This window comes from Pararge aegeria, chromosome 8 (assembly GCF_905163445.1).
Source record: "Pararge aegeria chromosome 8, ilParAegt1.1, whole genome shotgun sequence".
Taxonomy (NCBI): domain Eukaryota; kingdom Metazoa; phylum Arthropoda; class Insecta; order Lepidoptera; family Nymphalidae; genus Pararge; species Pararge aegeria.
The window spans coordinates 6,408,944-6,481,032 of NC_053187.1; the positions used below are offsets into that span (position 1 = coordinate 6,408,944).

At 35.9% G+C, this 72,089-nt stretch overlaps 1 protein-coding gene across 1 annotated transcript; it reads right to left on the reverse strand.

Annotated features, from left to right (window-relative positions):
* Nucleotides 1-1,000: 1,000 nt before the first annotated feature.
* LOC120625978 lies at nucleotides 1,001-5,313 on the reverse strand. The gene is made up of 4 exons (XM_039893260.1): nucleotides 5,042-5,313; nucleotides 4,285-4,407; nucleotides 2,534-4,178; nucleotides 1,001-1,447 (listed from the first exon to the last, which is right to left on the reverse strand). The coding sequence occupies exons 1-4, from the start codon at nucleotides 5,116-5,118 to the stop codon at nucleotides 1,001-1,003; spliced, it is 2,292 nt and encodes a 763-aa protein (XP_039749194.1). The 5' UTR covers nucleotides 5,119-5,313.
* Nucleotides 5,314-72,089: the final 66,776 nt, after the last annotated feature.

Genomic DNA, 72,089 nt, shown 5'->3' on the forward strand with positions numbered 1-72,089 from the left:
ACAACTCAGCGTCATTATTTTCAGCCTATTTATATTCCCCTGCCGCAAAAAGTCTTCCCGCTCATAAGAGAAAGGAGTATTAATACACACATGTATTGGTGTTATAATCGAGAACGAATGCTTAACTTGCTTTGTAAAAATCCTAAGGATTTTTATAAAGTCCTACGGATTTTTATATGAATATAGATTACTGAAAATTGATGATATTCTTCCGGAATATCATCAATTTTCAGTAATCTGGTGCAGCAAATTTGTTGACAGAAAAACCAATGATATAAAAACAATAATCAATAAATCATAAGTAAAAATATAAAAATGAGTTCCGTTTCTTTTATCAAGATATTTTTTAATAATACGTTCTATTATTACTATTTTAATTACTTTTAATCACAGAATCTATATACACATATCGCTACCTGCAGGTTCAATTGGGGTAACTGACAAAACACAATGTTGCAGGAGAAGCATTTAATGTTTTTTTTCGTCTTTAATCGATCATAACTTTTTTTCTATACTACCTTTTTTTCATTTTCTTTTATAAAAATGCTTAGAATACGGTGAATTTCTGGCTAAAATGTAAATAATATCCAAAGAAACTCTATAATAGAAAATAAATTTCAGTTACACCAATTTTTTTTTATACTATTGACAGTTACGCTACATTCAGCATAAAAACTTTAAAACAATTCAGGTCAAAATGATGTAAAGACAGTTGTAAATCAAAATATGATTTAATCGTTTTAATGTAAGAGCCTATATGTGTAACAGGTTACTGTCTATTTTAGTTAAATTGTCTATTTTAAAGTTTATAAAAATGTAGAGAAGAACAAAATAAAAACCTGTTGCTTTTTACACTAATTTTTCTTAGATCCTAATAATGTTAATTTTGTAATAAGAATTAAGATTTATAATGAAATAAAAACCTCTTTTAATCAACACTATATTTATTGCGAAACATCAACAAAAATCTAAAAAAATAGTAACCAAAGTAATCAACTGGCTAGACAGAGTCAACAGAGGAGTCATCTTCGTCCGTTTGATTGAGTGTGTCTTGTATTTTCTTAGCATAGGGTAGATTAGTAAAATCCCCATGATATCTGCTAGGGATAACACCATCATTGCATAGCTTTGTCAAATCTTTATATTTGATTTCTGATATGGCCAATCTTTTTTTATAAAGGGGTTTCAATTGTTGGAATTCCTTTTTTAATTTTATTTCTAACGTCTCATTAGAAGCTGATGGTGCAGTATCCTTTTCCTTCAATTTTCCTTTCCCTTTTCCTTTACCCTTTCCTTTTATTACACCCTTTCCTTTTGGCTTAAAATAATTATCAAATAATTTAATTTCATGAGTGGTCGCATCAGGTTTCATAGAATGTTTAGTTGTAAACGTGTTTACATCCTTTTTCTTCATTGTAGCAATTCTAATTTTCGATGTATTTAATTCCTTTGTACAATTAGAAAAGCATTCCTGCGTCACTGTGTCCCAGTCGATAAAATCAGTAAATTCAAGAACGTTTACATTGTAAGGACGAGGATTTTTCCGGGCCGATTCTATATAACTTGACCATTGTGTAGGGCTCCAAACAATTATTTTTCTTACTTCACGTTCTATTACAGAGTGCATGCTATCTACAGGCATATAGCTATGTCCCGGTAGCAGGTAATTAATTTGAATGACTTCAATATTTTTAGATACCGTCAAAAAACCTTTAAAAATCGAAAGTATGGTTTTATTACGATTTTGTCCGCTACAACAATCGCAATAAAAGATAACTTTTTTTATTCCTCTTTCGTCAACATTTTGCAGATACTTATAAATACAAGAACCTATCTCTTTTGCGCCTCGTTTCCCATCACATTCACCCCATGTGTAACAAAAACCATTTTGAGTGGAGCTTTCATAAATCGTAAAGTTGAAAACTGTAAATTTTCGCGTGTAGTAAAGTAAGATGTTATCACCATGGGGTGTATTCAAAACCTTCTGTAAATCAAAGCTTGATACTATAGTCTCCTTGTCTATCAGATGCAAACTTTGATGACATTTGAATCGTTCGTATGTTGCTTCTTTTTCTTCGATGTGAGCCTTAATAATTTCGGAATCCATATTGACTTTATTTTCATTATGATCGTTTTCGTATTTGGTACAAATTTTGCATTTATCTTTCTTTGGTACGTGGACAGTAACATTGTTGTATTCCGTTTTGAAAAAATCTTTGAATTTTCGCTCACCTAGATAGTTTTCCTGATTTTCTTCGCATTTTTTTTTGTATAAACGATAAAGGTTAGTTGTATTCTTATACTCTTGTGGTAAATATAATTTGCTTGATTTTTTCCGACAATAATGTGAAGGAAGATATGGAAGAGATTCAATGTAGTGCTTTGCTGAAGCTATCACAGACTCATCATACTTTGGATTGCTCGATTTCTTTCGACTTTCTGCTTGAGAAAGTCCTTCTTGAACATTACCTATAGTATAAAGTAAATAATTTTGTCCAATATCTAAGGTTTTTAGTATAAATTTTTGACACACCTGTCTTCTGCCCTCGCCTTCATTTATGTAGTATTCGTAAGTAAACTTTCTTTTGCTGTCGATCACGCCTTTTTTTGGTCTATTAACCGGAACTCGTAAGGCACATTGTACCAGCCAATCTTTTTTTCTTTGAGAATTCAAATTCCAAAAATAATCAAAAATACTTTGTCTCCTTTCCTCGGTGATTTCAAAACAATTCCTGGGACATTTTGTAGGCTCGCAGGGATTTGCCTTTAATGTTTTTTTCTCTACAAGCTTTCCAGACGAAGTCTCATAACTGTCACCTTTTTCTCGTTTCATTCTCCTAATCTTCCTTTTATTTTCCACTTTTCTTTTCTTAAATTGTACAGTTCCTTCCAATGGTTTGTCAATATTTCTTTTCTTTTGTAATTTCTTTCTCTTATTTGTAGGTTTAGTATGTTTTGGGTCATTTTCAGAGTTAGATGACGACATGTTATCGCTTTCTTTGCCGGACCATAGATCTGAGCTTCCAGAGGAAAAATCTTCGCCTTGAGCAACATTAAGTTTGTCATAACATTCATCGTCTGATATAAAATCAATGTGTTCTTTTTTTAACTTAGGGAGTTCCTGTATACATTTTCTTTTGCGAGATTTTTTAATATCAGGCATTCGATTTTTATTTGTATTGCTACTAGAAGGAGTAGGTAAGTTCAATGTTCCTAATTTTTTTAAGGAAGATGAGTCCGATATTTCATCACAGGCAGTTTCAGGTACTATAACCTGTACTGGGATATCTGCAGCAAGAGATACAGGTGAGTCCACATTCATACCATCTGTACAGGAAGTTGCAGGGACTATATCCAGCACTGAAATATCTGGAGAGTGAGCTTTAGGTATGTCCATGTACATAATGTCTGCACAAGAAGTTGTCGGTACAAAGTCTAACAATGAGGGAGATGAATGAAGACCCAAAGCTTTGTTATCACCGCGAGGAGTTGCATGGTCTGTGCACAAAGTCTCAATCTCAATGGCAGTGCAAGAAGACACAGGTAGAGCCAAAGCCTTAATATCAGTGTAAGAGGTTGGAGATACTGTATCTAAAGGTGCAATATCTGTGGACTGAGATGTAGGTAAATCAAAAGCCATAACGGGGGCGCAGGCAGATTTAGAGATATCCAAACCAAGTTTGCAGAATGATGTATTAGGTATGTTCGAACATTCATTAAAGGTCACTATTTGATTAACATTTTGTGAATATTTTTTTGTTTCTTTTAAGGGCAACACATCGTTTTTGTTACAACGTTTTACACTGTCATTTGAATAAAGTTCACAGTATTTCTTTTCATTGAGTTTAGCAGTCAAAATATTATCAACGTTTTCAACAGAAACAATGTTAATTTTCTTTTCTGTTTCAGATGACTCGGGTATATTATTACTCTTAACGAGATCACTATTATTAGAATCATTAAAAAATGAGTGAGACATTTCTAGACATAGAGTTGACGTGTTAAGAATATTGCTGCTGTCACTACTACTATAATTCACAACTGCTTCCTTTTGTTTTTTAATTTCCACAGTATCATATGACTGAAATGTTGAAATATCTGATTCATTGATATCTACAATAATATCTGTAGCTGACGAGTTCAAATTGCTCTCAATTGAGTCACGAGAATTATGGGATCTGAAAGCGAAAAAACATTTGAGTTAATCAAATAAGGACCACGTATTTTTTAATATTAATGTGTTGGGAGCCATTAGCTTATTGAATTTGAAGCAAGTATACTTACTTTTTTGCTAAAAATGACTGCACGTCGAGTTTTATACATTCTGTATCACTTTGATCAATTATATTATCAGCTGACGAGTTTTGGGAGTACGAGTATTCCTTATGGTTTTTTACAGATTCGGATCTGAAAATAAGGGAAATAAATAATGTAATTTATTTTGGCATAGCGAGCTCTTTTTTCATGTTCTAAATACGAGTACCTTCAAATATTATTTAAAAATAATTATTGATTACCGGAAACTTGTTGATCGCTCTTCGTACCTATTTTTATTAGTTAGACAACAAACAATATCGATTACTCTCAGAGAACAGTCCTTACAACTTCTAGCAGTACTGGATAAAAATTACTGTAATGTTAACGTATTAAAAATACCCAGATAGGTAGGATTTCGGAGTCAATAATCAGATTCCAGGGACTGATTTTGGAAGCGACTGATTAGGTTTGTATTTTAAAATATTATTTCTAAATAAAATCGTGTGAAAATATTTAATAACGGTACTCTGATGTTTTTTATAATCTACCATTAATTTAAATGGTCTGCATAAGTGTAAAGTCTTCCAGATTTGAATCCCGGCCGGGGTAAGTAAGTAACTATGTTTGATGGATATTAATAGGGATTTACCAATTTAACTATCATTAATTATCTATGTCCATAATACGGATACCTAGATAATTGTTGTACCCAACCCTTACAAGAACACACGACGTTAATAATTACAATATTAATAGTTTCAATCTTGAAATATTAAGAACTTACCTTTCTATTTCTGCCTTTATTCTTATCAATTCCTGTTTACGCTGCAGTAATTGTTTTAAATTATTAAATTTTTCCATTTTGCACACCGGTAACAAACAACTACACCGAAAAACAAGTCAGCGCCAACTAATCGCGCCACTAACACCAAAAAGCGTGCGCGCCTGTTGTAAATAATGTCATTTGTCTCCTTCACACTCATTGCGTGTGAGGGAGACAAATGCCGAAGTGCCGCTTGGCTCGTGTGGCGCTTTACTTACAACCAGCCATCATTGGTGTAGGTAGGTATTCTGAACAGATATATTTAGTAAAACAGGGTAAAGGGCAAACTTATTAACTTACTTACCTGCAAATTGGTGTAACTGTCACTATAGTTTGGGCCCAATTGGTGTAACGTTGGAAGTAATGAATTAATAGTAAGGTAAAATAAGTTTAGTGACATTTAATCGGATAGTGCAGATAATATTTTGGTGTATCCGTAGGGAATTTCTTTATTCATCTTAAATAAAAATGTAAAAGCAATGTTTTTTCGGTTACATGCATTTGTAAATACTTTATTTACTACCATTATAAAAATACACGAATTTAACCGGCAAAAATGAATCAAATGTTTATTACCTCAAAATTTTAATAGAAATGTGAAAAGTACATATCCAAAAAAAGTAAGGTATCTGCATATTTTTAAAAGATCGAGTTTTTTTAAATATAACATTCGAAAGAGCAGAAAAATCTTAAAAAAACTGTATACTTAACTCATTTTACGTGTTTTGTCGGTTACCCCAATTGAACCTGCAGGTGACGATATATTTTTTAGAAAATCATAGCACAGACACAAGGGAGTCAAGAGCGGTGACGGAACGGCAAAAGAGAGCGTCATAACGTTTTCCGTGACGGCATATGGGTTGGTTTAACTGCCAAGGCTCGTCCGCCGCCAATTGTTATTTTTCACATCAATATAATTGTTTCGATATACGCTGATGCACACGGGGAATATCTGGCTTCACATTGTCCAATAAGCGTTCGTTATTACAGAGCGACGCCATGTTTCTGTTCAGTAATCCTCGGCTTTATTTGCCGAGATTTAAAAAAATCCGTACAGTTTCGAGCCGTGTAGCCGTGCAAGCTGTTTTGGACGGATTTCGCACGGAGAACTTTGCAAAAGGAAAATTGTAAGGTAGTACGGCACCATACTTTCATGTTTTAGTTTACATTTTCTTCGTCAAAATAATCTAATCTTATTAGTGTAATATTTATTTCTAAAATATTAATAATCCATACTTACTAAAATAAAACTGTAATGGGTGAGTTCTGTACATTGAAAATATTTTAAAGAATTTTTCAGAGGGCACCGTAATACAATACTGAAGCGGAAACAGTATTTTTTTTCATTTTTGTCTGTCTGTCTGTCTGGACTTTGGCTGTGCATCACGCTGAACCTACTGAACCGATTCAAATGAAACTTTGCCTGGAATTCAGCATAGTTCCGAGAGGGGTGTAGGTGTTAGCCGATTTTATAGCTAACTCCGTCAAATATAAACCGATTTAAATAATTATTTTTGTACTGGATCGAGGTTGTAGAATCAATTTAGTTCTACCGAAATTTCGTGTAGATCTGATATATATGATGGGTGATATATTATGATAGAACTACAGCTACATACCTACTAATCAATTTATAATGCAATTTCGATTTCTCCTTTAACGATTACTATTATTTTTAAGTAATAGGAGCTGATACAGAAAGATGCCAAATTATCTTTCAAACTTTATCAACAAAGTCGGGCACTCATCTGACTTGGGTCAATATTGCTTACCCAGCGCTATCGACTGATATGTGGTGCTGCTATCAAGGCACACAATGTTTGCTGTCATTTGTTACAGGAAAATAAAAGTAATTAAAGGCGAGATGAGAGTGGAAACGTCATGTTTACATGATAAAAGGTTTCATAAAATTGGAGATTAAATGAATAGATATATCAGATATACTTATTAAAATCCCAAATCTCAGTTGTTTGTTTAAATACGAGTATGTTGAAAGGAGTTATAAATGTTTTAGCTATTGGAGAAAGTTTGTTGCGCTTCGTAGCGTCATTCGCCTGGGCGAAGCGTCAGGGCACTGCTATTACTGTACATAATAAAAACATACATTCATTAAGAAGATCTCTTTTTGTTTTTTTTGTTTGGATTTATTTTAAGACATTTCTATTTCTATAATATAAGTTACAATGAAAATATTGTTGACATAATTGGGCATTTAAATTTTTTATAAACACCAACTTTCTGTGGTATTTATATTATATATTCTAAGTGGGACAGTTCAGACAATTATAAAATATTTGTTATGAGAGAAGTGTGCGGTTTGATTGCGAGTGTGCTGTAGCTTTTTGCAATCAAATTGTAGTCATTACATGCCGGCGGCGTCGAACCAGGTCCATAACTAGATGCCTGAAATTTGTAGATCCTATGTTGCCCTGCGAAGTGTTGCTCTGTTTATAGGCGAAGCTTTTCCACTTACCATCAGGTGGGCCATATGTTTGTTTCGTCAATTATGACTATTAAAGTAAAAAATAACCAACAGCTACATACCATCGGAAACAACAATCATTAAACCACAAAAAAAATGTGTCGATATGTTTAAACGTCTATAGTCTGCCTTTACATGCGGCTTACAAATAATGCTTTCTAGAAAGTGATTCCTACTCCCCTGATCTACAAATGGACAAAAAACTAAATCTTTAGAACACTAAAATAAAAGCATTGCTTTGTAACTTTTATGAGGGAAGTATCATTTTCACTTGTTATACATCATAAAAGTCTAAGCTTTCTAAATACTTTACTCTTAATGAGGAATTTTTAAAGGTACTTTCCAAACAGGCTTAAGCACTTAAAAAGGTCCCGGAGACTTTGCATAACTGAAATACGTAAAAGCGATTTACCTAATTTACTCCGACCGCTAGAAAGAGCCGCGAAGCTCCTCATCTTCTCGTATTAATTTTAAAATACCTCGCGGCGAAATCAACGGCAGACGGATGTCCCCAAAACAATGTTTGTACCCCTTTATCTTAAACTTGTTGGAATTTCGCCCGGTATTATATAAGGATCCCCAATTTTATTAAATTAATATTTTGTACGTGATTTCCGCTCTGTAGTTCGCGGATGGCAAACCATTGGTAATTTTGTAACACGCTTTTATTAGCTTCACATGTATGTTTGTATATATGTTTGTATGTTTGTAACGGACTTCTTTGGACGCTATTTTGACCCACTTTAAACGGTCAGATTTCGTTCAAACTTTGTAGACATATAGAGGACCGATGACAATACACTAATTTGAGAAGATTATTCCAATTTTCAAAATAAAAAATAAGATTTTTTAGTTCTTTCGAACTATTAATTCCATTTACTACAGCGCCATCTAGACCCAAATGTAAAAAACCTATGACGTTACCAACAGATGGCGTTCGCGTACCTAAAAAAAAATAAACTCATAATTGTCAATAAAATATTTATTACTATTGACACCATGCATGATGCACCCCACGCTTTTTTTACAATAAGGTTTTTAAGGCAGGTTTTTAACAAAAATAATGAAAATTGATATTACTAATTGATAATTGATAACTGATCTACAAAAAAATATTTACGCTTACTTCTCTGTGCTATGCATCTTTGTGCAGTATATGTCCTATCATGAAACTGAATTCATTCGTGCAACATAACACATACACAATCGACCCAAAGGTTGTCCATCCCTGCTCTGGGAGGCTTGTATTACATGAAAATTATTTTGACGACCTCCCTGACGCAACGATTATTGGCAGGGGCAATTTGGGAATTTATAATTTATGTTATTACTCTGGTATGGTGGGAGGCTTTGGCCGTGGCTAGTAACCGACAAAAACGAGCCGTTAAGGGATTTAGTGTTCCGGTGCGATGTCGCGTAGAAACCGCTATCGCCATCAGCTCACTACCGTGTACACATTTCTTATGTAATGTACGCATCAAAAGTGCCATCAATGGGCCTACTTGAAAAAAGATATTTTTTACTTTGACTTTGACTTTACTTCCTAACATGTTAATCTGCTACCATCTTAGACTGCATCACCACTTACCACCAGATGAGATTGCAGTTAAGGGCTAACTTTTAATGGAATAAAAAAAAATAACATTTGGCGGTGGACGTCGATGTGTAGAATATGATGATGATTATTTTAGGAGCGTAAAATATTAACAAATAAACTCCTTAGGAAGCTTTTGCATAATCATCTTTGAATGTTAGAACAAAAGTCCCTGTATTTCGTCGAAGGTCTCATTAAGGAAGCATTTCCGGATACTTTGACAACAGGGTAACGGGGTTGCGCTGCCTTCGATTTATTTAATTACGACCTACTCGTATTTTAGAGTCAACAATATATTTCGTGTTTGTTCTATGTTTATCAATATAAATTAGCAAATTCCTTTGTATTTTACGCTGGCAACAATTAATAGTAACCGAATCGTACCGTATACAGTACGTATAAAGTAAGTTTGCACAGTTGTATTCATAATTCATTCATTCACTCTTTCGTATCCAACATATTCAGAGCGAGATCAAAAATGTGTTCTTTACTTCTTGTCTGTATGAAATCTTTTTTTACCTCTCATGCTCTCAAAGTCGTACTTTAGGCGGACTAAAACTCAATTTTAAACTGTATCCACTTGTGGATGCAATTTGAAGTATCTACTAATTTACTTTCTGGCTTTGGGTTCCAGTACCGTTGATCATAAGGCATACCTAGACCTTATGTGAGGTTTTTTTTGATGCAAAGAGTAAATAAACACCATTTTTTTTGTTACTTTTTATAATTAACTTTTTTTCTAGTTCATTTCTGGTTAGTATTCATTTATTACTGACAAAATTATTAAGATTTGTATTCTGTGCTTAGAAGATTGGCGGGAATATTATACAGTGGTTTAAAAAAAAAATCTACTGTTTAACTTAAAAAATGTTTTGATACTATTTCTTACTACTTTGCAATCTTTTTAAAAAAAACCCCTGATTCGACTAAGTATTGGATACTAAAGAAAAAACCAAACATGTGCCTCGTTCCTGTAAAATATTATAGTTTCATATAAAAAAACTAAAGTACCACGTATTATATGAGTTAGGTATTTTGTCTTTATGAGAAATAATTTACTTGATTTCGTCACAATCGAATTAAAAAGCAATGCTTAACTCGGTCATGTTATCATTTACTTAGATAAAACACAGGAATCGAACCTTAAACCTACCTCGGAAAACTTTGCTCGCAATCGAAGTGAGAAGCAGACTGTGTAACTTCATACAACCTCGACTTAAATATCAACCCTCGCCCGGCTCGGGTGACAACCATCTTGGATAAAATGGGTTACATACCTTCCATCGTCTTTGAACAGAGCAACACTTCGCAGGGCATACATGATACAAGGAACATTCTGCAACGTCCATTAACCTGAGGCGTAGTTTCTTTTTTTTTATATAAATAAATATACTACGACGATACACACATCGCCATCTAGCCCCAAAGTGATAGTATCCATAACACAAGCTAGTTGTTAGCCTCACGTGCTTGTTACACTGGCAAACGGCCTTTAGACCGGAAAAAACATTGCAACAATGCTGCTTAACGGTAAAAGTAGTACTTCCGCGGAGAAGCTCGTCACTGAAAGCTGAATTTATACTCTTTATTTGTACACCACATAAAGTTTAGAAAAAAAAAATAAACACTTGAAGTACTCGTATATAGTAGCAATCTCTGCCAGGCAACCGTAGGATTACTGAAAACTGAAACGAAAAACGAAAAGGTGGGGTACACTGTTCAAAACATACATGCGAGTATATACCTAAACCGGACTACATATAAACAACAATACTATAGATAAATAATATAGATAAAATTGTAGGTGGGTAGCGACCCTGCTTTCTGAGTCCAAGGCCGTGGGTTCGATTCCCACTACTGGAAAATGTTTGTGTGATGAGCATGAATGCTGTTCAATGTCTCGGTGTTTATATGAATATCATGAATAATATATATAAATACTTAGAGTATTTATGTATATTATTCATGAAAATATTACTTGCTTTGGGGCTAGATGGCGATGTGTGTATTGTCGTAGTATATTTATTATTATTTATTAAATATAAAAAATAAATATACTAATATATACTTTAGCATACCATAAATACTTAAATATGAGTTGAGAGTAGATACATAATAGTCGTCTAAAATATAAAGTTCAAAAGTCGTATAAAGTATAATGCAATTCAACTACTTTGCATACAGAGACTGGAAATTAAGCGTTATTTATTTTGGCCGATATAGTCAATACTTTCAATAAGTTGAATGGGCAATGTCGACTAAAAATTCGTATCAGATTCTATAGTTTAAAATGAACGCCATAGAGACAAGGGTTGGGTATTCCTTACAGTTATTCCGAATTGGATTTTCTTATTACTTTCTTTCTATGCATATAGTGCACAGCTGTTGTGAACGTGTTGAGCTTTCGCTTTATTGTTTCATTTTATTTTACAACTTTTATTAAATTATTAGTAGGTACACAGTTTTAGTATTATTTATTGTATGTGTAGGAGAACCAAAGTCACTGACATAACCCAAACTATCAGGTAGTTGAAATGGCAATGGGCAGGCCATGCTTGTAGTAGGTCTCTACTCTAGAACTTTCCTGGTCCAACGGTGGCCGTTGAATCCGGAAAGTTCTAGAGTAGAGACCACGAATAAGCAAGCGTAGAGTGCGTCCAGTACGATGGACCGACAACACAAAGATAGTGACGAGGAGCGGGTAGACGAGGAAGGCTGAGGACCGGGTGTGGTGTTGCTTATTGGGAAAGGCCTTAAGCAGTGGACGTCCGCAGGCTGAAATGAAGATGATCATTTGTGTTTTGTCCTTTTTATTACAATATAACCAAGGCTGGCCAAATACTTGGCGCCAGTTTTGTTGTACAAAACGAAAAGTAGAACATTTACAAGACAAACATTTAAACAAAACAAAATTGACCATTTTTAAAGTAGGGCTAACCTTTTCACAATGCTCTCTGTAGATAAGTATACCTTTACTTTCAGATCATTTAATTTAGTATAGAGATTTTAGTATTAAATAATTAATATATCTATTAAGTATTGACGGCAGCGATGAGCGTTGTGACATTATACCTACTTGCGAATTTATAATGACTTAATTTTCACTGCTTTTGTCTGGTGATGGGCTTCGGCCGCGATGCTTAACTCGGTCATGTTATCATTTACTTAGATAAAACACAGGAATCGAACCTTAAACCTACCTCGGAAAACTTTGCTCGCAATCGAAGTGAGAAGCAGACTGTGTAACTTCATACAACCTCGACTTAAATATCAACCCTCGCCCGGCTCGGGTGACAACCATCTTGGATAAAATGGGTTACATACCTTCCATCGTCTTTGAACAGAGCAACACTTCGCAGGGCATACATGATACAAGGAACATTCTGCAACGTCCATTAACCTGAGGCGTAGTTTCTTTTTTTTTATATAAATAAATATACTACGACGATACACACATCGCCATCTAGCCCCAAAGTGATAGTATCCATAACACAAGCTAGTTGTTAGCCTCACGTGCTTGTTACACTGGCAAACGGCCTTTAGACCGGAAAAAACATTGCAACAATGCTGCTTAACGGTAAAAGTAGTACTTCCGCGGAGAAGCTCGTCACTGAAAGCTGAATTTATACTCTTTATTTGTACACCACATAAAGTTTAGAAAAAAAAAAATAAACACTTGAAGTACTCGTATATAGTAGCAATCTCTGCCAGGCAACCGTAGGATTACTGAAAACTGAAACGAAAAACGAAAAGGTGGGGTACACTGTTCAAAACATACATGCGAGTATATACCTAAACCGGACTACATATAAACAACAATACTATAGATAAATAATATAGATAAAATTGTAGGTGGGTAGCGACCCTGCTTTCTGAGTCCAAGGCCGTGGGTTCGATTCCCACTACTGGAAAATGTTTGTGTGATGAGCATGAATGCTGTTCAATGTCTCGGTGTTTATATGAATATCATGAATAATATATATAAATACTTAGAGTATTTATGTATATTATTCATGAAAATATTACTTGCTTTGGGGCTAGATGGCGATGTGTGTATTGTCGTAGTATATTTATTATTATTTATTAAATATAAAAAATAAATATACTAATATATACTTTAGCATACCATAAATACTTAAATATGAGTTGAGAGTAGATACATAATAGTCGTCTAAAATATAAAGTTCAAAAGTCGTATAAAGTATAATGCAATTCAACTACTTTGCATACAGAGACTGGAAATTAAGCGTTATTTATTTTGGCCGATATAGTCAATACTTTCAATAAGTTGAATGGGCAATGTCGACTAAAAATTCGTATCAGATTCTATAGTTTAAAATGAACGCCATAGAGACAAGGGTTGGGTATTCCTTACAGTTATTCCGAATTGGATTTTCTTATTACTTTCTTTCTATGCATATAGTGCACAGCTGTTGTGAACGTGTTGAGCTTTCGCTTTATTGTTTCATTTTATTTTACAACTTTTATTAAATTATTAGTAGGTACACAGTTTTAGTATTATTTATTGTATGTGTAGGAGAACCAAAGTCACTGACATAACCCAAACTATCAGGTAGTTGAAATGGCAATGGGCAGGCCATGCTTGTAGTAGGTCTCTACTCTAGAACTTTCCTGGTCCAACGGTGGCCGTTGAATCCGGAAAGTTCTAGAGTAGAGACCACGAATAAGCAAGCGTAGAGTGCGTCCAGTACGATGGACCGACAACACAAAGATAGTGACGAGGAGCGGGTAGACGAGGAAGGCTGAGGACCGGGTGTGGTGTTGCTTATTGGGAAAGGCCTTAAGCAGTGGACGTCCGCAGGCTGAAATGAAGATGATCATTTGTGTTTTGTACTTTTTATTACAATATAACCAAGGCTGGCCAAATACTTGGCGCCAGTTTTGTTGTACAAAACGAAAAGTAGAACATTTACAAGACAAACATTTAAACAAAACAAAATTGACCATTTTTAAAGTAGGGCTAACCTTTTCACAATGCTCTCTGTAGATAAGTATACCTTTACTTTCAGATCATTTAATTTAGTATAGAGATTTTAGTATTAAATAATTAATATATCTATTAAGTATTGACGGCAGCGATGAGCGTTGTGACATTATACCTACTTGCGAATTTATAATGACTTAATTTTCACTGCTTTTGTCTGGTGATGGGCTTCGGCCGCGATGATTACCAATCTAACTGTCTCTAAGTGTAAAAAAAAGCAGTGCTTTACCTATAACAGATAAACCTATTACAATCTTAGACTACCGTTATTTGTCTAATGCGAATTAGACCGCGGATTGATTAGGTACGAAAAAGTTCTTTACCTTACAATCTTGTTAGAGTTAACCACTAGTTTAACATACTTCTCTAGAAGATTATATGATTATATATCTAGTATGCGTACCTAATCTTAGTTGCGATTAGTGATTTACACAGACGTTGAAGACGCCCTGACAGTTAGTTCTTATATTATACATGCGAAAGTGTGGTTGTTTGTCCTTCCTTCACACTCTAACTAAGCAACCAGTCAACTTGATTATTGGCATAGAGTATAAAAATACCGTAATAAAATTTGACGAAGAACGCGGGTAAGAGCTAGTCATAAATAAGACACATGTGCAGTAATGTTAAATAAAAAACGTGTTTCTAATATCTTAGATAATGAGCTTTATATCTATGTCATAAGGTCCACATTACGACCAAGGGAGATGAAAACTTACCTACTTACTTACTTACTTATACCTCACCACGAGTTGTGTTAGAGGTGGACCAGTAGTTTAACATACTTCTTTAGTAGATCTAAACTAAACAAAAAATTAAGATCCGAGGAAAACAAACGGTTCCCAAGGGATTAAAAAAAACCCTGATTAAAAAAGAATGCCTTTAACAGCTAGTCATAAATAAAACACAAGTGGGGTAATGTTAAATAAAACTCACGTGTCTAATATCTTGGATTATGAGCTTTATATCTATGCGATAAGGTCCACGTTACGAGCAATTGTCATAAAAACTTCTTTACCTCACCACGAATTGTGTAGAGGTGAATCACTAATTTAACATTGTTCTCTAGAAGATTTAAACTAAACAACAACAACCATTAGGTATGTGTAATCTTAGATGCAATCAGGGTTAGGTCAGTGAATATCCGGGGAAAACAAACGGTTCCCAAGGGTTTAAAAAAAACCGTAATAAACGTGGACGAAGAATTAACAGCTAGTCATAAATAAAACACAAGTGCGGTAATGTTAAATAAAACTCACGTGTCTAATATCTTGGATTATGAGCTTTATATCTAGGCAATAAAGTCCACGTTACGAGCAATTGTAATAGAGGTGAACCACTAGTTTAACATAGTTCTCTAGAAGATTTAGACTAAACAACAACAACCATTAGGTATGTGTAATCTTAGATGCAATCAGGGATAGGATCTACACAGACGTTGCAGGGTGTCAGCAGTTCGTTCTAGTTAGACAAATTACAAGCCAAACAGACAGCAACGGGCGAAGGCAAACGTTTAATTTCCTTTTGCACATATGTACTAAGCGGCGGACAATATATCAGCGGCGATTCGTAATTCAGGCGACATTGCAACCTTCCACGATCATAACTGGAGACTGTTTGAAAATAGTTGTAATTATTTCAGACAGTTAATTAAGCCACACACAGAGCAGGTACTGTTTCTTAGTAGCCCGTCATATTATGCGGACTTAAAAGGGGTCTTTTTGTTTGATTGTAAATTCTAATATAATAAATATGAAAGTGTGTCTAATTGTTTGTTACCTATATTCGGCTCAGCCGTAGCAACGTTACACATGAAGCTTGCATATTGCAGATGGATACAGGATAATATTTATCACGGAAATGCAGCTACTCTCCGTGGTAGTTAAAATTTGCATTTGTTACCTTGTACGCTTAAGTAATCTTGGTGATAATTTGCATGGAAATAGTTTGCATCCCCTGCGGGAGAGTGAGAAAAAGAAGATAGACGTTCTTGAGATGTGGTGCTGGAGAAGAATGCTAAGAAGACCTTGGAATGCATTCCAGACCAATAAGGCCATTCTTGAAGAACTTGGCATCACGCAACGTCTATCCTCCATAGTACAGGCTTGTATTCTCACGTTCTTTGGTCACGTATCCAGAAGAGACAACGACTCCATTGAACGTCTGGTTGTCCAAGGAAGAATCGAGGGCACTAGATCACGCGGAAGATCGCCCATGAGATGGACTGACCAAATAAAGGTTGCAGTGGCTGTCCCCTTACATGAGTGTGCTAAAAAGGCAGCTGCCAGAGAGGAGTGGCGACGAATAGTCAAGCGTGCCACAACCCTTAAGTGACGACCACGACCGCTCTGACAAGAGCGAACCGACTAAGAAGAAGAAGTTTGCATCCTGGAGATATGGTGATAGGATACATCATATCCTAGGGTTCCAGCGGGATTTTTAAATACTCTGAATAATAAGGGCCAAATTTCATCATCGGCCGAACATAGGTAACAAAATGCCGACCAACAAACTTTCGCATTTAAAATTTTAATTATAATCTAAAACGCTATCAAACACAGCCTACTGTTAAGTGACGATCGCTATATTAGTAAAGGCTATATTTTAAATAATTTTTTGCGGATGAACCCGCAGGAAAAACCAGCGTTAATTTGAATAGGTAAACAAGAAAAATAAACGGGGACTTTGTAAGTAGGCTGTATTTCCGATAAAGCCCGTGTCATTCCAGCGCGGCAGTCTCCAGACTTATAATAGAATTCCCTTATAGGAGACTGAAATGAGGTCGCAACTGGTCCCCGTAAATGTCCAGCTCCAAAACAAATATAATTATACGAAACACGGATGAGAATGGAATCCTTCGCAAAAATTGGAAAAACCTTTACCTTTTTTCCAATTTATACCCACTATAATTTCGGTTGTTTTTGTGTTTCACATGGTAAAATGTAATTTAGAATAATATTTTTTTAGAAGTGATTTGTAACCGAACCTAATCAACTGAAAAAAATCAGTCGAATGTTGTAATTACTCCTTGAAAACTCTACCTGGTTTTGAAAGTTTCATCAAAATTATTTCCGAAGATTTACAGAAAAGGCAGAACGAATATTTCGAAAACAAGTGATATGTGAATGGTGATCTCTCTATCAAATAATCAAGGTATAATATAATCTATGGTATACTATAATATATTAAATAAATAAATAAATAATAATAGAAGCATATATCGTAATTAGTCTTTAATTATACTTTTAATTAAAAATTAGCTTAACCTGTTTATTAAAAATTAACAAGTTATATTCTGATTAATATATTATTATGTATTTGTAAGGAGTATGTATATAATCAATCCATACAAATAAATAAAGTTAATTTTACTGAGTTTTTATGAATGATATTTTTACGAATTATTTTTTTATGAATTTTTTGAGCGCTCATGGATTATATACATGGATAATAAGTATTTTGAGAATTGAGTTCTGAAAGCTTAGTGAATGAGTATTTTGAAATTGCTAGATATCGTGGTAATGTAATTGGAACATTGTAAGAGGAATAAAACTCAAAGAACAATCCATATTTGCGCAAAAAAATTCTGTAATGCAAGCAGTATTAATATGTAACTTTCCAGTAGTGAGTCCTTTGTTCTGACACGTAAGCCGCCAGCGTGTAGGTATCAGCTGAGGAACTCTCTCGGGAGACAGAGGTGTCAAAGAATAAAGTAAAAAAAAATGTAGCACTTTAGACTAGAGAGTGCAAACTAACAAAGATTGCGTTCCCCGACCTTGCTGAACGCTTTTCAACATACCGTCGATCACTGACAAGCAAGGTAGGGCGGGCAAGTCGTTTGTCTGTTAGTAATTTACTAAGACTGTGGTGATCTGAAGTCATTCGGTATGTTATCTGTTGTCTTTAAAAAGACAACTTGTGTCTTCTTAATACCGTAGGAACAGTGGCATTTGCTCACAGGTAGTAGAAAATGCGAAAACATATGGCCGACTAAAGTCAAATATTTTATTTTCCAATAGATATATTCAAAATCTTTAGCATACGAAGTGCATTTTTGCATATAATAAGTGCTCGCAATTGCTAGGTAAATAGTAGAGTAATAAAGTATATCTACTCGTATTCGTTTACTGAATCAGTATGTATTACTTATTCGTTGCTATCTTGCATACAATAGAGTTGTACTGTAGGTAAAAAAAGCTATGATAGCCGATATTGGTTAGGGATTCAAACTCCCTGTTGAGAGGACCGAGTTTAATCCCCGGTCTCTAACTTTTTGGACTTTTTATTAAAAAAATAATTTGTTTAAATAGTAAAGGAACCTGCGCGCCTTTTTGTTATTTCTGCAGCAAAGCAGCATTGTTTTGTTCCGATCTGAAGGGTGCTGTCACCGGCGTAAAACAGGCATGAGGCTTAACATCTACGCCTCAGGTTGATGGCCACAGGACGGCACTTACGCTTGCTCGGTTCATCAATTATTACTATAAAAAAAATAAACAAAATTATCACGTTGATTGTCTGAGAGTTGTCCGGCGGATAAGTGGCTGTGCACACTTCTTAATGGCCACTTTTGATAACATTACACTAAAAGCTGCATTCAAATAAATTATGTAATAAACAAATTTATTACATAATTTATTTGAATACGTGTGAATAATGCGCTTGCGTTCGGAAGCAGCACGTTTATATAAGGTAAAAAATATGTTTCGTTTATATTTTGCGTAGGTGATAAGGTTAAGTTTTAGTTATTGTATCTTTATTTACTCATTGTATATGTTTACAAAGGTGTGTTAGCCTGAACAACAAAACATCTTAGTTTACGTTAGCAATAAGAACTTATAATATCTATTGTTTAACAAAGAAATTTTCAAACAATAAAAATCAGTAGACTATACAAAAATTCATAAAGATAGATTATACAAAAATTCTGAATGTTGAACGAAAAGCAAAGCATGTTTTCATTATATTACTTTTATTTGCAACGGAATTGACAACGGAATCTAGGGTTCAAGTGCGCTGACTTTTAACTTGTGTGGCAGGTACTTAATTGCTGATAGAATAACTAGACAACGACGGACTGTTCCACCAGTCGAGGCCTAAGCGTGTGAACGTATAATGAATTCCCAAATTGGTTACGTTGCTAACGTTCCTTTAACATTGCTTGGCTTGCGTAGTGGACTTGGGCCAAAACCCTTCTCATTCTGATAGTGGACTTGTGCCCTGTAGTGGGCTTATAATGGGTTGATAACGATGTTGATGATAATCAATCCATAAGTAAGTTTCATAGCAATAGTACCAACCTAAAGAACTTAGACAAGGTCTTCAGAGAGGCCTCTAGTGCAGCGGTGAGCAGAAAGGCAATTTTTTTTTATGAATAATACACATAAACACTTATAATATACTGATATACACCCAGACCCTGAAAAACATTTGTTCTTCACACAAACATTTTCCAGTTGTGGGAATCGAACACACGGCCTTGGACTCAGAAAGCAGGGTCGCTGTCCATTGCGCTAATCGGCAGTCAAAGTGTTCATAATTTTAAGACATGTCAGGTTCGATAAGGCTTTGTGGTTTGGTAAGCATCTGTTGGCCAAAGCGAAAGCTGCTAATCTTATTTTATAAATCTCAGAGCAATAGGTAGTTGTGGCAACAGAGGACGGCGCTGACAAATAACTGAAAACTTTCTTTGAATTCGAACTAAGGAAACTTGTAAGGAAGTACACGCCATTCGTTGCGAGTTAACTACGTGTCTTGAATCGAATAAACACGGAGTAAAAAGTAAAAATGAATTTTACTTTTCCCAAGTATTTGCACAGGTTAAATCATAGAGCGTAAATTTAATAATGGATTAAAAATAAAAAGGTTTGCAACCTTAAAATAAACTACATAAATTATTATTTTACATTACAATTTTTTGCACTGCGGTGAGCTGATGGTGAAAGCTACATACGTTAACTTAAAGCTATAGTTACGTAGGATCCATACACTCCCTTTTGCCCGATTCACTTACTATTCAAAGAGGTGACGGTTCGATTCCCGGCAAAAGTAATTTGGGTATTAATAATTTCTGTATTTACTTAGGTCAGGAGGTTTCGGCGGTAGCTAGTTACCACCATATCGACAAAGACGAGCCGCTAATCAATTTAGTGTTCCGGTACGATGTTGTGCAGAAAACAATTAGGGGTATGGTATGGTATAATATAACTGCCACACTCCCTAACAGGTTAGCCTGCTACCATCTTATAAAATGCATAATCACTTACCACCAGATGAGATTGCACTCAGTGCTGACTTTAAGAGAAATATGAATCGAAAAAACTCTTATGAAAGATTCTATTATTTCAAATAGCGTTATAAGTTCAGCCATTCCGATTTTTGTATTAAACTCTTTTTGGGTTATGTTTCACAACTTTTGCCTTTTTGATATCAATACTTTTAGAGGAACAAATGCACAAAGTGGTCATAAAAGATACGTACAACCGTAACATCAGCTGTGTTTAAATTAAATGTATAAAATGGTTATTAGAAAGATAATCATATTATTTTGTACGTTAAATATAATTCACCCCATTAAGATATAGTTTATTATTTAGCGACTTTATCAATACATAATATGTTATCTAAGTAAACCTTTAAAGATAGACATATGCTGTCGCGGATTTTAGTTTAGCACTTTTAAATCAACTTTGTGATACATCATTTTATCGAAACTTTAACTTTAACGTTAACTCTCAGAAGGAAAAACACTCCGATTTTGGAACAGTCTTCATTAGTGCTATGCACCTTTTGGTCTTAGCATGATGATAGGCGATAGCCATAGTCATACCTATAGCCTTCCTCGACAAATGGGCTATCCAATACTTAAAGAATTTTTTAAATCTGACTAGTATTTCCTGAGATCATCGCGTTCAAGTAAACAAACAAATTCTACAGTTTTAAGTATAAAAGTATAAGTTTAGTATAAGATTTAATATAACAATAATAATCACATCAAGCAATTACCGGCCCACTACAGAGATGGGTCTTCTCCAACGATGAGAAGGGGTAAGACCGTAGCCCACCACGCTGGCCCATTGCGGATTAGTGGACTCCACACACCTTTGATCACATTATGTAGAATTCTAAGGCATGCAAGTTTCTCAAGATGTTTTCCTTCACTGTTGAAGTAAAGTGACATTTTAATAATATAATGAAGGTTCTTAAAACGCACATAATTTAGAAAAGTTAGATGTTCTAATCACTGGGCTATACTCATAAAAAAGTATCACTAGATAGTACTGGATTTTGAGAAATTATCTTTTTAGTTTTTAACCTCCGATGCAAAAATCGACGGGTTGTTATAAGTTTGACTGTGGGTGTGTCTGTCTGTGGCATCGTTTTTCTCGCACGGATAAAACGATTTTTATTTCGTTTCAATTACTTAAAACGCACATAACTTGCTGTTGGTGAGGTGCGTGCTGGGATTCGAACTCGCCCCCCCAAAAATGAAGTCGAGCTCATATCCAATGCGCTATTACCGCTTCAACAATAATAAAGAGTAATAAACGATATATCTCAACAACATATGGAACAATCTGGTGTTACTAATACGTATATTGCAAAAACATCAGAAACAGTTTCTTGAGGTTAACGATCAGTTAGAAACTTGGACCGTACTTGGCAGCTTACATTACGGGGGTGGCTTTGGCGCTTCTCCAGACCTACCTATCTTGCATGTTTCCAAATGTTCTCGCGTATCTAATTGTTCACACACGTTTATGTCTTAATTACTGTGTTTGTCGTCTCTTGCGTTAAAAGTGGGGTTTGACCAAAATGGGTCCAAGAGAGTCACTAAGTGATATATTTATATAAATTAAAATAATGACGGTACATAGTCAACCCATTTTAGAATATTTTATTTCTTTCCAAAAAAAAATATAACAAAATTTAAAATGTGAAGTAATTGTAAACTTCCCGTCCCGTCGTGACCACGATACATGCAACTGGGTCGAAATATCGACAAATCCAAAATATGATCGTGGTATGTACCCGTTGAACTATACTTAAGAAATGTTGATTAACCACGAAAATGTTAGTTTAAAATCTTTAATGTATAAACTTGTTGTGCAGTTTACTAGGCTACATAAAAGTGGTAATCCATTCTAGGGTAACTGTGTGTTATTTTATAGCAAATTACCGAATGAAATCTTTGAGATATAGTTTATGTAAGTTCAAAGGTTTTTTTTAGAAACTATCATAATATTAACGATTACATATCCGATAAAAAAGCTGGGATATGAATTGCTAACTTCATAGCTTATTAATTGACAAAAATAACGGCTAAAAAAAGTAATTTTTGAATTTGATTCTGGGCTATTTGGGAACAGGCGGTTAGTTGCTTTACCCCAATTAGCAGTTGACAGTAATAATTTTACTACTAATGTTCTAATCGGTAATGAGGAAAATGGAAAAAGTATGTGAGCACACGTGTGTTTTCAATGTTTTTGGAATGAATGGCTGAATGAGGGTTCTATATGTTCTTACTTCTGTTGTATTTATGTATATTGTTTATAAAAATATTCATCAGTCATCTTAGTACCCATAACACAAGCTACGCTTACTTTGGGGTTATTTATTTACTAGCGGAACCTAGGACGAAGTCGTTAGTAAATAAATAAATTTTACGTGGTATACTGAGTTACTTAGTTGTCATTATTTAAGTTGAAACATACATGAATCCATCTATACATCCATCCTCACAAACTTTCGCATTTATAATATTAGTAGGATTGTACGCATACATTCGATCGTTGTCCCATATGCCTTGTGACTTGCTATTATTTGTGTCCTTTATCTCCGACAACATGTTTGATAGTATACACTTAAAAGAAGTACATCAAATAAAAAAAGAATAATTAAAATCGGTTAAAATCTAACGGAGCTATGAAGAAAAATTGATAAAAAAATTCATCCCATTTCCTGGAGGAAACTTATTGTTTATCGGGATAAAAAGTATCCTATATGTTGACCCGGAGTATCAGCTACCACTATACCAAATATTATTTAAATCCGGTTAGTCGTTTTCAAGTGATGCCTGGACAGACAGACAGACTGGCAGACAGACAAAAATGAAATCAAAATCTGTTTTGGTCTCAGTATCGATTATAAAGCATCCCCCGGTCAATATTTTCAAAATATATTAAATGTACAGAAATCTTCCAGTTACAGTTTTATTATAAGTATAGATTATCTGGAACCTACAAAACGGTCCTCTTCCGTTTTTATTAATATTATATAATTCCGATAAGTGACTCAGTGCCATTACTATAGTGTGATATATCTTGGGCCATTTTGTATTCGAAAGCCATTTTATTCATAAATCTCTGACGTATTCAATGCGCAAACAAATCGCTCACCGAGAAATACCGGAGCATTAGAATATTGGTGGCATTCCTTTTTCCAGTTTTTCTCAAAGGTATGACGGCGTACCAAAACGCCGAGAGGCAGAAAATAGTTCCATTTAGAATCGTCCGCAAGTATATTACCACTGTTTTATTTTGCAATCTTAGAATCATTGAAGTGTTCCGAAATCCACCTTTTTAATTCCACAACTAGTTAGCTCTAGACAACAATTTCACCTGGTAGTAAGTGATGATGCAGTTTAAAATGGTAGCGGGCTAACGTGTTAGAGGTAAACTAGTTACATTAATGTCACCCCTATATGGGTTTTTTCGCGACATCGTACCAAAATCGTCGTAGCGTGATCATTTATCCTGCCCGAGGCCTCCCATCAGACTGGACCAAAGAACATTCTGGAATTATGGATTTATAAATTGCCCCCGTAGGCGATTGAATCTGGGTCTACCTCTCTGAAAAACACACACCAGGAAGTTCGTCTACTTAAGTGTTATTATTTGCTATAATCTCTGATTGTAGCATTGTTTATTTTTTATCTTCTATACCCGAAGGGTGCCAACGGGACCTTCGCAAGTCTCAACTGTCCATCTGTCCGCCTGTGTAATGTGTCTCACTCATGAACTGTAGATGGTTGAAATGTTATTATTATTAAACTCTTTATTTGTATACCACAACATTTAAAATGTAACAAAAACAGAAACATCGAAAGAAGTAGTAATACAAAAGGCGGCCTTATCGCTTAATAGCGATCTCTGCCAGGCAACCTTAGAATTAGGAAAAAAAAAAAAGAAGAGGAGAATAGACTGCTGGTGGTACAAATATTAAAATACATACATGCAAATAACTACATGCCAATACATAAACTAGTGTGCACAAATAGATAAAAAGTAAATAATATAATAAATAAATAAATATAAAAATAAACTAATATATATAATAACAACACTTACATAATTAAATACTTTAACATACAATAAATGAGTAAGTACATATATACATACTATTAAAAGTCGTTAACAATATAATGGGCCTTAACTGCTCTTTTAAATATCGCCAGTGATTTGGATCGTCGTATGCTCAATGGAAGCGCATTCCACAATTCCACAGCTCGTACGCTAAACGAACGCTTATAAAATTTTGACTTATGATAAGGCATACACAGCGTCAGCGCACGGCACGATCTTACACCAGATTGCTCACCAAGAAAAGTGAACTTCTCTTTTAAATACGAGGGAGTATTTAGATGAAATAACACACAGTACAGAAGAGAAAGTACATGCATATCCCGGCGACGACGAATAGGAAGCCACTTGAGTTTTTGTCGAAATACGGAAACATGGTCATATTTGCGAAGGCCAAATATGAACCGAATAGCCAGATTTTGAAGACGCTCAAGTTTATTAAGCTGATCCTCGGTCAGATTAAGAAAGCTTGCATCCGCATAATCGAGAATAGATAGAAAAAGAGAATGTGCTAGCATAACTTTGGTCGGAATTGGAAGAAATGATTGCAGCCTTCGCAACGAGCTCATCGCCACAAACACTTTCTGACTCAGCTCTTTGACATGCACTGTCCATGACAATTCCCGGTCGAGGTATACACCAAGATCTTTCACAGAGTCACAAAAAGGAATAGCGATGCCATTATAAATAACAGAAGGAATGCTCAGCCAATCAACCCTCGCGATCATTCCTGAGCTACCAATAACGATAGCTTTTGATTTTGCAGGATTGACCTTTAGCCCATATTGCCTGCTCCACTCAGAAATTGCAGCCATATCATTATTTATAGCTGCAATAGCAGAACCAAGATTTTGAAGGGTAGATGAGCGATATATTTGGATATCATCTGCATACATGTGATAGAGAGAAGAGATGTTTTGAGTAATAGAGTTAATGAAAATAGAAAAAAGTAAAGGAGATAACACGCCACCCTGAGGTACCCCAGCCGCTACATCACACCAAGACGAAAAGGACTCGTCAATCTGAATGCGCTGTCGACGGCCATTGAGGTAACTCCGAAACCAGTCTATTACTGATGGAGATATGTTAATAGAGCGTAAAAGACTAAGCAAGATGTCAAAGTCAACTGTATTAAAGGCATTGCTAAAGTCAAGCAGAATAAGAATTGTTAGCTGCTTGTTATCCATCGCCCATCGAATATCATCAGTTACTTTAGCAAGAGCAGTAGCCGTACTATGACCAGGACGAAAGCCAGATTGCAAAGAACTGAGAAGGTTATTCTTATTAAGAAAGAGACTAAGTTGTTGAGATACGAGTTTTTCAAGAACTTTTGAGAGAAATGGTAATATAGAAATGGGGCGAAAATCAGAAAACGATGAAGGGTTGTTTTTTTTAGGTAGAGGAATAATCTGAGCAAACTTCCATTCTTCAGGGAATTTGCTACAGAGAATGGAAGAGTTTAAGATATGGGTTAGAATAGGGGAAACAACGTCAAGAATTGGAATGATCATATTACGGGTAATGCTATCTACACCAACAGCATTCGATGCAATGTTCACGTAATGTGTGCAAATTCCAGCTAATTAAAATAAACATAGTTGGCAATTCCACTCCAAGGATCGTCTGGATGAGATTGTATTGTTTATCGCAATAAAACTCCTTTATCTTTGTCGATATTTATCAAAACATTTTCCAAGAGTAGCTTTTGTATGCAAAAAACAAAGAACTAAATTCTTCAGTATTATTAAATATAGATTAGGTACACTATAAAATGTAGAAATTCGCATACTAGCGTATTTCTTAGACAAACGGAGATATTAAAATATTGTAACGAAAGAAAATATAGTAATATGGCCGTTTCTATGAAAGAATATAATAAAACCCCAGCGACGAGTGTATGAAATAAGGTCAAAGCTGGCTTTTAACAAATTGAACGCAAACCCCGCAATTTCTCCGCAGCAGTATCTACTGTCTATATTGTCCTGTTCGAGAATTTTTCCAAGAACTATAAAAAGGAAACATTTTTCTATGGCCGGTATTGTTGCGTGAACAAGACTATTATTTCATACCAATGCAGCTGGCTTCATTTTGTTCATTGTCTGCTCTTAGTAATGAGTGATTACATTTCTGTAGATGTAGGTATCTTCCTACAGATTTATGTCGCACTATTTTTCGCTAAACAATAATATTCCATTTGACTTTATAGCGGTAATAACAGAGATAGCCTAGTGGGTAAAACATCGACCTTTATTTTAGGGGGACCCAATTCGATCTCTGACACGTACATTTAACTTCGGAGCGATATGTGTTTTAAGCAAATAAACGGTGTTAATTTCAAAGGTAAAGCTTGAACGGTGAGGGTAAACATCGTAAGCAAGCTTGCATCGTATTCTCCATAATGTTCTTAAAGGCGTGTGAAGTCTCTCAATCTGTACATGGCGGCCGTGGTGAACTACATCCACTATTAGGTCAGCGACTACATCCTAAAATTTTTTTTTTTGTATTAATAGCGGGCAAACGAGCAAGTGTGTCACCTGAGGTTAAGTGATCACCGTCGCCCATAAACATATGCAGCACCAGAGGAGCCACCGATGCGTTGCCGGCTTTTAAGGAATTTGTTTATCCGCCCCTTGAATAACCCTACAGTGTATTTTTGAGGAAACACATCAGATGGGAGATTGTTCCATAATTTGCAAGTACGTGGTAGAAATGATCTGGTATTTCGAACAGTAGAAGAATACCAGGCATCCAGATGATGATGGTGGAATTAATTTGTACGGCGTGAAACAACTCTTCAGAACACTCTCTTCAGATTTCATTTCGGAGAATGCCCATGCCCTTTTGTGGGTCGGTAGTGGGTTGATAATGATGATGAGGTTCAGTTGCATAGGGTGCCTTGGAGAGGCCTAATGTATTAAAAATGAAGGGTAAAGATTTTTAATAAAAAATACAAATATGATTATCAGTTATCGCTTCTTCTAATGGGAATTGAGTTTGCTAAATTAAAACTGTTCAGCCAAATTAAATACACACTTTACTTGTCTCTTTTCCGGCAAATTTATTTACTGAGGACGATTTCAGTTTATCTAAAATATCTGCCTCTATACACAATAGTCACTAGTCTGATAGCCGTTCTTGCCCAATCGAAGTCCTTTGGTAATTTTTTATCAGTTGAAAAAAAGATTGTTTTTTTAGACTTTCGTCATTTCTGAAGTGAAAACTCCATAAGCTGGTATGATATGGCTGGTATGGCTTTTTTATGTTTATTTACCGGGACGAACGAGATTAAGTTACATTGTGAATAACATTTTACTAATTTTTGCTTATACGCGTAACGGGGCCCTGTAGCCCGGGGTCCCCGTAGAATTGATGCGGCTGATGAGGCAGTAGCTACGGCCCTGATGATTATGACACTTAAACTTATGAGGGTTTTCTTCTTCTTCTGGGCTTCGGTTCCGGCCGACACAGTACGGAGGCAACTCCGTACTGTGTCGGCCGGAACCTTCCGTTGAACGTAGTGCCACTGGTAGAGCTCTCCGCTGGGGCACTCCAATCAGCTGAGCTCTCTCCAGAAGCTTATCAGACCACTCAGGTTGTCGAGTCCTCCAGGGAGTGATGTTGAGGAGCCAAGATATGCTGGGTGTTGTTCTATTACTCAGTTTCCGATGCAACTAAAGCATTATGTGTGTCGCTGTTTACGACACCCTTTCAAAATAAACATTGGTTTATTTGGCGGAGATACGAAGTAACATTGCCAAAAGGAAAATCTTTCTAGCTTACTCCTAACGATTACTCCTTTTTACTTCGATTGTCTGTCAAAATATAAAATGATAAATTCAATAGACGCTTTGCGAAATGTATCTCGTAAAGATTGATGATAGAGTAACACTCAGCTATTAAAGCCGCTGTCGGGCAGACAAATGAATTGCGCGCTCTTGTCGAGAGATCATAGCGTCACATCACTTTGTACGTTTGTGCACTATGCTATGCTTGCCAGGGATTCAGTTGGATGAGACTTGGATTATGTTTAGTGTTGCCGGATATGATACGAGTACAATGGTGTCTACGAGATTTAGGAGTGTATATTTGTATCTTAAGCACAATAAAGATCTGATTTAAATAGTGGATAATGATTAAAGGTATCGTGACAGAATATTAGGTAAGGCTTCGGCATCCTTTTTAGGGGACCGAGTTCGATTCCCATCACGTGCCCCTAATTTTTCGGAGTTATTAGCGTTTCTGTGAAGTCTACTAATACTCACTTAGCCAGCGTAGTGGAAAGCGGCCTAAACAGTTTTCCTTGCCTGTGTCATACACATATTACGAACCTTATATTAAAGATACGACATTAAAAAAATATACTACGACAATACACACATTGCCATCCAGCTCCAAAGTAATCAGAGCTTGTGTTATAAGTACTAAGACGGCTAATGAATATTTTTATGAATATATAAACATATAATATAAACACCCAGACACTGAAAAACATTCATGTTCATCACGCAAACATTTTCCAGTCATGGGAATCGAACCCACGGCCTTGGATTCAGAAAGCAGGGTCGATGCCCACTACGCCAATCGGCCGTCTAAATAATAAAGATATGTTAGTATTTTTTATATTTGTGTTTAATGAGAAAGGTGCTTATAATGAATGTTGAAATGTAAATTGTTGAGGTTGCAAAAGAGAAGGTCATCGACTGCTGAGTTTGTTGCTGGCTTCCTAGAGGAAGAGGAACAGTGGTTTTTCTGGTGCAGTAGTGAGCACTATGGTCGTGTAATTAATATATACTATATAATATATACTAATACTAATCGATAAAGCGTTCCGGTACGATATCACGTAGAAACCAATTTAATATAGCTGCAATTCCCCAACGAATATTATAAATGTGATTGTGCGCTTTTTGTTTTTTTCGTAGCGTCGTTCAGCTCGGCTCAGTGCGTTCATTTTCATACTAACTTTCTATAGGCTTGCGTTAATCAGAACTTTTACATTTTTCAAGGGACACATACCTACCTAGAAGATATTATAATTCGGGAAGTATATTATTTTATCGAATACGTGTAGAAAAAGATGTAGAATAAGTTTATATGAATTCGAAAAAAGCCGAGTAGAAAATATTTAAATTGTACCTCTTCAAATATACAGATACTTGCATTTTTATACCTATCTCCGATTTTACGACTACCGTAATCATCCCATACCAAATGTGTGTTTATGCTGCGGAACTTTGTGCGATGTGAAGTTACTGCAAATTGAAACCATAAGATGGCTGACTACAAAAGAAATAATGAACTTTACTTTTTAGCACCTTGAATAACATTGAATCTACGTATAATATTAAGAAACTTTATTGTTGTGTCTTTTCTTCTCTTCCATTAAAACTTTTTGAAAATATTTTGCACACAGCACTTTTAGGTTTATGTTTATCAGTGCAAAATGTTTTTCTTTTTTAAATTTCAATCATATTGAATGAATTACTAGTAACTAGTAACAAATAAAAATGTTATTATTGTTTAGAAATTCTATTTTCCTTGTGACTCTACATTCTTGGAGGTTGGTTTTTACCTTGTCAGGTGACGACAAAGCTGTTTAGACAATAATGATTCTGAAAAAAATCAACAGCCCTCCTAAAAAAACAAAAATTAACACGCCTTAGTTTATTCTATGCACCCTATACTAATTTTCATGTGTCATAGTTATTGAGAAGATTTAATGACCTATTTTTGTGTGATATATATATATATATATATTTCACACAAATTGTATTGTATTTCACATAAATGCATAAAAAATATTTATTTTTACCCTTCCCCTTTTTTATATGGTATGTAGCCTAGTAAAGCTTGCTCTTCTCTGTTTTGCATATATGTATATTTCTTGTTTATCTACGTATGGTGTACGTACGATTAAGTGTATTTTCTTATCAATTTCAACTCATACGTTCAGCCCACAAAGTCTTGTTTACTTGGAATACAATGAATAGAGCATAAGCCGACTTACTTATACATAGAGGTACAGAAACATGTATGTAAGCAAAAACTCTAACGACGTTGGTGCCCGGAATCAAAATTGAGATTCAGGGAAGTCGCCAAAAATATCGTCCAAACTATATAATGATTGGTAGATGTTTATATCTCACTGTTACGTCACACTAGTGGCGTGTAAGTATGCTAACATACACGACGGTCGTAAAAACATCTTTCAGATCTTTATCAGTAAATATTGCTTTTATGTGGATTTATATTTCACTAGTAGAAAGATTGAAATATAAGATATTTATACTCGTTTCGTTTTCTTATTTGAAATTGTAATGCTACGTTGTGGCTGAGTCTTTTATGTGTTTATATGTTATTCTACTTGATTAATTTTTTAACAAATACAATTCCATCTGACTTCATTATTACGTAGCCCGACCGTTTATCAAGTCTTAAAGGTCGTAGCATGAATTAAAAAGTTGCACCCGTTTTTGTTTGTTTAGGTCACCGTTTAACGTCCTGTTCGAGGAAAATAAGCCTGTATCTTTACGCAAAATTTATAAAGTAAGTTAAGCTGTGAAAACAAAATCTTTTTTTGAATCCTAAGATTGTCATTTGTTTTTCAGGGATAAAAAGTTCCACCTATTTCCACACATATTTGAAACACATCTAGATAGGCCGCCAAACTTCAACAGAGATCGGCCGAGAGATGATTTTAATAAAAGGAACAAAGAAACAGGAACATTTTAGCATTTATAATATTTAATTTGGATTAAATTTCACGAACCATGAAAAGCTCGTGGTAGAACTGTAAGCCAGGTGCAAGCGTTTAATGGCTGAAAACACTAACGAATGTGTTGCCCAACAAACTTTACTTTACTGATTCAAATTGCAGCAAAACTTAGTATATTTTGTATAACAAACATTGTACTACCACGATCCATATTTATAAATAGCGGTATCTCGCGACTTTGTCCGCGTACAAACTCAGAATAGACAATAAGTACCTTACAGCGACACTTTCGTCAATAGCCTGTAACAGTCCACTGCTGGACTAAAATCCTCTTCGAGCAGGAGAATTTGGTCTTAATCACCACTCTGGAAAGACGGTTGACGATAGAAGGTGCCACTTTAAATGGCCTATAACCTTCCTTAATAACTAAGGTACCAAATGATAAATGTATAAATATTTCTCAAATCCGATTGTAGTTTCAGAGACTATCGAATGCAAACAAACAAACAAAAAACAGTCTCTTCGGCTTTATTAGTATGATATAATATATAGATTGTTTCTCCTTTTTCAGAATAACTGAGAGCAAACGTTAAAATGCTCAAAACATTAGCATTTGCCTGAGCTCAGAGAGGTTTCCTAATATAATACAGCTTCATTTTGTGACGACAGTTGGTGTAGTTACAAGAATCGTAATTTATTTTGTGACTTCATTTCAAAAGTTTTAATAAAGCTGAAAGAATTTATAATCAACCAAATATTTGCATTGTAAAAGCATATTTAATAAATACAATTTTCACATGGGATGCGACCTGCGTTGATAAGTTGGCAGTTTCCCACTTACCGAGTACGTCCAAAAAAGCGGCAGCAAGGTCGAATTTCTTACTTCTCTGTAATGACTACGTTTTTGCGGCGCTTGCGTTTAAGACTCTAGGACTATGGTCTTCGGACACGAAAAATTTACCTAGCATCGTGTCCCAAAACTTGGTCTCGCGTCTGGTGACCCAAAGGGGCAATAGCGCCAGCATTTTGGTTACTATGTCCATAAGTGAACAGATAGACGACTTGTATTTATTGTAAATATGAATTATTGTTATGTGTTTTCTAATCAGAATTACTTAAGATAATATATTTATATTATATTTAATTAATGAAAGTAAAACAGCTGTTTTGCAGTCAACAATTCAATAGACATTACGTTTTATAAACCTACCTAGCCGAGTTGCAGTGGCGTGCATAGAGGTTATGCCTAGAGTATGCAGATGATATAAAATGAAGAAAATCTGCAGTACGAGTTATAAAAAGCCTACCCTTAAGTATTTATAACTCGTACGGGGGATTTTCTTCATTTTATATCATCTGCATACCCTGAGCATACCCTCTATGCACGCCACTGCCAAGTTGCATGTTATTCTGTGCTTGTGATTTATGGAATATTAATATGCCTAGGGTAATGATAATGATTATGGACTGGTCATTAGAATTTTTATCAGAAAAGCCCAATCTTACAAATCTTCTCTTGCGGGAGTGTCATGTTATATGTATGAACGCTTCATTAGTGCTTGTGATAAGGTCTACATGAATAAAACATTTTTGAATTTGAATTTTGAATTTGATGGCTTGGGCCAAAAATTGTTATCTAACTTAAGGTAAAGGTTATTCTTTTCTTTTTGGTTTATTCTACTTAAAGTTAGCCTTGACTGCAATTTCACTTGGTTTTACTTTGTTTGAGATTGTAGCGGACCAATTTCCTGTTAGAGGTATAGCAGCTATATATCCATACCCCGGTTATAATCGGTTGCGCGGCATCTTTTGCCAAAACACCAAATCTTCGTCGGTAAAGTAACTCGCGACGGCCTGTAGACCAACCAGACCGAATTTGTTAGTTATTAGGTTTTTCTGTGTCAGATTTAAAAAATTGTTCCACTTCTTAATCATAGCTCAGTGGCGTGCATAGAAGGTATGGGTTACTAATTTTTAGTAAACGGCACAACAAGTCTATTTTTACTCCTTATATTAATATTGTTATTATAGCGTCATTGGCGCACAGAAACCTGAATGTTTTATCATTTAAGTGTAAAATTAAGGAGTTTTTACTTAAAAAGCGATATTATGATATTAAAGAATATTTATGTGACATTTTATAGAACTTTGACATATATTTTATTAATAGATTTGTTGTATATTATTATTATTTGATTTAAATACTGGATAAGAATTTAATTAAAAGAGCATTGTAAAGACATAGTTTTTAAGAAATCAAATTTGCATGCCAATCGATGGCGATTGTAGCACTATTATATTATTGTGCCCACCAACTATGTAACTCAATCTGCAAATAAAGAAATTGAAATTGAAATTAAAATTGAAATTGTTACAGTCCACCTTATTTTTGAATTTTGATATATTTTTATGTACATAAATTACATTTTCAAATTTGTTTTGATTATGCAACGACATAAATTTAGCTTCTTTAAATTTATCCCTTAACGAATCTCTATGGCCCATTTTATATTATTTACCTATTCTACAATACAAAAATACAATCAATATAATATGCCATAGAAAATAATTCTATGATAGTAACTGAAATATACAAGCCTGGCAGTTTCTATATCTGTCATAAGACGTATATTTTTGACCGCGTTTGCTCCAGGGCTAAGTCTGTTCGTAAATTATTTATATGTAGACCCCATTCAAGTGTAGCATCTAATGTTATACCTAGAAATATGGTCGTATCCACCAGATCCAACGATGAAATCATCGCTTATAAACAGAGTATCGAGTGTCAAAGAACCTTAGGCGTAGGTGTTCAAAGTCAAAGTCAAAGTCAAAAATATCTTTATTCAATTAGACCCATATGTGGCACTTTTGATGCGTACATAAGAATTACACGGTAGTGAGATGATGGCGATAACCACATTCGTAAACTTAAAACTAAAGCTACGAGGGTTCCAAACGCGTCCTGGTCTAAGAAGAAGCCCACAACAAACTTAGCCGGATGTTTTTTTTTTGTTATCACCATCTCACAATGTCATTTAAAATTATTGGAAGAGCAACCTGGTTAGAGCAATAATTCACACCCAAGCTTTTTATCGATTACGTAGTCCTTTATACTATAATAGGACTTTTCTATAAGCATGTTAAATCTCATGTCTCTGTAATTACAACGGCACCCACGCCCTTGAGACTGGAACACAGCAATGCTACTTGGCGACAGAAATAAGCATGACCGGTATTCCTCTCCCGGACAAGTTTCATCACAAAAAGCTTTACTGCTAATTTGTTGAACATTTAAACCTCTTAAACGCATCTGTAGTAGGATATAACATCGTAATTCCAAAGGCCCCTTTGAATTAATAAAGAAGGCAACGTTATTGTCTGGAAAAAGTTTTTTTTAAAGGCAGCAAGCAGGCAGTATATACTGTAAAAAAATAACTTATCTCCTATCGTTAGTCCGGCCTACCTATTTCTTCGGCTCAAGTTATGGTATTGCTTTTTTTTCTAAAGCACCTAAGGGTACAATATTTATTGACCATAACCGCTGAACTTTCGCAGTTAGCGAGGGAAGTTAATATTATACGAGAAAAATAAACTCGTCATGAATACATGATAACATTGTTTTTTATAAATCTGATTGGTAGTAAGCTAAAAGGAAAAGTCTGGTACAAAATTAAAAGTAAGTTTATAAAAATCATCACCACGGAGGACTAATAATTCGGGGGTTCGATAACCAGCAAATTTTTGAATTTATTATTCCTATTTTATCTGCATTCCAGCTGTTGCACGCCAAATATATTTTTTTCCTTTTTTAAAACTCACGGCAACCGTTTATTTTGACGGGATATGTATCCTACGTCCATCTCCAGGATTAACGCTACATGTGTGTTGAATGTCATCAACATCGTTGCAGTGTTTGATCCGTGTATATGTAACAAACAAGAAAACAGACACACTTTCAAATTTATTATATAAATATGGGTTTCTATTACAATTTTAAAATGCAAAGATTATAACCGTTATTTCCGTTTCATGTTTCATTTTTCATCTTGCGGATCAGAAGCATTTCAAATATATCTTTTTAACGAGACATAGCTCCATGGTTCTTCGTATTTATTTTTACTTCGTGTATAGTCGTAATTTTTATTTTTATTAACCTAAATTTACCTACACTTGGAGGAAATATAAATTTTCACAGTCTCTATAAGACTCATATGAAAGGTATTTTATACTAATTTTGGCATCGGTGGCAAGTATGAGGGCGAGTTTAAGGGCGCTCAGGCCGCCTTTGCCATAGAGCCGCAGGTTCAAATCTTGTAGGTTCTGAATAATTAGTATTCATTTAAAAAACATTATATAACTTTAAACTTAAACTTGGTATTGTATAAGTGAATAGTGGCCATGTTGGCTTAGGTTATCTTAGGCCTCTACTTCTCTCACCTTCGAACGGTTTTTTGTTGAAGAAAAATCGGTAGTCCATCACACACAGTGGCGTGCACTGAGTTATTTACCAGGGTATGCAACAGCAGGAAGATTGCATGAAATTTCAAAAATCCTCCTCCTATACGAGTTATATATCATTTTTAGGTTAGGCAGTGCTTTTGTGCATGTATAGAGTGCACGCCACTGATCACACATAGTATAATTTGTCTGGCATGGTACGCCCTGAAAGGCTAAACAGGTTACTACGAGCAGGGTCCACTGTGATGGACGTGGCACGTGGACGTATGACACTTCATACGTCATAGTTTTAGGAAGTGAGAGACCGATAAAAACTATGCGAATCTCTGTGACATTTGAGTGAATATTTAATTACTCAGCCAAAATTCCTACATAAAAAAATGAATTACCATCACCTTATCTGAAAGTCTGAACAATAACATCTCAAATTTACTTTAAATACTATTAGTTATAACAATAATTAAGGTAGGTATCACAATTTATCACTGCCGGAATAACTCAATTTCAAGTTCCGAGCAAAGTGCTCATTAAAATTGCCGACCAACTACTAAGTGAATTGGTAGACAGCGTTCTCTACAATTAGTATATCCTACGCGTTCGTCAAAAGGAGGTAAAAAATAAGTGTAGTGTTTTGAAGATAAAAGTTACTGATTTATTACATTAACGTGGGGTGGAACCGTTTCATATCAAATATTGGAAGCCAAGTACCTAACAAATTCCTGGAAAAAAGGTGGTCGTGGAGGATACTACATCGCGGTTACCACACAATTGATGGCTTTTTAATGACAAGGTTGCTTGGAAGCTGGCCGCTCCGCTTTCATAACTATCAAACTGTAAAAGTAACTGCTGAGTAACTAGCCGGCTTCTTCTCGGTAGAATCTGCTTTTCAAACCGGTGATAGATTCAAAACAAACCGACGAACTTAACGATTCAAAGGTGCATATAGATTTGGTCTAAATGAATTTTGAATTTGAACATTTGGTCTAAATGAATTTTGAATTTAGAATTTGATATAAATGAATTTTGAATTTTAATTTTGACTACGAGGACGCCGAACTCCAGCGTGCCATTCCCGGGTTGGCCCATGTGTTATGTATTTCACAAAGTTATGAAACAGGTGTTGACCACTCCGTACTTTAGTAAGCAAGTTGTGCCTTCTGTCCCGGTTAATGCCACGAGCATGTGATAATAATTGTTAAAGCCCGCCATCACTCATTGGAACAGCATCGTGGTTCCCAGCGTTGGGTCATATAGGCTGAGGATGAGGATGTCTGTTAAATAGATTAAAGCTTAAAGCGCCTTAGGTATGTCCCGTGCACAAACAACAAGTTTGATATCAAAGCAAATCTTATCCATATATTCCGCATGATATTTCCGAAGCGACTGCATATACCGAGCTTTACTTAAACAAGACACAAAGGGCATCAAAGACACAGTATGCAAATCCTCCACACAAACAACGTCCATATCATACTATGATCTCTCTTGGAAAATAGGCCAACCATTTGTTTAACTAAACACACTGTTGCTATATATAAATAGATTGTACCAACTACCTACGTAATACGCTGAAGGACTTCGACTTCACTTTCAGCTGAGTTCGAATTCCAACATGCACCTCTAACTTTTCTAAGTTATGTGCGTTTAAATAAATAAATATCGCTTCAACGGTCAAGGAAAACATCGTGAGGAAACCTGCATGCCTGAGAGTTCTCCATAATGTTCTCAAAGGTGTGTGCCAGCGTGGTGGACTACGGCCCTAACCCCTTCTCATTATGGGCTGGTAATGAGTAGATATGATGACGATGATGACATTATACGAGCATATTGTGGATATTTGCATATCTATGGAGCTCGCATATGCGGATCCCTTTCAACCTCTTTGAATGGGTATTAGGTAAGTATGTGAAATCTGATGACCCCACATTATCGGGACTCGCAGGTCTTAGCATACTGATATCATTCTCAGCCCATCAATGTTCCACAGCTGGAGATATGATTCTGATTGCGTAACAGAGAAGGTTTTAGAGCATAGTTCCACCAACGCACCACGCTGCTCCAATGCGGGATTATTATCACATGTTAGTGACAATAACCTAGTACTTATACATTTTCTAACCCTTTGCTATTACTAAGAACACATTATTGCCAGAAAAATTCAATTATATCCTAATGGTAGAACCTTTAAATTAATAACTTATTAAAGGTAAGCTAAGGACATATTTTATATCGACAAAAAATACCTTTGACAAATCTAGACAACAACGCGTTCTTCTCCGCAGCTATATAGAAATAAAGCTGCGATGAATTGTAACCTGTTGTCGGAGACGGTTACGCAAGCAAGTTCGCTGTAAAAAGCAAGAAGGAATGCTTGTTCCCTTTCGTAATCTCTCTAGTCGGTGGCAGAAGTTCTTATTACTATTTGTCAACGCTTTGAAACTAGTTTCTTCAAAAGTAGCTTCTCGCTGTAAACTTAGTTACAAGAACGGCTTCGATCGATCGTTACAGTTAATGCGGGTTTACATTTAGTAGGTATCTACTAATACTAGGAGTTTTGCGAACAGTAGACACGAGCATAAACTTTTTGGCAACAATATGGCTCCACTGGTTTAAATGTAAAGGTGTTTTTTTTTTTTTTCATAATTTAAAGTATCGTGAGTGAAGTCTTACGACGAGCTGGTCAGCGCGAACTTTGGGAAACCGTCAAAGTAAAATGATTTGGTTATCTGGGGCATTGGCTTTGGTTGCCTGGAAGAGACCGCTATTTAGCGATAAGGCTGCCAAATTGTACGTACCTTATAGTGCTGTTGTATTTGTATCTCTGTAAATTTTCTCTATGGTGTACTATAAAAGTGTATTCATTCATTTATTCATTTATTCATTCATGTGCTTATTCAGATACGGGTTCCTGTAACCACTAATGATGGGCAAAGTTGCTGGGAAGGGGCGCATCGGTTGCCTGAGGAAGTCTCGGTTGCGCAACACGAAGGAGTGGACTGAGATTGCGAGTGCCGCTCAGCTGTTTAGCCTCGCAAGAGACAAGGCGAAATATAAAAAAAAAACTAACGGTTAGAGAGACCCCTAAAGAAGAAGAAGAGTAATGCTCATTTTAAATGTGTAATTGAACAACAAACGCGAACAAGCTCATGCCTAAGAGCCCCGAATGGGTTCGTAACTAGTCGGGCAATCACTGACAAAAATTCACTTTGACACACAAAGACACTGAACAATTTACTGCGTTTTGTGGAGCTCATTACCCTACTGATTGTTTTCGTACGTTTACGATTGTTCCATTTTTTTTTAAATTCATGGAGGATCCTAAGTGAACAATGTATATTTGCTTTTACAATTTGTCCCTGCTGAGGATCAAATCCGAGACCTTCTCCTTCCACACGTAAGACCGCAGCCCTCTGTGCCATGAGTTTCACTTATATAACTCATCACTTTTATATATGTTGATATAAAAAAGTAGATAGGGAGGATCGAGTCAGGAAAAGTTTTGGGACATATTGACGGAGGGCATTTCCTGTCATGACAGCACACCCTACTAACGTTGCCATCACTTGAACTTTTTCCATTTAGCGAGCACTTCGTTCGCTTTTGATTTTTCGTGGAACGTATTTAAATTTTCATCGAAAATGTTCTATTTTAATTTTTATCTTTTATATATATTTTTTTTATTTGAGCAATAAAGTATTGCTTTAACAGTGAAGGAAAATATCGTGAGGAAACGAGGAGGAAGGGCGTGTTAAGTCTACCAATTCGCACTTGGCTAGCGTGGTTGACTACCACCTAAAGCCTCGTCTTTCTGAGAGGAGACCCGTGCTCTGTAGTGGGCTGGTACTGGGTTAATGGCGGGAATAATTAAATTGTGTGATTGTGTGAGAGCGTGCGCGTATGCGTGTGTGTGTTTGAGTGTTTGTATGCTTGTGTGTGTCTGTGTTTCTGAACCAAGATGACCGCCGCCATCTGCCGCCGTAGATTCAAGAGGCGAACGGTGTTCGTCGATATAAAAATCGTTGTGTAGATATAGCGGAGTTCATATTTTATAATAATTATTATAACATGGTTTCAGAGGTAACTTTATCTCGTCTGAACAGGTGAGCTGAATGAGGAGGCACGTAATTGGCTCTCATTATACGTTAAGCCTTAGGCATGCCTTCGCACTGTATTTACCTCTCTATTACGTTTATATAAAATACCTGTTGTAATAATTTCAATAATCCTTTTTAAAATAATGTAATGGCTTTAATAAATTAGGCTTTTCGTTAGTATGGTTGAAAACGGATCACGTTAAAAACGAAACGTTAACTAAGTTAGAAATGAAATGAAAACGTATGTTGAAAACAAGAAAATAAAACTGTATTTAGTTAAGTGGTTGCTACTACAAATATCCAGGTTAGCAAAACTAAAACATACTCATCATTATCAATGTCACTTCAACCGATTGAAGTCCACTGCTGGACAAAGGGCTTTTGTAGGGAGTTCCAAAATCCACGGTCCTGGGCCGCTTGTTTCCAGCGGCTCCCAGCTACTCGTTAGATGTCGTCAGTCCACCTCGTTGAGGGCCGCAAACGCTGCGTTTACCTGTGCGGGGTCGCCATTCCAGCATCTTGGAACCCCATAGTCCATCGGTTCTCCGAGCTATGTGCCCTGTCCTTTTTCACTTCAGTAACTCTGGTTCTTCTACGGATCTCCTCATTTCTGATTTGATTACGTTGAGATACTCCCAACATAGCTCTCTCCATCGCCCGCTGAGTGACTCTGATCCTTCTTATGAGGCCCATAGTAAGCGAACACGTTTCAGATGCGTAATGATTTTAGACGAAAAGATGTCACGAAGTTTCCCGAACGCTGCTCATCCGAGTTGGATTCGGCGGATTACCTATTTGTAACTCTAATTTATAACCTATCTAACTGGATTGTGTGTCCTAGGTATATGAAGTCGTCTACAATTTCAAGTAAAGAGCTCGCAACTATTACTGGGTGTAGCGGAACATAACGTTACACATAATTTTCGTCTTGCTCATGTTCATACGTAGGCCCACCTGTTGAGAGACTCTGCTGAGGTCATTGAGCATCTTATTAAGGTCCCCTAGAGTCCCTGCCACTATGACCACAATGTACATGCTACAAACATACTAAATAACATACTACGTACTAAAATTTAATTCCTCAAAACTTATAAAAAAATAATAAAATATTCATCAAGAAAGCAACGAGTAATACTCGTAGGTAGATTTGACATTCATTCGACGTCGCGGCATCATTATATGTACCGCTGGAAATACTTTACAGAAGTATGGTCGTTAAAATTGCAAATTCCCAATAACAACTTCCGATACAAGAAATAAAATTGTTTGAGCATTGAGCAGCTAACTTTTAGTTGCAATTTTATGTTCAGCTTATTTCTTCTATTTATGGGTATAGTAAATACGAAAGATCTTGTATGGAATGATCAAGTTATTTAATATTTTTTAAAAGTAAATCATTAGCTATTCATTTTCCACTACTTATATCCCACTTTTGTGGAAAACTATATTTTCATGTTGAATACAAGAAAATGAAACTTTAAGTTAAGTAGATGCCATTACAAATATACAGGTTAGCAAAACTAAAACGTACTACGTACTGAAATATAATTCTTCAAAACTTAAAAAAAAAACTAATAAAATATTCATGAAAAGCAAGAAAGCAACGAGTTTTATTACACTTTTGTTGAAAAGGAGAGTTGTTTCTTTTTAATAATCAACATTTTAAGTAGTTTTAACCACTGATGCCTAAAGTATGTGTTATTTGTACTAGTATGGAAATACTAGCGCCACGCTTATTTTGGCCGCCAAGTACCCACTCATTTTTTACCCACCAAGGAAGATACCCACTAATTTTCGGCAGGACTTGGGAATCAAAGTGATCACCTTGTGATTCGTAATTAAACAAGCCAATCACGAGAACAACGACGAAAAGCCATCGCTATAATCAATATCCACGGTCATCGGTTTGAAAACAAAAAAGTTAAGAAACACTTACTGAGTGGATCTTACTCGAGTTTCCACCGAAGTGTCTCTCGGAGAATGTTTCCTTAAGCCGTTCTGAGTTAGCAAAGTAGTTAGAAGTAAACAAACTTATCTAGTTTAATTGAGGTAAGAAAATTTAAAAATATATCACTTAATGTTTTAGTTTGAAAAGCTAAAAAATAAATTTCTTTCAGTTATCTTTATATATATAATACTTCTTGTGTGCGTGTGTATTTACTAAACTCCTCCTAGACGGCTGGACCGATTTGAATCAATCTTTCGGTATGCGTTTTGGTTCTTCTGACCTAGAAAACTCACCTCAGCAGTCTTATACAGCAATATATCTAAATGAGAGAGATTCTCGACTATGCAGAAAACACACCTTAAAAAAGTTGATGCCAGTCCAAAGATTTTCTACTTCAAACTTACCTATCGAGTTCATCGAGCTACCGGATAGTGTTACAAATTACTAATATCAAAATTTAATAAAAACTTATATCCGTGCACTTACGCTCGCGAATGCAATAACTAGCTCTTCTGTGAATTTGTGAAGAAACTGATATTACTTTTCAAGTTTTACTTGAAAGGACGCGTACGTACCGCCTTGTTAACTTTGCAACTTGTGCCGCCGAGAAACTTGCCTTATCCAGCCATCTTATTAATGTACTTAGATATTTAATAGGTTCTTCGAATGACTGAAATATAAACACAAACAACACTAGTATTTATAGGGCTTTCTGTGACAGAACTCGTCTGGGGAAGTGCAACCGTTAATTCTGCCGGAAAGCAACATCGTTGTGTTCAGTCCATTCTGAAAGGCGTATTTGCCGGTGTATTTACAGGCACATCAGGTAAGGTTGCACACACCGGGGGCACGTTGCACGCAGTTTGCCTGGCATGATCTGTTAAGGGTTTGCTCTTTTTTTCAGACTTACCATCAGGTGGGCTGTCAGCCTTAATTATAACTAAATATAATGTAAGCATGGTGGTAGTCCCCGGACGAGCTCTGTCTTAAAAAGCCCTACAACCACTAGATAAAAATATTGTTCCAAGACATAAAAAATTGGTCCTACAAAGCGAAATTTTAAATTCGTTTAGTGCCAACCTACTAGAAGCCACGATTGACGTGTCGTGACGTTTGACGTTCTAAAAATCGTGGTCCTGGTGAGATCTCAGCTTCGAACAGGTGAATTGTTTCAATCAGATTCTGTTAGAAGCCATTATGGCTTTGCTAACCAACCGAGAGGATTTATTTTTCTTTTTAAAATGGCAGCGAACTTTACAATCTATTTCCAAAGATCCATATTTCAACTTTTTATAAATTTATTTTTACTATTAATACTAATAGAGAAATGTAAAAGTTGGTAATTTTGTTTCGATATAAGTAAATGTGTAAATAAGATTTCCTGTTAAATCCCAAAAATACACACATGGGAGTTACGAGCAATTAAGTCTCTTTTATTTTCTAAAGGATTAAGCGTCACTTCGGCGGGCGAGCTATTGTAGCAACTTGCAAGCGGCCCGGAGGCATCGCTTTAGCAGCTAACGAGGCGTGGCACAATGCAACAATCAGAAAATAAATCAGTTATCCCATCCAGCTTGCTGAGGCTTTAAAACTGAAAAGTCATACAAACATATAAGACTATATTTTGAAAGGAGTCCATCATCATCATATCAACCCATAACCTGGCTGGTAATTACAGTGCGCGGGTTTTCTCTCACAATAAGAAGGGCTTAGGCCGTAGTCCACCATGCTAGCCAAGTGTGGATTGGTGGACTTCACACGTCTTTGAGAACATTATGGAGTACTCTCAGGCATGTAGGATTCCTCACGATGTTTTTCTTCACTGTTGAAGCAAGAGATATTTGAATTAGGTACTTAAATGCACATAACTTAGCAAAGGTGCGTGCTGATATTCGAACTGGCCCCCTAAAAGTGAAGCCATAGTTCCAATCACTGGGCTATCACTAAGACATAAAAGTATCACTAGATAATACTCGATTTTGAGATATTATCTTTTTAGTTTTTAACCTTAACGCAAAAACGTCGGGTTGTTGTAAGTTTGATTTGTCTGTGGCATCGTATTTTTCGAACGGATCCAATGAATCGATTTTGATTTAGATTTTTTTGTTTGAAAGGTGAAGTAGTCCGGAGTGCGTCACAAAATGGCGAATTACAGTTTTCTCGCAACTCCCCCAATATAGGTGTCCCATGAAAGAGCTTGACTGTAGAATACACTATTAGAAATTTCAAATCCAAGATGGCCGCCACTACAAAATGGCAATCTTTTTTTTTGCAAAATTCCTTCTATATGGTTACCATTTGCAGTGTCGGGGGTTTTTTTATTAAAACAAATGGTCAACCCTCACGAAATGTAGTTACATCAAATCGCATTAAAACGCGTGAGTATGTCCTGTGGTGTATAAATAGTGAGGAACTTTCATACCATGGTGGCATTGCGCATGCTACGTGATGCAGATTTTATTGAAGATGATATTTGCTGATACAGGTAAATAGGTGTTACATAAAATAAACTACGCAGATCTTAACTGTACCACGCCAAATTGGCATGCAAATTGTTGTCAGGGTAGTATTTAAAATTTTAATAGTAGTAACATCTACTAAGTACAATTAAGATATTGGCAATTACAATGTTTATAATAATACAATACAATTAATAAAATAATAAATTACAATTATTTGTTCACATTATTTGTTCTTCTATTATAAAAATAAGTTTGTTTCTATTTCTATAAATTAAGAAATTTTGCATCAGTGTTGGTTGGCACTGTACGAATAAAACATGTTTTATTCCTATGACGACCGGAGAGCTTAATTGCCAGGCGGCACGTCTTTGTTGGTAAATATCCGTGGTCGAAGTCTCCTCCCATACAAAACGTTTAATAAAACTGCCATAATCCCTTACAGGCTGGCCCGTTACCATCTTAGAGGGCAGCATCACCAAGTGAAGGGGTAACTTGTAGGAAGATGAATAAACAAAAAGCTTTTTCAGAAAATTACATGGTCTTAAAACTAACGTTTTGTTTTAACCACTAATCTTCACCCTTTAACTATGGACGCTTTTTTTATTATCATTAAAATATCTGCACGGTGTTTGTTGATAGGTAAATAAATAAATATACAACGACAATACACAAATCGCCGTCAAGCCCCAAGGTAAGCGTAGCTTGTGTTAGGGGTACTAAGACGACTGATGAATATTTTTATGAATACTTAAATACTTATAATATACAGATAAACACCCAGACACTGAAAAGCATTCATGATCATCACACGAAAATTTTTACAGTTGTGGGAATCGAACCTTCGACTCAGACAGAAGGGTCGCTGCCCACTGCGCCAATCCGCTGTAATGAAACCGGATAAGGCCACCTCTTCCTTTTCTGAATATTTGATCGCTAAACTGAGACGACTGCGGGGGATGGTTGGAACTATGTGTTTCTAAGAAATCAACAATAGACAAAGACCCAAACCATGCCGACAGTTAAGAGTTAAAAACCTTTGAAACGCTTTTCGAATGTTTCCGAATACCGTAACAATGGGAAATTAACTTTACAAAATCCATATTGCCGATATAATCCTACGTACGAAAGCCAAACTGCAGAGATATGTAACTGTAGATTGAACAACGCAAGAATCGCTGGTTATATTGTTGATCCGAACTTTTAAAGAGGGGACACAATTTAAAATTTAGATTGGTAGTGTTGGCTTGCTACACAAAATGAAGCCACCATTGGAAATGTAAAGTTCTTTGAGTAACGTATACGTTAGTTTCTGCAGATTTAACGCTCGCACCCGTGGGCTTACTGTCATCGAGCAAAGTAGTATTATTTTAATATTGTTGACGCTCTTGTTTTAGAGTTATAAAAAGTCGATATAAACAGTCGACTAACTAGAAACTCACATAAATTAGTGATATCTGCATAACGTTTTGAGAAAAGTACAGAAATCCTTTGTGGGGATGGGTATATGCTTTTATAACATGATAACGAAGGACCGTAGTATACGTAGGACCCGTCGTTGTCACAATTTAATTAACAAAGAGAATTCTATCCGGAACCAATTTGAAAGGTCATCAAACGAGATGTGATACTTTAATCAGCTAATCGAAACAGAACAAAACGTTTGTACGCAGTATAAACGGATGTTCCACATCCAGTCATAATTACAGCTACCGTCACGTAATAAAGCAGCAAAATGAGGATTTTGCAGCGCAAATATTTGAGCTTTTTGCTGTTTGCTCCCACTTTGAAACAAGGGGCACAATTTAAAATTCAGATCGTGGTTGTACACTGTCTGCTGCACAAAATAAAGCTCCTATTTGAAACTCTAGTACGTCTTTGGAGTCCCCGCGCAATAAAAGCTTGCAACTTGCGAACTAGCTTTTGGTTGCCGACTTTTAAATGTTCCAGGGTTTCTGATAAAAGATAACCGATTTTTTTTCAAACAAACTTATCGCGTGAGCTACCGCTTGCAAGGCAATGATAATGCCTTCGTACACCACCGCAACCTAGACAGCAGCATCCAGACAGTCCCTTCTGTAGGTCCCAGATAAGGGTGTGCCCCGAACTCTAACTGTGGATGACCGCGTATACAGATAGCGCGTTGAACTTCAGGACTTATGTCCTACGGAGGACAAAGAAAAATATACCTACTACGACAATACACACATCCCCAAATTTGTCCCACGTATTTTGTGTTATGGGTACTAAGATGACTTATAAATATTTTTATGAATAATATACAAAACCATGCTTATAATACACAGATAAATACCAAGACACTTATTTTCCTTACTGTGTAGTGGTGTACAAATAAAGAGTTTAAATAATAAATAATAAAATAACATTCTAAGTTAGAAACATTTAACAGGTGTGAGAATCGAACCCACAGCCTTAGGCTCAGAGAGCAGGACAAGAATCCCGTTTCAATTCGTACCCTTCTCATCCGATTTGAGTCGCTTTTAAAATCAGCATAATCGACTAATTTGCGCTGTCTAAATCTTAACGAAACGGAATTAGAAACGCGAGCATCTTATATTTAAACCAACATTCACGATAAAGTTTCGTTATCCACGCTTCGACTAGCCATCTTCTATGTGTAAGTTAAGCTGGAGTTTTATATTGGAAAAAAATCGAACCTGTTTCAAGCGTTCTTTCAGGCTACGTGATTCAATTAAAACTTGTCTATTCGAGATATTTCAGTTAACAAAGACGTTTGATTTTATATTGAAATAGTTCATTCAAATCGGGCCTTTAGAATGCGGATTTCGAATTGGCATTGATTGTTCAGAAATAACCGAGTTAATATTGGAGTCGGTCTGATGTTTAGAGTGCTCAAATTAATAAACAAAATATTAAAATTTAAGTACGAAACGTTGTATTAGTAATCTTTACATATACTTACTTGAATAATCCTCACTTTTTTACCTACTTAATATCATAAATGCGAGTTTGTTTGTTTGTTTGCTTAAAGCCTTATCTAAGCAATGAATCAACTAAATTTTAGGCATTAGGCATAGACTTAGCTGAAAGGGCGGAGAGTAACATAAGATTTTTATCCAAAGAAAACAAACGGTACCTGACAATTTGGGAATTTATAATTTTTTAAATTTTCTCTGGTCTGGTCTGGTGGCCAACCAACAAAGACCTGCCACTCAGCGATTTAGTATTACGGTGCGACTTCGCCTAGAAATCTATTAGGGGTATGACTACCATACTCCCTAACAGGTTAGCCCGCTACCATCTTAGACTGCATCATCACTTACGACCAGGTGAGATTGCAGTCAAGGGCTAACTTGTAGTCGAATAATAAAAAGTAAAAAAAAGGACATTTACCGCAAGTTTATACAAACAAGTGCAAAAGCTTCACGTTTAGCGTTTATTCATGTAGTCGTATAGGTACGAATTGAGATGTCTCAACGCCTGAAAGCCATTAAGTCAGAGAAGTAAGTACGGAGTCTTCGTGAAAACTTAGCGAAAGTAAAGGAACTTATGTATGACATAACGAGTAAAAGTTTCAGCCGTGGATGACGATGTCGTTGAGAAATGTTTTTTGTAACTTTGTGTGTAAAGTGTAAATGTAGGTAGGTTAGTAATTTTTCACACAAACATCGTAGAAATAAAGTTACAACTTTAGTGCGAACAATACAAAGAAGTTGGCGTGTAAGTCACGAGTAAAGGCGGTATTCCATTGGTGCGCGGGTATATACGGTGGTTATTCCCCTTGTGTTACAAATTTTACGGCTTCAGCCGTGGCTGGTTAAAATATCACCTACCGTGTAGTACGTGATATTTTTATGTCATACATCGACAACAGCAGCAATTTATTTTTTTAATCTAAAATATATCTAAAAGTCGGTGATGTAGCTTGTATCCTCAGGATGGGCATTTGGCCTTAAAAAGAATAAAAGGCTCTTGCACCTTAAAAAGAATAAAAGTAAAATATTCTCGACAGCTAAACCGATTTTGAGTAAATTTCGCATAGAAGTAGCTTTGACATCTACTTAGCATCAAGCAGAATTTTTATCCTGGACAAATAACGGTTCCCTCAGGGTTTTAAAAAAGCAACGTGGAATAAGACGCGGCCAATAGTTCTTTTTCTTCTTCTTGTGACCCGATATTGGTAAGCAGTGGCGTGCACTTCATGCATGCACCAAAACACTGCATACCCTAAAATTGATATATATCTCGTATAGCGGGAGGATTTTTGCCGTTTTATGCAATTTTCTGCTGTATGCATACCCTGGTAAGAAACCAAGTGCACGCCACTGTTGGTAAGGTACGGTTCAATTACTATTTTAGTTTTTCCTTCCATAAAGTTCCACGCACTCGTGATTTAATTAAAATTACAATATAGCTTTAAGACTAATTAGTAACATGTTATAAACTAAACTTATACATTAGTTTTTATAGAAGAATTAGGTCCAATGTCCTAGGTGTTCATATAATATCACTTTATTCTTGTAATCTTATATTATTATAAAATATCTATCGTAAGTGATCACATCTATATTAGAATATAATGCAAAGTGAAATACACGTGCGTGGTAATGGAACAGCATCTTAAATAGCAAGACAGATTGTCTCTGTCATGTCCTTCAGGATAAGTTATGTGGTGTAACTTTTTATGCGTTTTCTTTGTTAAAAATTTATTTTCTCCCCAAGTATGATAGAGTTGTTAACAAAACGATTGGATGATAGTTGAAATGAAACAAACCGTGGTAGAAATGGTGTGTTTCAATAAGGTGGATGTTTGAAAAATGGCCTTTAATTTTCATAAATAAGCTGGTACGCCATATGTGATGACTCCCTATGTTATAATATTTTTTTGATGAGCTTTTAATTATATATTCTATTTCATCCCTTTTTAAGCCATTTTTTTATAATTTACCTATCGAGAATTAAAGTTATTTTTGATAATGAAACCTAAAACTTGGGAGCACTTGGCTGATATTATGTATGACCCAAACCTTCACCGAATAAAGTAACGATCGAGTCACATCCAAGACGAGTCCAACAGCAAACAGTTATTTTTTGGGTTTATTTTACCATACCATATTGGGTTTATTTTTATTCTCTTGACCCATGTTCGCCGTTGACCGCAATCTCACCTGGCGGTAAGTGATGATGCAGTCAAATATCGACGAGCTATCTGTTAGGGGGGTGGCAGCTAATTATGCCCATAACCCTAATAAGGTTTCTACGCGGGGTCGTACTGGAACGCTAAATAGCCTAGCTGATATTTGTTCGTTGGGTGGTAACTAGCCACGATAAAACTTTTGCACAAGGCCGGATCAGAGAAAACATAGGCATTTTAAATTCTCAAATTAAAACTTATTTAACCTCCTTCCTTCTTTTTATTCAACTCAGCGCTCAAGGAGGTTGAGAAAAATATTGGTGGCTTAAGATCAAATTTGAGATCCTATTATTAACTCCATATCGGTTTATAAATACGGTCCTTAGATTGGAGCCGGATTCTCCTGGCTTTTCCCCTATACTCGCAATATGACGTATCGTGAAAGGAGCAATCTGCGCATATCGTGTCATCAATCTTAAAAGTGACTTTTTATAAAACAGCGACATTGACAGATGATGGAAAACATTATTCAATTACCCTGGTGTTTTTCTTAGACAATTATATTTATTTGGGTTTTATACTAAATACAAACATCGACTCTTTTTCATAATGTTACAAGTGTTCCTTTTTTAAACGTGCAAAAAGTAAAATATAGCTTTGCTGTACCGCGGCTGGTGGTAATTCATCTTAAAAGTGTGCTACTACCATTAATAAATCGCCACCTTTTTCATTAATAAATCAACTCTTGTAATGAAAATATTCGCCACTACGCGCGCTCGTAGCGTTGTAGAGGTGTCGTAGCAAATGTAGTGTACACATAACTATTTTTTAATGGTGAATTTGGTTGTACAAAAGGATTTAATTAGCTACAAAGTACCTTATTAATAAGAGCGTAAAGTTCATAATTGCGCTTGACAACGTAACGTAACGTAGCTTGTATGTATCCAAATACCTACGAAAGAACAAACAAATTGCGAGATTAGTCTTAAATATTTTTTATTCTGGATAATTCTTCTTGCGATTTCTCAGTAAAGAAGATTCTAGGCCTCAGATCACCATCTTCGTCCGCTGCTGGACATGGGTATTTTGTAGGGAGTTCCAAATACCACGGTCTTGTGCTTGGGTCTAGCGGCTCCCTGCGACTCGCTTGACGACATCCGTCCACCTCGTCGGGGGTTTACCAACCTCAGATAAGTGAAATATAAGCAAGCTCTTGTCCTAACCAAGTCAAGTAACTTCAACTAAATCCTTATCAAAATTAAGCTTAATTTGCTATACTCCGCGAAAAGCAGGAGAATCTGTGACTTAACAATTAATAATTGTTGTTTGTGTAAAGTCAACATCTCCTGAGGATGCTCCGGTTTCGGAGCGAAACATGCGTAGAGGGTATATTGCCGAAGATCTGTTTGGTGTGGAGTATAAGGATTGAAGAAATTATAAATTACACCACACAGATTCTCCTGCTTTTCGCGGAGTATAGCAAATTAAGCTTAATTTTGATAATATATCATGGATTTCCGCAAAGTGCGTTACTTTGCGGAAATCCATGATATATTATCATGCTTCATCATGCTTCTATCCAATATTCAACTAAATCCAGTAATCAATTGTGAATCCTAGTGACCTCACATTACAGGAGCATAGTAAGTAGGATTACGGTACATTTCTCTTAAATAAGAGAGGAGGTCTTTGCTCAGTTGTGGTATAGTAATTAAGTTAAAATTGATTCATTACTCTCATAAAGTTTTTAAATCAATTTCATCTTCTATACTTTCCTCCTTCGACACAGTATAATATAATTTCCACTTCAATTCACAACAAAGCCTCGTCCATCATAAAGTTGAGTTTCCAGCAGCGTAGGTAGTTAGCGTTCTACATTTCAATTGCTTTCAATGTAACATAAAACGTTATTAACTCTTTCCGTGCGATAAAAGTGTCTTGGAAGGTGCAGTTGCATTTGCATTTAACAATTATATAGGAAGAGATATTGCTTTGCGCAGCTGAGATAGGTACGGCAGATGATAATGTATTTTATCTTTGATTTTCACGATTTTATACCAAGTAATGAGGTGTCGTTAGAATTGTGTATTTTTAAAGGAGTAACTTTGATGTAACATTTAAATTTATTTAAAATAGCTGCTCTCCGCGGTTGCATCCGCGTTAGTTCAATATACCGACCCCCTACGCTACATAATATTAAGTTTGAATGAATGAATGAATGAATGAAATTTATTTATTTGCCCACAAAATAGCTTACAATTATAATACAAAAATATATCCTAATAAAAGCATGTGGACAAATAGGGTTCCACCTCAGCACGAAGCCGCAGCGAGCTGCAGCGCTGGTTTTCAGGGGGACCCTGTGTGCTCACAGACGTGTTTGCGACTACATCATCCATGCCACAGTCTATACAAAATAAAAATAAAATTAAAAATAAAACATGGTGCGGAATATAAAATTTACAGATCTAAACCAAGAAGCCTACCACAGGCAGTGTCCATGGAAACGCTAGATAATTCGTCTGTATATACGCCAGAAACAAATTACAGCCCTGCTACTATAGTGTTTTTCACACACAAACACATACGGAAAAAAACGGAAAAAAACTGATTCAAAGAAAAGCCTCATTAATGTCGATTTAAGAACTATAAATTTTTTGTTGCTGTAGCAAATGTGCTTTGAGTTTTTCTTTAAATAGCCGAACAGTTTGTATATCACGTATGGGTGGTGGCAAGTCATTCCAACACTTAGTAGCAGAGAACTTGAAACTGCCGCGAAAGGCGGCAGTTTTATGTCGTGGCATCGTCAAAACGATTGAGGAGCTTCTTAACCGGCCAGTGCAGCGATATTCTATCCACCTCAACTTTTTGCGTAGGTATTCCGGGACACCGTTATTTATCACCCCAAATAGCAAAGTAGCGAAGTGAAGTTTTCTTCGCTCTTCCATTTTTAAGAGGTTTGCGTTATTGATATAAGGACTGATATGACTTCTTGGTGGAATGTCATAACAGAAACGGGCGCATGCATTTTGAACACGCTGTATAAGCTTCTTAGTTCTACCCAGTAATCGTGCTCCAAAGACAGTATCAGCATAATTGAGCTTCGATAGGACCAATGACTCGCACAGTTTATTTCTAAGGTCCACACCAATATACGGTCTTATTTTATATAATAACTTAAGCCTAAAAAAGCAATTTCGAACGGCTTCCAACACATGGGATTCAAAGTGCAGTGAAGAATCAAAAATAACACCCAAATTTCGAGCCTCATTAACTCTTACAATATTCTTATTATCTATATTTATGTTAAAACTGTGTGTACTAAGACTACTAATACAATGCTTAGAGCCCAGAACCATAAACTGCGATTTTTTTGGATTCAATACTAAACAATTCCTCAATGCCCAAATGTGTATGCGATTCAGATCGCAATTTATTTTGTTTACAGCCTCTTCTCTATCTTGTGGGTAAAAAGATAAGTATAACTGTACGTCATCAGCGTATAAGTGGTAGTCGCAATTATGAAAACAACTTGTGATGTCAGATGAATATAACGCATAGAGCAGTGGACCCAGTATAGATCCCTGGGGAACTCCTCTGTTAACTGAAGATAGAGCAGATTCCATATAAGTGTTATCGCTATTTCTTACTTCGACATACTGCGATCTACCTGAAAGATAACTGTCGAACCATTTGATCGTGGAGTTATCAAACCCATAAAAGGATAGTTTAGACAGAAAGAGAGTCGTGTTTATCGAATCGAAAGCTCGAGAGAAATCAAGGAGGACAAGAATAGTACACATTCCCTTATCCTGCGCGGACAAGATGTCATCCACAACACTAACAAGTGCAGATGTTGTACTGTATGATTTCCTGTAACCTGATTGGTTGGCTGGTAGGAGATTATTTTTTTCAATGTACTCTGTAATTTGAGTAACTACTACTTTTTCTAGGATTTTGGACAAACAAGGTAGGATGCTAATAGGTCTTAAGTCCTTGTATGATGTAGGATTGTTACATTTTGGAAGCGGTTGCACCTTAGCTATCTTCCACAAGTCAGGGAATGTAGAGGTTAAAATTGAGTTATTTACTAAGTTGGTTACAGTTTGTAGGCATTGGGGCAAGGATAATGTAAGCATTTGCAGTGAAATATTATCGACACCCATAGCCTTTGACTTAAGACCCTGAATAATTTTGGCAATAACTCGTTCATTTACCGGCTGCAGACCGAACGTGCTATTACCGAGCCTATGGTACTCATAGTAAGTGAGGTCTGATATTGACACAGAGTTATTGCCAGGTACGTCAAGGAAATGTTTATTTATTAAATCCGGGTTTCCAAGCGCCATAGGAATATCTCTCATTTTACTCGCTACTGTCCCGTTACTAAGCCAGACTTTTTTAAGTTTTTCCATAAGACTTTTGAATTTTTGATAAAAGCGTTAATATATTGCACGTGATAAGCTCTCTTTTCCGATTCGATTGCATTAACAACTACAATTTTCATATCTTTGTAGAACTTTTTATGCGCTGCCATTTTAGTTCGCTTTGCCCTCGCGTGACTTTGATTTCTTAGATGAATCATTAGTTTCACGGTTGCAGTTATCCAAGGATGTTGTTCTTTTATAAGTATTCTTACTAACGGCGCGTGTAAATCGAAAACATTAATAATTGAGCTATTAAGATTTGCCACAGTATGATTCACGTCAGTACTATTATTTAGTAAACTCCAGTCTATATTATCTAAGTCAACATTCAATCGCGACAAATTTATATTATTGAAAGATCTAACCGTGATATAATGTGGAGGAACTTTATCTTTCTTAAGGTTTAAGGTAATGGCTAATAACGCATGATTGCCCAACTCCGGTATGTGGCTAACGGAAATATTACGTATATTTGCATCTGTACATATGATGTCTATAAGTGTAGTGCTATGTTCTGTGAAGTGTGTGGGCTCAGTAACTATTTGTTTTAGATTGGTGTAGTGTAAAAATTCATCAAATAATTTTGCTTTATTTTCATCCCTATTCATTAAATTAATATTAAAATCCCCAAGTAGCACTATATAGTCAGCGTTCGAGAACGAGGCGACTGACTGTGTCATCGCGTCAAAAAAATCATTTATGTTTAGCCAAGGCGGGCGATAGGCCGTTCCTATGATAAGACGGCGGCTGTTGACGGTTAAGCTTACCCACATTTGTTCGATTGAGGGTGACTCTGGTTGTGGATGCCGGCACATTCGCACATTTATACCCCTGCGTATGTAAAAACCCACACCCCCTCCACGACCACCTCGAACATGTGATGGCCGTGGTATATGTTTTAAACTATAACCGGGCACACAAGGTGCTCGTGCATCTTCATTTTCTCGTAACCAAGTTTCATTAATTGCAAGAAGATCTAAGGAAAAATTCCCTAACATAGCGATAAATTCATCATGCCGCGTTCCCAACGACCCTGCATTTAAAAACCCAACTGTTAGAAACTTCTCCTCAATCATCTTAATTTTTCATAATAATTTAGGTACATAAAACAAAATTGAAATAAAAATGAAAAAACATTAATAAAATAGAATAATAATTCAGAGTAAAATTTAATATTGGGTACTATAAACAACTGGTTGCAAAGAAATACATCTACAAAAAATATTATAATTAAAAAATACACATTAAAGGCATGGGTCGAGATTAGTTTAGAATCCTGTATATTATGTAATAGTAAACGGCTGCAAAGATTGCACGTATAAGAATAAGAATCGGACATACAAACTACAAATACACAACATTCCAACACCACCAATACAATTTCAACTATATTGTTTTATTATAGGTAAATTTACCTATAATAAAACAACACACAACGACATAACTGAAATCTACGTGATTGAGGCTCGAAATTTGTACACTTGCAAAGTGAAATCTCAAGGAATTACTTAATAATTTATAAAGATAACTCATAATACATATTACTACTACGCCCCGTATAAAATAGGTGGAAAGAACGTGTATACATTTAAACTTTCGTATCACTAACATTGACGTTACCAAAAACACGCGCACAGTCTTCTTCAGTACGAATCCAATGGGCGCGTTTACCATCGCCCTGCCGCGAGTAAATACGGCCGCGTCTGGTCCAAGTGTACTTCCATTGATGATGCCGTGCTGTTTCCCGCACAAAGTTAAATAATTTCCTATTTGCCGCTGTGAGCCTCTCGTTAATATAGTAGCGTATGGCTGGCCCGTCCCAACCAAGATCAGCAGAGGTCAAATTACGACGCACACGAGCATGCCGTAGGAACTCATCCCGCAGGTCACGACGCGACAGTCGGACTATTAATCGCCTATTTTGCTTGTCCGGGCAGCCTCCCATGTACTCGACTGTTTTACCGACTCTCTCTGCGAACACTATGTCCTCAAGCTTAAGTGTCATCCCAAGCTTCGTTGCCAAAACCGCAACAGTTTGCACGGAATTTTCGCCCTTATTCTCAGGTAAATATGAGATTTCAATATCAGCTTGCAGAAGATCCTGTTCACGGTCGTTTAGATCATACTTGAGTTGATTTATAGTTTTCTCCAGTGTGCTCACTTTAGCGATACTTTCACCCTCCAATCTAACTTCCATTGCTGTCAATCTATTTTCAAACTGGTCCATGCGATTGTTACAGTTAGCAATCATACCGCGCAAACCCGCAATATCATGTCGAAACTCCTTGAACTCCTCTCGGACTTTACGCAGTTCTTCCCGGAAAAGTCGTATCTCAAGACCCAGGTCCACATTACTTAGCTGGGTAGAGTTTTGCGCTATAACCGCGACATCTTGGCTCGTAGAGGGAAAGCCTTGAATGCTTTGATCAGTAGGCGTCAACGTACTCTCAAGTACACAAGCGGATGGGCTTAAGATAGGACTATAACTACCTACTAATCCTTTGACCGGAGTTGCAGCATTATTGCCTTTTGGTATTTTGCTCTTGCATTCTGGGCAGGCCCAGCTAGGATTCAATTTAATATCTTCAGGCAATGCAACGCACGCCTTATGATAGACAGCCGAGCAACCACACGCAGCGGCTAAAGAAGACGAAAGAAATTTGCCACAGGCTTTACACTTTGCCATGTTGACTGTAGAGAACCGATTTATTCAATCGGATCTTACTATTAGGTACACTCGTTGCACGCAGTGCCGCTAGATGACGTTAGTGCCGTTCTCAGACCGTCGCGCTTCAAACGTTGCAGAAGTCGCGGCGCGCAGCGTTCGTAGCGATGTAGTTTGTAGTTTTACCAATAGATGGCTCAAGACCACTGTGTGATGTGGTGATAACTTTAAATGAGGGTGGGTATACTTAATGTTCGTCTCAGATATCAAAAACTTACAGCTTACTCGGAGATAATTACCGGTATATAGAAGCCTATAGTTTTTATTAAGTATCCCTAAAGCTGTGCGATCAATTAATATTCTATTATCAATTAATATTCCGAGGCTATTTATCTATCTATTATTATCTATCTTTATAATTGAGTTCATTACCGGCCCACTACAGAGCACTTGTCTCCTTCCACAACGAGGAGGACTTAAGGCCGTAGTCCACCATGCTGGCCCAGTGCGGAATGGTGGACGCCACACACCTTTGAGAACATTATGTAGAACTCTCAGGCATGTAGGTTTCCTCACGATGTTTTCTTTCACCGTTGAAGCAAGTGATATTTTAATTGCTGGTCGGTGCGTGCTGGGATTCGAACTCGGCCCCCCTAAAGTAAAGTCGAGCTCCTCCTAAATGCGCTATCACCGCGACGCGATAGTTAACTTACCCTTTTTTATTATGTTATACCTAAAAATGACGATTCAAAATTATATTTTTTTTACACAAAATGGCTTTATTTATATAAGATAAGTTTATTTCGCGAACTTTTTTCAAATCGTCTTCAGACCAGTATATTTGTAGGATATAATATTTCTGTATGGTTGTTGCTCAGTTCGGATAAAACATTTTTTATTCTGGCTTGCTTTGAAATTACCAGTATTTCAAAATGAATTCTTATTATTTCTGTAGTTCTTTGTTTCTTTTAGATAAAAGATCTTTCGCACTATTAGTGCGAGTTTTAAAATTCGGTTTTAAGTTAAGCGATTTAGCGTTCCGGTACAATGTCGCGTAGAAACCAATTGGGGGTAAGGGTTTTATGTAGCTGCCATACCCCTCACAGGTAGGCCATCGTAACCATCTTAGACAGCATCATCACTTACCATCAGATTGATTGCAGTCAAGGGCTAACTTGCAGATGAATATATTTTTCTTTTGATTCGGAAACATACAAGTTTAAATAAGTAGTATAGATGAAAGCGTAATAGTCGTTTTTATTATAAATGCTTGGTATATTGTGGGTAATTATAATTATTTGGAATTTCCACCGGCTAGTATTTTGTACTGATTTATCAGAAATGCTTAAATTGCGATGAAAATTACCGCTCGGAGCGAGTGCACTCTATCGAATAACGGGAAATATTTGCTTAAAGGCCTTTGACAAGCCCGAACTTTAGCCGGGTAATTGACTCTTGTCATATTCATGTAAATTGACTTTTGACGAATAGAACTATTGTTGATCGAAGGAATTGACGTTCATTTACATCATATTCGTAGCAATGATTGGGTGAGAAGACTCTAGAGGCCGCATACGACCAAATTACTTTAATTTTTCATTGAAATAAGTGGCCATTAAAAAGGCTATACGTAACATAAGATTCATCATCATCCATACCAACCCATCATCGGCCCACTACAGGGCACGGGTTTCCTCCCACAATGCGAAGAGGTTAAGGCCGTAGTCCACCACGCTGGCCCAGATTGGTGGACTCCAGACACCTTTGAGATCATTACGGAGAACTCTTAGGCATACAGGTTTCCTCACGAAGTTTTCCTTCACCGTTGAAGCCAGTGATATTTTAATAGCTTAAAACGCACATAACTTAGTAAAATTAGAGGTGCGTGGGATTATACCCACCGAGCTATCACCGCTACCTTTTCCACTTTTCTCTTTTTCCTTTAACATAAGATTGCTAGTATACAATTGGTGTTATTTAATTAGTTCAATACCAGTTAAAATACCAGTTCGGTCAAAGTACTTGCTATTCGATTAATAGAGTCTTTAGTCGTATTTGTATGTGAAATAATTAGTAATTTAACAAAAGAGATAAGAGAGAAGATCACTCTATTCATTTGTGCGTATGCGTCACAAAATATCGTCTCTATTATAACGTAGCATTTAGTTGTAGAAGTAGAGCTTTTAGTGACATAGCTCGTTCGGGGAAGTATTGCTATGCTTATTTCTGCCGCGCGTGGTGAGTGGGGGTGTGGATGGGTGTGGGTGTGGGTGTGGATGTAGGTGTGGGTGCGGGTGTGGGTGTGGTTGGGGTTGTGGGTGTGGGTGTGGGTGTGGGTGTGGGTGTGTCTGCGGGTGCGGGTGCGGGTGTATGTGTGGGTGTGTGTGTGTGTTTGTGTGTGCGTAAAGCAAGTTTATAAATGACGCCCCAGTCTCAATAAGTTTAAAAAAAAAAGGCATATGATAAAATCGGCATGGGATAAGGATCAACCGATCGAACCCTGGCGGTTCCGAAATTTGTAAATGTATTTTAAATCCTATATGTTTAATATTTCCTGTATACAAAATTATATGCAAAAAAGAAAAAGGAGTAAATAGTCAAGCGTGGTAAAAGCCATGGTAGTGGAAGATAGTAGATGTTATCCGTACCTATCGGTTTTATTTAGTGGAGGACTACCGCACGCAATTAATTTCCTCGACGACATCGTTCCTTTCATTAGTAAGGTTTTACAATGAGAGTGCTGAAATTCTTAGAAGGAAATTCGTAGTAAATGGCTAATTAATTAACAATTCTCATTATATCACATACAACAGTAGACGTGCCTTAGGTGAAATTATATTTCTATCTATACTCTGAATTAAATAGCAGTGCCTACTGCATGATTGACTAACTGACAGACAACATACAACCTAAACGAGTGGATCTAAAGATTTGGACTAGGCACGTAATCCTTATAAGAGCTATAATAATCTTTTAAGTGCCCACCATGTTGCTTTAATAAACGTGGATACCTCCACACATATCTAACCAACATTGTGGGTCCAGTCTTTAATTCCTTCAACGAAACGTGAGAGTTAGCAAAGAGTTCCTGTTATTTTAACCAAAAATCCAAATTGATAAAATAGAATAATAAAATAGGTGGTAGGTACATGTTGTAACGTAAATTTTTAAGAACATCGGGTAAACAAGAAAAGTTCAATTTTTCGTTTAATCCAGGATAAGCCCTTAATTGCACGGAGTTGCGATTTACGAGTTTAACCGAGCAGTAAAATTGTATTAAGATAAATAATGACAGTTATTGTAACGTTATAAAAATACTGCGTATTAAGCGTTTGATGTGTAAACTTTTTGTTTTAAAGCGAAATTTACTCTCCACTTAGAGTATTAGTAAAATCCAGGTTTCCTCACTAGTAGATATTATAGATGCGAAAGCGTGTTTGTTTGTGTGTTCTTACGTAACGCCGATTCAATAATTTCGACGACCTCGATTTTTTAATTTCTGAATTGTCTCTGGTTTGGTGGGAGGCCTCAGCCGTGAATACCATCTAACCGATAAAGACTAAGCTAGAGATTAAGATTTAGCGTTCCGGTACGACGTCGCGTAGAAACTGATGAGGGGATGGGTTTTATGTAACTGCCTTACCTCTAACAGGTTAGCCCGCTACCATCGTGGGGCGGTAATGAGTTGATATGATGATGATGATGATGGTTTATAACAATATTGTATTTGTATGACAACATATTGGTCTATAAAAACAAAAAGTGGCTATAAACAGTCAACTTACAAGAAATGGTCATAAATTAGTAACATCTGCATATCATCTGCGAAAGGTGCAGAAGTCATTTGTGGGATTGAGTATACGCTTTTATAACATGATTCCTAAGGTAATTTTGGACCTACCAATGCATAAGTTTAAAGAATGTGTTAAAACACATTTATTACAGCGAGGGTATTATACAATTGATGAATTTCTTAATGATAAGGTTGCTTGCTCCACTTTCATCTCTCACAAGAGAGAAAAATGAAGTTTAAAATGTAAAATGTAAATTGTTGATATTGGAAAAGAGCAACTGCTGAGTTTCTTGCAGTCTTCTTCTCGGTAGAATCTGCCTTCTAAACCGGTGGTAGAGTCACTACACACAGACAGACTTGACGTTTCAAAAGTGCTTATATTAGGCCTACTTGAAATAAATTAATTTTGAATTTTTATTTTTGAATTTTTTGAACTGATGATAGTATTGCCACATTGGAAAAGGTGTGCCGTCAAGCGAGGTAACGTTTCACGATTATGGGTACCCGAGTCAAGGTAGCTTTGAGGGGTCCATGCTCTTAATCTTTTTCTCCTATGACAGAAACCTGTGTCTATATTTGTATGTGTTTAAATTGGGATTTATGGCACAAAAAATTAAACACCAGGAGTATTGTTAATAAATGTGCCACATAGGTATATAACATTTAGACTTTTCATCTTTCTGTCTTCCTTTGAATTTTTAAAGTTTACTCGGACTCCGGAATTACCAGTTAATTAATAAGTAGCGATCTTTGAATAACATTTCTCTTCTAGTAAGTAGGTACATGTAAGCCACTTAATAAATTGCAGGTTAAAATTTCAGTTAGAAATTGCACGGGAAATTCATTTATGAACGTGTTAAAAGCAATCAGTATTCATAAGGCGCTAAAACACATTTAATTAGTTACTTAGTGCACACGACAGTGACTTTTTCTTGTCTTCTTGCTACACGCTAGGAATTTAAAAGAAAGTATGGGAAACCCAACAGTACCTAAGACATTTTAGAAAACTACTAATTCACTATAAAATAAATGTAATAAAGTTTTAAAGTACTCGTAATATCTATAAATAATTACTATACGCTAACAGACAACAGCCGAATGACTCATGCTATGAAATTACACATAGTTTATTTTTTACGTAACAATGCTACAGGAAAGATTTTCCATTCCTTTTTAGTTCTCAAAAGTGATATTCATTTGAACAGGACAATATTGAAGAATAGCTGTTGAGAAGAAATTGCAGGTTTTGCTTTTAGTCTTTTAAAAGCTGGCTAGTTTTTGCTTAATTTTTATGGAATTTTTAGTGCTCCGGAACATGTTAAAGTCATTATTTCGTACACTAACATTTCTTTTGGAAATATGTTTTATTTTATAATATTCCACTTGCGTGTCTTTTACAGTTTTACCTAGATGGGTATAACAGAAACAAGTGTTATAAAGAAAGAAGCGAGAAAAACGAAAGAAAAGTTTTTACTACTTAACACGGAGGTAGTGAGACCTTTAAATGATTCTTTTATTTGACTTGATGTGTTTGTAAAACAAAAAGGAGTACCTAGTTCCTTAAACGTTGTTAAAAAAAATTAGACAGTTCGAACTTTTGCATAATTTGTGAAATACGAAAATGCGAGCTCCTTTCTGTCTCTAATACAACTTATTCAGTCTAAAGAAGGCAATCATATGATAGCTCGCTCAATGAATTAAATTATTTAAATTTTGTTTAGAAAATAAGTTTCTAAACAATATTTTAATTATCTTAGAGTAAATCCTTTTGAGTTGGTTGTGAATCAACAAGTTTGAAAAACACCTGAGCCCAATTTTGTTTTGAGCACTTTAATATAAAATTCTAGGGATTTGTAAGTTGGCAAACAGTGTGCAAAAATTTACACAAAAGAAATGAAAACGAATTTTTCGCTATTTGCTGCGAAAACAACAGCCGAAACAAAGCCGTTGTTATGAAATAATGCGCGGTCTTGTTTATAGAAGAATGCCAGATATTCTGATATTGGTTCCTTGTTTAGATTCTCCCTGAAGGCATTTGAGTATTTCATTTCAATTTGCTGAAAGCTAGGACTGACATTTTATACGGCTTTCTGTTTTTATAATGAACCCAGAGGGCACATTTCCTTCATTTGAGACTGGAGCTAAAAATAACTGTACTGTTGATATGATTATTTATTATATTTGGTGCAGCCTTTCAAACGGCTTTATTTAGCTTGCATAATTTAGAATTCAAAAGTTTGTTTCGGATTTATACCCGAACGATTGTTGAAAGGTTGATCTGATATTTGGTACACACCTAAAATTTTCATACCAGTACAATTTCATGTATTCAAAATCACTCTAAATCCAAGATGGCTGCCACTACAAAATGCCGGATTATATTTTTTTTCACAATATGAGTATCAAATGAAAATGCTTGATAGAGTAGGTACTCTATGAAAAAAAGTGCTGCCAACAAAATGGAGGGTTACAAAGGTATTTGTTTCAATATTTCTTAATAAATAGATAGAATACGAAAGAAAGAAATAAATACTTGAAATAACATACCATCAATCATCATATAAACCCATTACCGGCCCACTATAGGGCACGAGTCTACTCCCACAATGAAAATTTATTAAGGCCGTAACCACCACGCTGGCCAATTGCGGTTTGGTGGAATCCACACACCTTTGAGAACATTATGGAGAATTTTCAGGCATGCAGGTTTCCTCACTATGTTTTCCTTAACCATTGAGTGTGATATTTTAATTGCTAAAAACGCACAAAACTAAAAATGCAAATACAATGGTAGTTAGTTAACGATCTCTTTCAGGCAACCAAAAAAGGTGTGATTGAAAGATTGAGCAATAGATCTGAAAAGATAGGTTGAAGAACGCATGTGATGTTATGTTCAGACCAGCGTTGTAATTAAAGAAAATTAAGATTAATTTCAGCCTGAAACTTTGAAACTCGGGAGGCGTGTAGCTGACGTCATCAATCAGGTGGAACTTGAAGTTGCACAGCACTTGGTCGGTGGGCTTTGCGAGTGTTTTGGCGCTTCTCCAGAATTGCGCACCTTCTCCTGTTTGTTCGCCAAATATTTAAGCATTATTTGTTTACATACATTAAAATGTCCCGAAACTTTACTGAGATAAATGTCGTAATAGGCTACATTTTAAGATTTTCCTTTTAAGTAGGTATACGAGATTTATCAAAAAGTAATTGGTTCGTGATTTTTGGTTAAAAGAATTTTATGGTAATATGAAACCATAAACGCAAAATTCATTTATTTCAAGTTGGCCTACTTTATAAGCACTTTTGAAACGTCAAGTATGTATGTTTGTCTACCACCGGTTCGGAAAGCAGATTCTACTGAGAAGAGCCGGCAAGAAACTCAGTAGTTGCACTTTTCCAACATCAACATTTACAATCATTTTTCTATCTTGCGGGAGATGAGAGCGAGGTTGGCTGCTTCCAGTCTAGTCTTGTCATAACTTATTTCAATGTGCCTATTTTATATGAGTTTATACAATAGCACTATAGAGTTATAGAGTAAGATTAGTATTTTTTATTTTATTTCTGTTACTAATTTCAGAGAATAGACTTTATTATTCAAGTGCAGATCCACCATAATTTTGTCTAACTGTAGTAAGTAGTAACTCAAAATAAGTACGTTATTTGAAATGTTTTGTAGAGGACTGTCTAGAATCAGTGAAATGGTTTATTTCCTAACATGAGTTTTCCGGATAATGATTTGAAAACGAAGTGATTATTATTACTCAATGAAGTTATCACCGGCTGATCGGTAGGTCTTTGTATCAGCTTGATTGTAAACCTCCCATTGTTTGCGTTGAAAGCTGAGTATGAAAAAAATAAACGATTTTCTGCCCGCAGCGGTTTTCCACAATAATAAGTCACTTGACGCAATTCCCTTAGGCGCCATTTCGACCAAATTACGAAGCCATTGTTACTGAGATATTGTTCGTCACCACTTGAATATGTGCGAAAGGAAATGAAACGGTTCCCCCGCGTCCGTCGCCGTTTGTTTAGCCCTCACGGATGAAACGGAAACATGGGCGGGCTCCATTCAAAAGGTGTCATATTAAATGACGTCCCATGCATTACGCGCGATTGCATGGAATAAGCACTGCACATATTGCGGGTATATTATATATGTTTAAAGCCTCCCTTTCGGGGCGATCGAGTTTGATCTCAGGACTTCTAACTTTTTGGGCTAGGTACTAACGTTACGTACGTTATATTGAAACGATGATGGCCGAAGCAGTGATAGCCAAGTGGATAGGACTGCTTCGGCCTATCCACTGGGCTATCTTCACTTCAGTGGGTGGGCGAGTTCTAACTATGCGCGTTATAAGTTATTAAAATATTTATTCATTTATTCATTAGACACACCAGCAATTAATTGAAACTACATTCATAAAAAAAATATGACATGCTTCAACGGTGAAAAAATCGTGAGGTTCTTAAAGGTGTCAAAAAATCCACCAATCCGTACTGGGCCTGCGTGATGGACGGCGTTAACCCCTTCTCGTTTTGGCAGGAGACCCGCGCCCTGTAGTGGGCCAGGTAATGAGTTGATATGATGAACGTTATAATATTATCGGTAATAAATATAATCATCGGTAAATGAAAACTTCGTGAAGGAACCTGCATGCCTGAGAATTCTCCATAATGTTCTCAAAGACGTGTTAAGTCTACCAATGCGCAGTTGGCTAGCGTGTTCAACGGCTTAAAACAGAGAGGTGACCGGTACACTGTATGGGGCCAGTAAGGGTTTTATAATAATTTATTTATTAGTACGATAATAAATCCATCTACTCTAATTAACATTATTATTCTCACTTTACTTATGAACTACACGAACAATAGGTATTTTTATTGGCAAAGTAAGGGTACAAAAAATAGAAAAATAGAAAGAAATCCATTAATAATAATGGTAACAACATTAAAAAGAAAACAAACAAAAATTAATAAAAAAAAAATTCACAATCAAATTAGCTAGTCAGTTAAATTCTTTCACAGAACTGAAGTTATTGGTAATGATGCGTATGCAATGTCCATCTGGCCAGAACGGGTCAAAATTCGTTAGGTTAGATTAGTTATAAGGTGATTTCAGATTATCAGCTCTGGTGCGGAATAAGGAAAGGAAGAAAATATAAATATTGTTGTGTCGGTTCCACCTTTTATCACTTACATATTGTATTCTTTAAAGCTGGACGGGCTTACCCATATTACAGCATCGTGGAGGGTCAAAACTCCTCACGCCTATGAGATAAGGTCTATGACGAGCAGTGGGAGATCTTTGAAGGTATGAAAGGATAGGATGTCATAGGAACCAGGGCGGGGGACGACCTGGGAAACTGCGGAGTCCAGACGGTTTTTTTTGTTACATTTTTAATTTGACAGGTTACACATTAAATAACACTACAGGTTACTTACTAGACAGGCTATGGAACCTCTACTGTGAACTGTGACTGCAAATACCAGTATGAATATTAAGGCATTTGCGCGATAACTCCCATACTCCATTATACTAATACTTATTGCTTACAGTAACCCAAACAACCCCAAGGCTTATTGAAGCGTAACTTAGTGAAGTTAGGAGAGGTTTTACTATTCCAGTTTAATAAACTACGTTATACGTTCAAATGTTCAAACTGCAGACCTGAACCCGAAACGCGTAAACAAGTTTACCTTGATCGCGTGTAGTTTCAATTGTAAAGTGGATATAAGTATCGATAGGTAGATGACCTTTCGCTTCGATCGACAGCGTTTCTGATTTGCATAACTATTAATTTTATTTTTGTATTTACTACGATTCATAGATTCAAATATTTGTTATACATTCATCATTGAATGACAACATGAATAGAATATGCAAATGAGTTCGTGCAACCAAAGTTTTGTATTACTCTACGAAGTAGGTGTATAAAAATGCAATAGACAATAAATCATAACAATGTCGGGAAATTTTAAAACGCTCTGTGAAGAATATAAACAAGGAAAGTATCGATGAATTATACATTTCGAACCGGCGGATTGGCACCGTGTCGAAAAAGTTTTCTTCTTGGCAAATACTATCTACTCAATAGTGTTTCTGTGACACTTTAATGTTAGTCAGTATCCACTTATATACCTAAGCGGAACTAAGTACCTTTTATTTCAACGCGTCCTTTGTTTGACAAAGCATCCATTGAATTTTAATTCAATCGGCAACTAGAAAAATCAAAGTCACATATTTCTTTATTCAAATAAACACATGTGGCATAATTGATGCGCACATAACATAAAAATGTTTACATCGTAGTGAGTCGATGGCGATAATTACATTTGTAAACATAAAACAAAAGCTAAGCTAGGTTCCAAAAGCGCTGGTATAAAGCAGCTTAATAGTAGTATCAGATAGGTAGATGACCTTACAAGGACTGCCTTGTAAGGCCATCTGATTGAGAAGTTCTGCCGCATCGGTTTGTTGTTATCTGTGGTTTAACATTTCCGTTGCAGGTTTGTGGTTTCATTTTTCATATGTAGTCATAGCAAAGTTATAACGGTTTTACTTCTTTTCGTTGGATGGATATTTCTTATGTGAAAACCTACCGGACAGAAACCTCCAGACAGAGTAGTATGAAAAAACTGAAAAAATGAATAAAAATGATAAAAAAAGGTTTGGCTAAAAGAACCTTATACCATTAAAATGCAAGAATACGTTTGAGCACTTGACAATAAAATCGCCTCGCATATTATAGGAGTAATGCCCCGTAAAACAAGTGTCATAAAGGGTCTGATAGATGCCATTATGTGCACAAGTGGCGTATTACTATCATATCTCTGTGAGGCTCCAGAAAGACGCGCGGTGACCCGGGGCGGCTAACATCGCTGGGCGTAATTCCTGAGGGTCATCAGGAAGATATAATGCCATTTCTGTACCCTTGATGTCTTTTTAAGTGCGGACCCACTTAACCCTAACGTGGACTGCGCTATTGGATACGCTTCGGAAAACATAAAGGTTCTATTCGATAGTTTCTTACCTCGAATTATAATTTCTATTGATTTGATATAACTGACGAGGGTTGCTCGTTACTAAGGCTCTGTAGGCTACTTTAGGTGTAATTAAATAACTTATATTAATAATTGAAAACTAATATTATTAATGCGAAAGTGAGTCTGTTTGTTTATTTGTTACTCAACACCTAAACCAATTTGACAGATCTTCGTACATTTATAAAACACATCCTGGAGATGGACATAGGATACTTTTTATACCGGATTAACATTCCTGGAGGATTTTATAAAGCACAGCTAAGTATACAAATGTTGTCGAAATTATGCGTTCCGATAGTTTGCCGAAACCGTAAGAACCCACGGTAAAAAAAAAACGAAAAAAATATGGGCGAAGTCACGGCAACAGCTAGTTTTAAATTATAGTTTTTTAATCCAATCTGCTAAATGCACCTTATCTCTTTCGCGCTATATAATGGCGTGAGAATAAAGAGGCTCGATATCCGCCACCTTTTACAAATCTATTCTTTAATTGTGCGGTTTAAGATATGAAATATGAAAACTAATAAGATGAGAGCTTGTTTTGCTTTTTATCTACTGTGAGAAATTACAATTTTGTAGGTACCTAACTACTTCCCCGGCTAAGTTTGTTGTGGGCTCTTCTTAGACCAGGGCGCGTTTGGAACCCTCGTAGCTTTAGGTTTTAGTTGGCGAACGAAGTTATTATCATCCCCTTACAATTATGTAAACATATATGTATGAACGTTCATAAGTGCCTGTGATAGGCGTACATGAATGAAGAAATATTGAATTTTAATTGAATTTACTCTCTAGAGTCTACAGCAATCTCAGTCACCATTATCACCGGTGAGCTTACGATATCTAGTCCTCACCAAATTATTAACGTAACAAATAAACAATATGTCAAATTTTCATATATATTATTCAGCAAAACATGAGCCACCTCGCAGATTCAATTTGCGAGATTGATTCCCACGTTGATTCTCATTTATAGGCTCTGTCTTCATTTGGGCAAATATCGTAAACCTTTTTCATTTTCATATCTAGAGAGTCCCTCCTATAATAAATGTAAAAGTGTTTTTGTTGGTTTATCACTTTTACACGCAGTAACAGCACCGAACAGCACTGAGCAACGATAGTTAATAAAGTAAACTGAGCACTGAGAAACCCCTACATTTTTTGCTCAGAATCGCTGAATGGATAATGATTAAAAAAGGTATCTTATGATCTTAGAATGACACACAAAATTCTATTTATCCCGAAAATCTACCAATATTATAAATGCGGAAGTGAATTTCTTACCCTTCTTTAATCCTAATGAATCCAGTCATGCCACTTTAAATTGCAGGTTTTTAAAATTTCATAACGTTTAATTCAGATAAAACTCTATAGCTACAACAATAACAATTGTCTTATTTACTATAAAATTAATAATTAAGCATCTCCTAACTAAGGTAAGTAAGGTTGAGCGCTTGGTGTGTGAGTGTGTACCGTACCAACTCAGTGCTAAAGCGATCCCATTTATTGCTCAATATTTCAAAATATGCCACCGTTTCAAAGATGCAGGGTTTTGCAAATTCTCTTTTTAGCACATTCGTAGTGTTACTTCACGTTAAGAAAATATGATTCTAAGGGACCAGTCAAGTTTCGTTGAATTTTTTGACATTTGTACAATGTTGGTTATACAACAATTATTTGAACAGTTTTGGTTTTCATATGACGGCTGATTGGCGCAGTTTGCAGCGACCCTGCTTTCAGAACCCAACTGGAAAATGTTTGTGTGATAAGCATGAATGTTTTCCAGTGTCTGGGTGTTCATATATTTTAAGTATTTATGTATATCATTTATAAAAATATTCATCAGGCATCTTAGTACCCATAACACAAGCTACGCTTACTTTGGGGCTCGATGGCGATGTGTGTATTGTCGTAGTATATTTATTTATTTATTTGTTTATATACCACTTATGTCTTGCTACTTGTACTTATAGGCCTATCTCTGATGTGAACATTTATTTATTTTTTTATTTATTTATTTATTTATATTATTATTACATGGTACCGTTATGTAAAGCTCGGGTAATTGAAAGAAAAGAGCGAAAATCCACTTGAGATTTTATAAGCGAGACAATAAGTTGCTAAGCTTAATTCAAAAGAAAGTTAATAAGGTAGTTTTGCTGTGACAAAACATCCCAGCGACCGACGATAAAAATAGTATAAAACATGTCGTTTCTTCGTGCAATTGGGGCTACACTTGGGATATTTTGTCATGAGGGTAATGCAATGTATCGATTTTTTAGAAAGGTATCTATTTATTTCTAGGTTTGTAAGCTTTAAGGCATACATTCACAGAGAAACACATGTTTTTAAAATCCGATCGAGAAACAAAATGTACGTGAAACAAGTCATATTGTTTCAGAAACAGCAATTTGTTTCAAAGTTAAAAGTTCCAAGTTAAATATTTATTTATTCAAATAGGCACATAGATGGTACTTCTGATGCGTACATTACATGTGAGATATGACATAGAAGTTGATTGCGCTAGCTAAATACGTCAACTTTAAACTAAAGCTACGAGGGTTCCAAACGCACCCTGGTCTAAGAAGCCCTCAACAAACTTAGCCAGTTGTTATTTTTTTTTTGTTATCACCATCTCACATTTAAAACTATTAAAGAAGCAACCTGGTTAGAGAAATAATTTACACCCAACCATTTTATTCTTTGACGTAGTCCCTAATACTATGATAGGACTTTTGTATAAGCTTACCTTTAATACAAACTTTGAACTTTTTCAGAGACATCTCCTTTAAATGTATTACTTATTTTATGTAGTCTAGCACTGCAAGTTTATTTTGCTACGTGTTTATCGGTATGTTTCCATGATCCCCGAATGCGACGCCAAATTCAGAAACAAATCAGTTGCGAATCAGGGCATGCGAGTTTATAATATAAGTACCTAATCGTACCTCCCACAGCAAAACGTCAACGGGATATTTTTCTCTCGGATCCCTATCACTTACGAGTTTGTACCGAAATAGCCTGATGTACGAGCAACGTTACTTTGAGCCGTTGAATAAAATATGCGAATTCACAGGTACCACTTATTACAACGTAAGTCGTTCTACTCAAACTCTAACATTGTCAGAATAAGATACACGATTTCGTATAAGCAGTAAGGTAAACAGATGAAAATATACAAATATTTGATAAGAGGATATATACACACGACACCACATGTAGAATGTGTTATGTTACTTATTCCCAGGGCTTTGAAACCAGTAAAAATTTCAAACCGAAATATTATACCTTCTGGATTTAGAGAAAGCATTATAACTTAAAATAATGGTAGTATATATTTCCGTATATTCCAGTTTTTAAATAAAAGTAACCACTAAAATTTTAACAATCTATTTTAAATGAGGTTTAAAGAACTTTTAATAAATATTCTATGGAGTTCTTCACTTTAAAAAGAAGTTTAAATGAATAACATATATCTTGTTATTCATTTTTAAACTTTTTTCATTTTGAATATTCAGCTGGTTCGCTTTTCAAGTTTATAGACATTACTGAGTATTTGTGTAGTTAATTTTTTTTTTATTACTAATTGATGCTGATATTTTCTCCTAGTTGGGTAGGTGTTTACGACAATTTAATAAAAATATAAAATTTAATTTGTGATGAACTTGACGACTCATCAAATGCATCAAAATTTGCAAAAAACATACCGAAATTAATTCGTCATCTTAAAACTGTATTCCCGCTGCAGACGTTATGAATATTTAAATTCATAACAAATTTGTCTGAAACCACAATTTGAGTTTTCGTAACACAAATAGTAATAAGCTTTGGAAGTAGCTTGAACTTCAGAGGATTTCAGAGTTGCGCCAAACAATCCAACAAAGCGACACTAACTTGAATATTGTTTGTTGGATGTTCTGGAGCGATGGAGTAAATGATAAAGCATTAAATAACAGGGCCCGTGGAAGTAATGAATTTAAGTTCTGTAGCTCTTTTGGGGTTATTAATACACCTAGAAGATAGAGTGACTTAGTTTTGAAAGCGCACATCATTAGCTTACGATGATTGGTTAAGTAACGTGATTGACCGAACTGTCGATTTTTCTGTATCCTAATGTTCGCCGTGAGAATGCTAGAGAATTTTGTATAGAGATACTCGTAGCTTGCATTTGGACATAGGATACTTATTTATCATAATAGGTAAACACAACACAAAATGCGGACGACGTTGTGGGAAACTTGTAGCTGCGTTCATTCATCCGCAGCCTTTTAACGCCCCACTGCTTGACACAGGCTTCGTCTCATAGGAGAGACGGTTTTAGAGCATAGACCCACCATGCTGCTCGAATGTGGGTTGTTGGGCTTTAACTACTATTACAACATTAAAGTGATAATAACCGGGTCTAACGGCTTTACGTGCTCTTCGAGGCGAGGGGGCTTATACCAATTTCCCAAATCCGGGCTGGTACTGAAAATTCTTTCATAGAAAATACACAATACCTTATATTATTAGGCCCGACCCGGGATGCGAACTCGGAACTCGGGATCCGCAATCTAATATGGTTACCACTAATCCAACGAGTTAAGCAAGGCAGCCAGGCTAATTGCTAGTTTTTATAGTTAGTTTCGAGACAAAGAAATAACAATTGTACCAAATTCAGAATAGAAAATATCCCTTCATCCAAAGCTTTGTTTTTGGCAGGATTCTCTTTTCTAGATACGTTTTCAGTTAATTTAAGCAATAGGTTTTCAATAGTCGCGCTAAACTTTATAGTACCGTATTCAATTACATTCATCGAATGCAAATCTCTGGCCAAAGTCAGGCCCCGATTGAATCGATTAAACTTTTACCTTT

Bases quoted from the DNA above. Each gene is read 5' to 3' on its own strand.
- LOC120625978 (XM_039893260.1), bottom strand. From the start codon at position 5,118: ATGGAAAAATTTAATAATTTAAAACAATTACTGCAGCGTAAACAGGAA. The intron at 4,408-5,041 runs GTAAGTTCTTAA...CCTTATTTTCAG, and splicing joins ATAAAGGCAGAAATAGAAAG to ATCCGAATCTGTAAAAAACC. The intron at 1,448-2,533 runs GTGTGTCAAAAA...AATTGTACAAAG, and splicing joins AAGGCGAGGGCAGAAGACAG to GAATTAAATACATCGAAAAT.